General features: G+C 42.7%; 1 protein-coding gene across 1 annotated transcript in view; it reads left to right on the top strand.

Moving 5' to 3' along the window:
- Positions 1-71,301: 71,301 nt before the first annotated feature.
- Positions 71,302-72,089, top strand: part of LOC308609010 (small integral membrane protein 10-like protein 2A) — a 3,312-nt gene continuing 2,524 nt past the window's right edge. The window contains exon 1 of the mRNA XM_081222480.1: positions 71,302-72,042. Within this exon, the coding sequence (XP_081078606.1) occupies positions 71,462-71,698 (237 nt within the window). The 5' untranslated portion in view covers positions 71,302-71,461 and the 3' untranslated portion in view covers positions 71,699-72,042. The remainder of the gene's footprint in view (positions 72,043-72,089) is intronic.

The raw sequence follows: 72,089 nt of genomic DNA, 5'->3' as shown, positions 1-72,089 counted from the left end.
CCTCTCCCCAACCTCCACGTTCCAACTAATCACCAAGTTCACTAATGAATCGGAATGTCGCTTTTATCTGCCCATCCTCTTTGTCTTTAAGCCCTGGATAACTATCACCTACAAAATACTCGTTACTGGACTCGGCCCACATTCCATCTTCCCACAATCTATTTTCAACATCAGCCCCAGAGTGAACATTAAAACACAAATTTAGTCACATCCGTCCCCCATTCAATATCTTTCCATTGTTCCCCAGTGAATACAGAATAATTGATATATGCCTTAGCATGATATATGAGAATGTTCATGATGTAGCTTCTACCTTTGCTATCTTAACTCTTACCATGCCTTCTTCCTGACTTTTATATACTAAACACATTGTCTCATTCTTCTGAACTTCAGATAAAGGTGGCCCTCTTTCATTGAAATCAAGTCTCAACTCATTTACTACTTCCTCTACTGAGATGGTCCCTGCCTCATCTAGGGGAGATTTTGGGGGTTTTTTGGCTGTGCTGCGTGGCTTGTGGGATCTTAGTTCCCTGACCAGAGACTGAACCTGGGCCCTCAGCAGTGAAAGCACAGAGTCCTAACTACTGGACCACTAGAGAATTCCCAAGGGCAGATTTAAATGTTCTTTTCTTATGCTCCAACTGTGTTATATACAAGCCCCAAGTTATCGTCATGCCCTAAAAAATAATTTAAATTGTTGTTGTTTTTATAGTTACAGCAAGCCCCATTTATTGAGTGCTCAGATTTTTTAAAAAAATATTTCTGTTTCAGGAAAGCTTTCTTATGTTACATTTCATTTATTTATTTTTATTTTTATTTATTTATTTATCTATTTGATTGCACTGGGTCTTAGTTGCAGCAGGTGGGCTCCTTAGTTGCCTCTCACCAGCTCCTTAGTTGAGGCATGCAAACTCTTAGTAGCGGCATGGATGTGGGATCTAGTTCCTTGACCAGGGATGGAATCCAGGTCCCCTGCATTGGGACCACGGAGTCTTATCCACTGTGCCACCAGGGAAGTCCCAGTGCTCAGATTTTATTTTTGTTACTTAATTGAATTCTCATAAGGAACCCAATATAAATGTATTATTTTACCCACTTTGCATATGAGGAAATAATGGCTTAGGAAGGTTAAGCAATTTGCATAACGTCATACAGCTGGTGTGCCCAAGCACGGATTCAAGACCTTCTTAATTAAATCCAAATCTGAGATTCCATATATACCTGTTGTTTTTCCACTACAGCCAAGTGGACTCTGAATTCCTTGAAGACTTGGACCATAACTTTGCAATGATGTATTCATAGTTCATAATACAGTGCCTGGGACACAGGAAGTACGTGATAAATGATAAGTGCCTGACTGCTAAATGAGAGAACCAGTTGCCTTTCATACCCACCCAGGAAGGCTGACTGCCAGGACCTTGAATTGGAACCTGCTTACAATTATTTAAGGACCTTAAATATTTAAGGATCAAAAAACTCCATTTCATTAAGCAATTCAGATTTTGCCTCTGACTTTAAGACTCTGACCTGTTACATACGAAAGGCAAGTTAATGATGTTTCCACTATTTCTGGTAATAAAAACATTCTGATACAAAATGAGGGTAATGTACCTCCAGCTCCATGTACAGCCCTACAAACCAGTGCACAAGTTTACCTGTTCAAATGAAGAGAGAGAGTCAAAGAAGTGAAAAACCACTGTAATGATTGATTCTTCTTTGCCCTGTTCTGGAAAAATCACCCAAATTCGAAATGAGGCAGAGTCAACTGGGTGTCATCCTGTAAGTCCATTTTTTATCTGGCTCTACTAGGAAACTTAACTTTTCCCAGACATAGATGAAGTAGCAGCACCGGTGATTGAACAGGTTGGCATGAAGAGAAACGGTAAGGAGCAACAGCTTTTGCTTTTCTGCCCATTGAAGAAAGTTATAATTTTATTGTCCTGCAGGCTCTCAACCTGCTTTCTACCTAGATTAACAGGAGCAGTTCTGCACTCCCTTCTCCTCCACTTAACAATCAAGGCTCCATAAATGTAAATGCTTTTTCTGAACCACCTGTCATTGTGCTGGTTCTCTGAATAATGGATGAAATAAAACTTTGACAGGCGTTCACCAACAAATGTGCAGGATTCATGATTTGTAGAAATTAGGTATTGTGCTTTCAAGCGGCTTTTTGGAAGCAAGGAACTCTTTCCCCAAAGCCTCCTAACTAATTTCTCCTTAACATCGCCTTGGCCAAAATCAGATCAAGATCCATTTCCGAAGGGGCACGGAACTGACTGGTTTGGAAGAGTCAGCACCCGGGACTGAATGATCACCAGTGGGGTCTCCATCACCAGGACCACCACAGGGCGATCTTTTCTGTTGGATAATGCGAGACTCAACATCAGCCACAGCATGGCAGGGGACACACCTTCTGAGCAAGTCATGGACCCCACTTACTGGACCAGGGAGGGAGAGGTGCCATATTCATTGAGACTCAATTTCTTTTTGAACAGCGTCTGACATTTATTGAAAACAAGGAAAAGACGTTTGTCCAGGTAGTGCAGAAGAGCTGGGCAGAGTGCAGGGGTTACTGTGTGGAACAAAAGGCACACATCAGAGAGACAGCTGCACATTCAGAAGAGAACTGGATTCTGGGCGAAACGAACAGGTCCACAGGAGACAATGAGTGACTCGATTTGGCTGCCAGGCACCCCTGGGACCTGGCGGCCACCTGGCAGGAGCAGAAGATGTCTCTGGGAGGAGGGAGGGACTGGGTCCCGCCGAAGGTGAAAGGCTGGCCGGCCCCTCCAGGGCGGTGGCGAGCTGTTGGAAGCATTGTCCAGAGGCTGTGCCCAGCTCAGACACCTCCCGGGCGAGTCCAGACCGCTGAAGGCTGCAGGCTGTCGGCGGGATGCGGTGGATGGCGGTGGCGATGGCGGTGGCGGTGGTGGCGGCAGCGGCAGCGCAGGTCTCTGGGCACCTGCATGCGGGCCCAGGAGTCTGGCAGAGGGCGGGCGGTTGGCAGCGGCCGGGCTGAGGGTGGTCTGTCCGGTGTGTAACAGGAGCCCGGCTTGCAGCTGGAGCGCACGACCGAGTCCAAGTGTGCAGGGGAGGGGCCGGGCTGGCCCGAGAGGGCGGCGGCCGCTCCAGAGCCAGGCCCGGCGGCGGCAGCAGCGGGAACCTGGAGCGCTATTCCTGGAACAAAGGCAAGCACTACGCGGGAGGGGACACGAGCGCGGGGGAGATCGCGGCGACCCGAAGGTGAGGGAGGGGGGAAGCGCGGCGGGAGGACGCCGCTTGTGGCGATCTGGGCGGCGGTGACTGGCGCGGCTGACCCTCCCCAGAGCACCCGCCCCCAGGCCCGAGGGGCTCCCGGCCTAGAAGTCCTCGTCCTCCACCCATCCAAAGACCCGCTTCATCTCGGCCAGGAAGCCCCGGTAATCGTTGAGGAGGGGGCTCTGCTTCCTGATGTAGGGGATCACCCACTGCAGGGCGGGCCCGGTCAGGCGGGTGATGAGGAACGTCACCTTCAGGGCATCGTTGGTGAACAGGGTCTCGTCCACTAGCATGTAGGCTCCCGTCTGCACGATAAACTCCGGGAGCCGGTCGGTGTCGCCGTCAAACGTCTCGGGGAAGGGAATCGGGTTTCTCCACCGACGCGTCTGGGGCCGAATGGGCAGGGCCAGGAGGGCCTTGATCAGCTGCACTCGGCCGTCCATTGCGCCTCGCTCGCTTCGCTGGGTCCAGCGAGGCTAAGCGGAAGTGGGCGAGGAGGCGTGGCGGGAAGTGCGTGTGTGCGGAGGCGGGCCTGGTCCCGGGGTTGGCGGGGCCACGGGCAGTTCCCGTCACAATGGGGCTCCGCCCACATGGCCTGGCATTTGCTAGGGTGCAGGCGTGACAAAATGGCCAACCTAGGGCCAGAGAGGAGGGGGAAGGGGCGCCGTGTTGGAGCAGGGGGCGGGCCTACCGCTGTATTGAGGAGGGAGAGTCGGAACGAAAGAGGCGGGGCCAAGGGTTCTTTAGGCGGGCGTTCGGCAATGGACCGGGACCAGTGGTGGATCCTTGGACATGGCTCTGTACTGTGAGGGAGGAGAGGAGAGGGTCCCTGTTCAGGGGGTTGAGTTGTCCTCCCACTTCATCTCTCCCACCCCTCTGTCTCAGCCCTACCATATCATCTGCCTCTTCGTCTCCTGTTGCCACTTGAATGCGGTTCTGTGAACACATTTTCCTGCTTATTTATGTATCTCTCAATCAGAGAAGTATTGCACCGCTGGCTATAGATTTCGTTGCCTTGCACCATGATGGAACCCCACAAATATTAGCCAACGTAATCTAAAGCAGCATAATCAAAGAATAGTGCACAATGATCAGGGAATGTAAAGGAGGCTTAAATGTTAAAAAATCTGTTAATTTGTTACAAAGCTTGCTGGAAATTTTCTGCCAGTTGCCCACTCTGTAGGCATTTCACAACACTGCAGCTTGTTTTTTATGGCCAGCAGGAGATGGAAAGTGAGTCAGCTTGCAAGATGGAGTTGTGTATAATGTAACATAATCATAGGGGTGACATTTCATCACCTCTGCCATTTTCTATGTGTTAGAAGAAACACACAGTCCCCACCCACACTCAATGGCATTATCAGAAGTTTGGGATTGTGAGTGCCACTCTAAAGTGTGTCTGCTGCAATATGGTTGTATGTTCCACGGTTTGGTGATTCATTAATCAGTTGAAGGGCATGTGGCATGTTTAAAGTTTTTAGCAATCATAAATAAATCAGCTACAAACATTCAGATTTTTGTGTGAGCATATATTTTCATTTCTGTAGGGAGAATGCCTAGAAGAAGGATTTCTACGTCATATTCAAACAAACAAACAAAGAACAACAATAAATAACAAAACACCTGTCACCAAACTAGGAATAGAAGGAAAATCCTCTATCTAATAAAGGGCATCTACAAAAATTTACAGATAACATACTTAAATGTGAAAGCCCGAATGCATTCCACCCTTAGATCAAGAAGACAAGCATGCCTACTCTCACCACTGCAATTCAGTATTTTACTGGAGGTTCCAACCAGTGCAATAATGGAAGGAAAGAAAGAAAGAAAGGAAAGAAGGAAGGAAGGAAGGAAAAAAGGAAGGAAGGAAGGGAGGGAAGGAAGGAAGAAAGGAAGACAGAAAATAAAAGAAAGAGACAGGGGCTTCCCTGGTGGCGCAGTGGTTAAGAATCCGCCTGCCAATGCAAGGGACATAGGTTCGAGCCCTGGTCCAGGAAGATCCCACATGCCGCGGAGCAACTAAGCCCGTGCGCCACAACTACTGAGCCTGTGCTCTAGAGCCCTCGAGCCACAACTACTGAAGCCCGTGCGCCTAGAGCCCGTGCTCTCCAACAAGAGAAGCCACCGCAATGAGAAGCCTGCGCGCCACAACTAAGAGTCACTCGACGCAACTAGAGAAAGCCTGCGGGCAGCAACAAAGACCTAACGCAGCCAAAATAAATAAAATCAAATAAATTTTTTAAAAAATAAATAAATAAAAGAGAGAGGACAAAGAATCAGAAGTCATCTAGATTGGCAGGAAAAGAAGGCAAACTCGTTATTCAAAGATGACTTGTTCATATATATAGAAGATGGATTCTTTAGGATCTAGGATCAACAACAAAAAAAGTAGAACTAAGAAGTGAATTTAGCATGTTTGCAGCACACAAGGTGAATACACAAAAATCAATTATATTTCTAGTAACAAACAAGAGTTTTGTTTTGTTTTATTTATTTATTTATTTTTGGCTGCATCGGGTGTTAGTTGTGGCACAAGAGCTCTTCGTTGCACCCCACAGGCTTCTCTCTAGTTGTGGCGTGCGGGCTCCAGAGTGCATGGGCTCTGTAGTTGTGGCACACAGGCTCAGTAGTTGTGGTGCACAGCCTTAGTTGCCCCATGGCATGTGGGATCTTAGCTCCCCAACCAGGGATCGAACCTGTGCCCCCTGGAGTGGGAGCACAGAGTCTTAACCACTGGGCTGCCAGAGAAGTCCCAGAAACTAAAAAAGTTTTAAAATACCATAAAAATATGAAAAACTTAGAGTTAAATTTGACAAAAAATGTAGAAATACAGAACTTGTACACGCAAAAATACAGAACATTCCTGAGGTAAGTGACAGAAGATCTAAGTAATGGAGGGATATATGTCCATGGGTTGGAAAACATTTTTTTTTTTTTTTTTTTTTTTGCGATACGTGGGCCTCTCACTTTTGTGGCCTCTCCCGTTGCGGAGCACAGGCTCCAGACGTGCAGGCTCAGCGGCCATGGCTCACGGGCCCAGCTGCTCCGCGGCATGTGGGATCTTCCCGGACCGGGGCACGAACCCGTGTCCCCTGCATCGGCAGGTGGACTCTCAACCACTGCGCCACCAGGGAAGCCCGGAAAACAATATTTTTAAGATATCAGTTCTCCCTAAATTGATCTATAGATTCAAAGTCTCAGGAAAATTTTTAATATGTAAAAAGTAACTGATTCTAAAACTCATATGGAAATGCAAAGGACACACAATGACTAAAACTAGTTTGAAATCAAACTAACTTGGAAGACTAATACTATTTGATTTCAAGACTTATGATAAAGCTACAGTAATTAAGACAGTGTAATAGTGCCATCAAGGTAGACAAATGGATGAATGGAACAGAACATGGAATCCAGAAATAGACCCACACATGTATGGAGGTGTAAATGCAAATCAGTGGAGAAAGGATAGTCCTTTCAACAATGATACAGGAACAGTTAGATATCCATCTACAAAAAAATAAATTTCTATCAATACCTCATACCATAAAAAAATTAACTCAAAATTGTTCATAGATCTAATGGTAAAATCTAAAATTATAAAACATCTAGAAGAAGACAGGAAAAAACCTGATCAACCTTAGATTAGGCAAAGATATCTTACCTATGACATGAAAAATATAATCCATAAAAGGAACATTAGGTACATAGGACTTCTTCAGATTAAAGTTTGTGTTCTTGGACCCCGGAGGAAGATGGCGGAAGAGTAAGACGCGGAGATCACCTTCCTCCCCACAGATACATCAGAAATTCATCTACACGTGGAACAACTCCTACAGAACACCTACTGAACGCTGACAGAAGACCTCAGACCCCCCAAAAGGCAAGAAACTCCCCACATACCTGGGTAGGGCAAAAGAAAAAAAGAATAAACAGAGACAATAGGATAGGGACGGGACCTGCACCAGTGGGAGGAAGCCGTGAAGGAGGAAAGGTTTCCACACACTAGAAGCCCCTTCGCGGGCGGAGACTGCAGGTGGCGAAGGGGGAAAGCTTCGGAGTAGCGGAGCAGAACACAGCAACAGGGGTGTGGAGGGCAAAGCGGAGAGATTCCGGCACAGAGGATCAGTGCCCTCAGGCACACACCAGCCCGAGAGGCTTGTCTGCTCGGCCGCCGGGGCGGGCGGGGCTGGGAGCTGAGGCTCGGGTATCGGCTTTCAGTCGGAGCGCAGGGAGAGGACTGGGGCTGGCGGCAGGAAGAGAGCCTGAAGGGGTTAGTGCACCACGGCTAGCCCGGAGGGAGTCTGGGGAAAGGGTCTGGAGCTGCCGAAGAGGCAAGAGACTTTTTTCCCTTTTGTTTCCTGGTGCGCGAGGAGAGGGCATTAAGAGAGCTGCTTGGGCAACCGCCGGAGACAGGCGCGGACCTCGGAGACAGGCGTGGGACGCTGGGGCTGCTGCTACCGCTGCCGCCGCGGGGCCTGTGTGCGAGCGCGGGTCACTGTCCGCCCCGCCTTCCGGGGGACCTGTGCACCCCGCCACTGCCGGGGTCCCGGGACCCGGGGACGGCTTTCCCGGGAAAGCGCACGGAGCGCCAAGGGCTGCTGCAACGTCACGCTGGCCTCTGCCGCCGCAGGCCCGCCCCGCACTGTGCGCCCCTCCCTCCCCTCTGCCTGAGTGAGCCAGAACCCCCGAATCAGCGGCTCCTTTAAACCCGTCCTGTCTGAGCGAAGAACGGACGCCCTCCGGCGACCTACGCGCAGAGGCGGGGCCAGGTCCAAGGCTGAGACCCGGGAGCTGTGAGAGTAGAGACAGGGAAATCTCTCTGTGCAGCCTCGGAGGCAGCGGATTAAAGCTCCACGGTCCATTTGATGTGCCCTGCATCTGTGGAGTGCATGAATGGACAGCGAATCATCCCAAATTGAGGAAGTGGACTTTGAGGACAAGATTTAAGACTTTCCCCCCTTTTCCTCTTTTTACAACGAATTAGCCCAAATTAAGGAGGTGGACTTAGAGAGCAAGATTTCAGACTTCTCGCCCTTTTCCTCTTTTTACAACGAATTATCCCAAATTGAGGAGGTGGACTTGGAGAGCAAGATTTTTGATTTTTCCCCCTGCTCTCTTTTTGTGAATGTGTATGTGTAATCTTCTGTGTAAGATTCTCTCTGTATAGCTTTGCTTCCACCATATGTCCCAGGGTTCTATCTGTCCGTTTTTTTCAATAATTACTTTTTAATTTTAATAACGCTACTATATTTCATACTTTATTCTATTTTACTTTACCTGCTCTTTCTTTTTTTCCTACCTTCCCTTCCTCCCTCCCTCCCTCCGCTCCTCCTTTCCTTCTTTCTTTTTCTTTCCTCCCTCCCTCCCTCCCAACCTTCTTCTTTCCACTTTTTCTTTCCTTCCTCCCTCCCTCCCTCCTGTCTTTCTTTCTTTCTTTCCTTCTTCCCTCCCTCCCTCCCTTCTTCCATTCACTCTTCCTTTTGCTTTCATTCCTCCCTCCCTCCCTCCTTTCTCTTTCTTTTTTTCCATCCTTCCTCCCTCCCTCCCTCCTTTCTTTCTTCCTTCCTTCCTTCCTTTCTTCCCTTCTTCCTTTCTTTCCCTCTCTCTTTCTTTCTTCTACTAATTCTTTCTTTCTACTTTTTCTCCCTGTTATTCTGAGCCGGGTGGATGAAAGGCTCTTGGGGCTGCAGCCAGGAGTCAGTGCTGTGCCTCTGAAGTGGGAGAGCCAACTTCAGGACACGGGTCCACAAGAGACCTCCCAGCTCCACATAATATCAAGCAGCGAAAATCTCCCAGAGATCTCCATCTCAACACCAGCACCCAGCTTCAGTCAACGACCAGCAAGCTACAGTGCTGGTCACCCTATGCCAAGCAACTAGCAAGGCAGGAACACAACCCCACCCATTAGCAGAGAGGCTACCTAAAAACATAATAAGGCCACAGGCACCCCAAAACACACCACCAGACGTGGACCTGTCCACCAGAAAGACAAGATCGAGCCTCAACCACCAGAACACAGGCATTAGTCCCCCCCCACCAGGAAGCCTACACAACCTACTGAAACAACCTAAGCCACTGGGGACAGACACCAAAAACAACGGGAACTACGAATCTGCAGCCTGCAAAAAGGAGACCCCAAACACAGTAACATAAGCAAAATGAGAAGGCAGAAAAACACACAGCAGGTGAAGGAGCAAGATAAAAACCTACCAGACCTAACAAATGAAGAGGTAATAGGCAGTCTACCTGAAAAAGAATTCAGAATAATGATAGTAAAGCTGATCCAAGATTCTATTTCCAAGATCCATAATCTTGGAAATAGAATAGACAAAATGCAAGAAACAGTTAACAAGGACCTAGAAGAACTAAAGATGAATCAAGCATCGATTAAAAACACAATAAATGAAATGAAAAATACTCTAGATGGGATCAATAGCAGAATAACTGAGGCAGAAGAATGGATAAGTGAGGTGGAAGATAAAATAGTGGAAATAACTGATGCAGAGCAAAATAAAGAAAAAAGAATGAAAAGAACTGAGGACAGTCTCAGAGACCTCTGGGACAACATTAAACACACCAACATTCAAATTATAGGGGTTCCAGAAGAAGAAGAGAAAAATAAAGGGACTGAGAAAATATTTGAAGAGATTATAGTTGAAAACTTCCCTAATATGGGGAAGGAAATAGTTAATCAAGTCCAGGAGGCACAGAGAGTCCCATACAGAATAAATCCAAGGAGAAATACGCCAAGACACATATTAATCAAACTGTCAAAAATTAAACACAAAGAAATCATATTAAAAGCAGCAAGGGAAAAAAAAAACAAATAACACACAAGGGAATCCCCATCAGGTTAACAGCTGATCTCTCAGCAGAAACTCTACAAGCCAGAAGGGAGTGGCAGGACATAATTAAAGTGATGAAGGAGAGAAACCTGCAACCAAGATGACTCTACCCAGCAAGGATCTCATTCAGATTTGATGGAGAAATTAAAACCTTTACAGACAAGCAAAAGCTGAGAGAGTTCAGCACCACCAAACCAGCTTTACAACAAATGCTAAAGGAACTCCTCTAGGCAAGAAACACAGCAGAAGGAATATACCTACAATAACGAACCCAAAGCAATTAAGGAAATGGGAATAGGAACATACATATCAATAATTACCTTAAATGTAAATGGACTAAATGCTCCCACCAAAAGACACAGATTGGCTGAATGGATACAAAAACAAGACCCATATATATGCTGTCTACAAGAGACCCACTTCAGACCTAGAGACACATACAGATTGAAAGTAAGGGGATGGAAAAAGATATTCCATGCAAATGGAAATCAAAAGAAAGCTGGAGTAGCAATTCTTATATCAGACAAAATAGACTTTAAAATAAAGACTATTAGAAGAGACAAAGAAGGACACTACATAACGATAAAGGGATCGATCCAAGAAGAAGCTATAACAATTGTAAATATTTATGCACCCAACATAGGAGCACCTCAATACATAAGGCAAATACTAACAGCCATAAAAGGGGAAATCGACAGTAACACACTCATAGGAGGAGACTTTAACACCCCACTTTCACCAATGGACAGATCATCCAAAATGAAAATAAATAAGGAAACACAAGCTTTAAATGATACATTAAACGAGATGGACTTAGTTGATATTTATAGGACATTCCATCCAAAAACAACAGAATACACTTTTTTTTTCTCAAGTGCTCATGGAACATTCTCCAGGATAGATCATATCTTGGGTCACAAATCAAGCCTTGGTAAATTTAAGAAAATTGAAATTGTATCGAGTATCTTTTCTGACCACAATGCTATGAGACTAGACATCAATTACAGGAAAAGATCTGTAAAAAATACAAACACATGGAGGCTAAACAATACACTACTCAATAACGAAGTGATCACAGAAGAAATCAAAGAGGAAATTAAAAAATACCCAGAAACAAATGACAATGGAGACAAGACGACACAAAACCTATGGGACGCAGCAAAAGCAGTTCTAAGGGGGATGTTTATAGCAATACAATCCCACCTTAAGAAACAGGAAACATCTCGAGTAAACAACCTGACCCTGCACCTAAAGCAATTAGAGAAAGAAGAACAAAAAACCTCCAAAGTTAGCAGAAGGAAAGAAATCATAAAGATCAGATCAGAAATAAATGAAAAAGAAATGAAGGAAACGATAGCAGAGATCAACCAAACTAAAAGCTGGTTCTTTGAGAAGATAAACAAAATTGACAAACCATTAGCCAGACTCATCAAGAAAAGAAGGGAGAAGACTCAAATCAATAGAATTAGAAATGAAAAAGGATAAGTAACAACTGACACTGCAGAAATACAAAAGATCATGAGAGATTACTACAAGCAACTCTATGCTAATAAAATGGACAACCTGGAAGAAATGGACAAATTCTTAGAAAAGCACAACCTGCCAAGACTGAATCAGGAAGAAATAGAAAATATGAACAGACCAATCACAAGCACTGAAATTGAAACTGTGATTAAAAATCTTCCAACAAACAAAAGCCCAGGACCAGATGGCTTCACAGGCGAATTCTATCAAACATTTAGAGAAGAGCTAACACCCATCCTTCTCAAACTCTTCCAAACAATTTCAGAGGAAGGAACACTCCCAAACTCATTCTACGAGGCCACCATCACCTTGATACCGAAACCAGGCAAGGATGTCACAAAGAAAGAAAACTACAGGCCAATATCACTGATGAACATAGATGCAAAAATCCTCAACAAAATACTAGCAAACAGAATCCAACAGCACATTAAAAGGATCATACACCATGATCAAGTGGGGTTTATTCCAGAAATGCAAGGATTCTTCAATATACGCAAATCAATCAATGTGATACACCATATAAACAAGTTGAAGGAGAAAACCCATATGATCATCTCAATAGGTGCAGAGAAAGCTTTCGACAAAATTCAACACCCATTTATGATAAAAACCCTGCAGAAAGTAGGCATAGAGGGAACTTTCCTCAACATAATAAAGGCCATATATGACAAACCCACAGCCAACATTGTTCTCAATGGTGAAAAACTGAAACCATTTCCACTAAGATCAGGAACAAGACAAGGCTGCCCACTCTCACCACTCTTATTCAACCTAGTTTTGGAAGTTCTAGCCACAGCAATCAGAGAAGAAAAGGAAATAAAAGGAATCCAAACTGGAAAAGAAGAAGTAAAGCTGTCACTGTTTGCAGATGACATGATACTATACATAGAGAATCCTAAAGATGCTACCAGAAAACTACTAGAGCTAATCAATGAATTTGGTAAAGTAGCAGGATACAAAATTAATGCACAGAAATCTCTGGCATTCCTGTACACTAATGATGAAAAATCTGAAAATGAAATCAAGAAAGCACTCCCATTTACCATTGCAACAAAAAGAATAAAATATCTAGGAATAAACCTACCTAAGGAGACAAAAGACCTGTATGCAGAAAATTATAAGACACTGATGAAAGAAATTAAAGATGATACAAATAGATGGAGATATATACCATGTACTTGGATTGGAAGAATCAATATTGTGAAAATGACTCTACTACCCAAAGCAATCTACAGATTCAATGCAATCCCTATCAAACTACCACTGGCATTTTTCACAGAACTAGAACAAAAAATTTCAAAATTTGTTTGGAAAAACAAAAGACCCCGAATAGCCAAAGCAATCTTGAGAATGAAAAACGGAGCTGGAGGAATCAGCCTCCCTGACTTCAGACTATACTACAAAGCTACAGTAATCAAGACAGTGTGGTACTGGCATAAAAACAGAAAGATAGATCAATGGAACAGGATAGAAAGCCCAGAGATAAACCCACGCACATATGGTCAACTTATCTTTGATAAAGGAGGCAGGAATGTACAGTGGAGAAAGGACAGCCTCTTCAATAAGTGGTGCTGGGAAAACTGGACAGGGACATGTAAAAGTATGAGATTAGATCATTCCCTAACACCATGCACAAAAATAAGCTCAAAATGGATTAAAGACCTAAATGTAAGGCCAGAAACTATCAAACTCTTAGAGGAAAACATAGGCAGAACACTCTATGACATAAGTCACAGCAAGATCCTTTTGGACCCACCTCCTAGAGAAATGGAAATAAAAACAAAGATAAACAAATGGGACCTAATGAAACTTCAAAGCTTTTGCACAGCAAAGGAAACCATAAACAAGACCAAAAGAGAACCCTCAGAATGGGAGAAAATATTTGCAAATGAAGCAACTGACAAAGGATTAATCTCCAAAATTTATAAACAGCTCATGCAGCTCAATAGCAAAAAAACAAACAACCCAATCCAAAAATGGGCAGAAGACTTAAATAGGCATTTCTCCAAAGAAGATATACAGACTGCCAACAAACACATGAAAGAATGCTCAATATCATTAATCATTAGAGAAATGCAAATCAAAACTACAATGAGATATCATCTCACACCAGTCAGAATGGCCATCATCAAGAAATCTAGAAACAATAAATGCTGGAGAGGGTGTGGAGAAAAGGGAACACTCTTGCACTGCTGGTCGGAATGTGAATTGGTACAGCCACTATGGAGAACAGTATGGAGGTTCCTTAAAAAACTAAAAATAGAACTACCATATGACCCAGCAATCCCACTACTAGTCATATACCCTGAGAAAACCATAATTCAAAAAGAGACATGTACCAAAATGTTCACTGCAGCTCTATTCACAATAGCCCAGAGCTGGAAACAACCTAAGTGTCCATCATCGGATGAATGGATAAAGAAGATGTGGCACATATATACAATGGAATATTACTCAGCCATAAAAAGAAACGAAACTGAGCTATTTGTAATGAGGTGGATAGACCTAGAGTCTGTCATACAGAGTGAAGTAAGTCAGAAAGAGAAAGACAAATACCGTATGCTAACACATATATATGGAATTAAAAAAAATGTCATGAAGAACCTAGGGGTAAAACGGGAATAAAGACACAGACCTACTTGAGAATGGACTTGAGGATATGGGGAGAGGGAAGTGTAAGCTGCGACAAAGCGAAAGAGAGGCATGGACATATATACACTACCAAACGTGAGGTAGATAGATAGTGGGAAGCAGCCGCAGAGCACGGGGAGATCAGCTCGGTGCTTTGTGACTGCCTGGAGGGGTGGGATGGGGAGGGTGGGAGGGAGGGAGATGCATGAGGGAAGGGATGTGGGAACGGATGTATATGTATGACTGATTCACTTTGTTCTAAAGCAGAAACTAATAAAAAATATTAAAAAAAATAAAGTTTGTGTTCTTCAAAAAACACTGTTAAAAGAATGAAAAGGCACAGGCTGGGAGGGGGGAATGTGTGTAAATCGCATATCTTTATAAGACTTGAATACAACTCAACAATAAAAAAGTAAACAACTCAACTAAAAATGAGCAAAATATTTGAACAGACACTACACAAAAGAAAAAAAATATATATATATGGCAAGTAAGCACACAAAAAAGATGTTCAACATCATTAATAATTAGGAATTGCAAACTAAAACCACAGTGAGTTACCATTTCACATCTACTAGAATGGCTAAAGTAAAAACAAACCAAAACCAAAACCAAACCAAAACAAAACCTGACAATACTAAGTGTCATTGAGTTTGAAGAACAAATTAATTTCTCATACATTGCTGATGGGAATACAGAATAGTAGAGCCACTTTGGAAGACACTTTTGGTATCTTGTAAGATTCCTTCATGCAACTTTGCAGAATATAATTCCCACTCTCTTGAGATAACCACTATTCTGAGCTCTATAAACATTTAGTTTTGTGTATTCTTGCCATTGATATAAAAAAGAATCATATGAGCCTATACTGTTTTGTCATTAATCATCAGAGAAATGCAAATCAAAACCACAATGAGCTATAATTTCATGCTTGTCAGAATGGCTATCATCAAAAAGAACACAAATAAATGTTGGCAAGGATGTGGAGAAAAGGGAACCCTTGTACACCCTTGGTGGAAATGTAAATTGGTGCAGCCACTGTTGAAAACAGAATGGAGGTTTCTCAAAAAACTAAAAATAGAACTACCATATGACCCAGCAATTCCACTCCTGGGTATATAACTGAAAAAAATGAAAACGCTAATTCTAAAAGATACATGCACTCTAATGTTCATAGCAACATTGTTTACAATTGCCAAGATATGCAAACAACCTAAGTGTCCATCAACAGATGAATGGATTTAGAAGATGTGGTAGATATACAATGGAATACTACTGAGCCATAAAAAACAATGAAATGTTGCCATTTGAAACAACACGGATGGACTTGGCAGGTATCATGCTAGGTGAAATGAGTCAGACAGAGAAAGACAAACACTATATGATGTCACTTATATGGGAATGGAAAAAATACAACCAACTGGTGAGTATAACAAAAAAGAAGCAGACTCGCAGATATGGAGAACATACTAGTTGCTACCAGTAGGCAGAGGGAAGTGGGAGGGGCAATATGGGGGTACAAGCTATTAGGTATGAAATCAGCTACAAGAATATACCGTACAACACAGGGAATAGAGCCAATATTTTATAACAATGAGAAATGGAGTACAACCAATAAAAATTGTGAATCACTATATTATACACCTATAACTTATATAATACTATACTTCAGTGAAAAAATAAAATACGGCAATAGCAATAATTTGATATTAAACAGATAAAAAGATTCACTGTCTTGAGCTCTGCCCCTGGCTCCTGCCCCTGCCCATGGCCCACCCAAAAAACCCTTGGTCCCGCCCCTCTGACTCGACCCCCTAACTCCTTGAGAACCATTAGCTATGGCCCCTCCTCCTGCACGGAGCGCCTTCCCCGTCCTCTCTGGCGCGAGGTACTCCCCATTGTTGCACCTGCGCCCTAGCAAATGCCAGGCCATGTGGGCAGGACCCCACTGCGATGGGAACTGCCCGTGGCCCCGCCCACCCCGGGACCAGGCCCGCCTCCGCACACACGCACTTCCCGCCACGCCTCCTCGCCCACCTCCGCTTAGCCTCGCTGGACCCAGCGAAGCGAGCGAGGCGCGATGGACGGCCGAGTGCAGCTGATCAAGGCCCTCCTGGCCCTGCCCATTCGGCCCCAGACGCGTCGGTGGAGAAACCCTATCCCCTTCCCCGAGACGTTTGACGGCGACACCGACCGGCTCCCGGAGTTTATCGTGCAGACGGGCGCCTACATGCTAGTGGACGAGACCCTGTTCACCAACGATGCCCTGAAGGTGACGTTCCTCATCACCCGCCTGACCGGGCCCGCCCTGCAGTGGGTGATCCCCTACATCAGGAAGCAGAGCCCCCTCCTCAACGATTACCGGGGCTTCCTGGCCGAGATGAAGCGGGTCTTTGGATGGGTGGAGGACGAGGACTTCTAGGCCGGGAGCCCCTCGGGCCTGGGGGCGGGTGCTCGGGGGAGGGTCAGCCGCGCCAGTCGCCACCGCCCAGACCGCCACAAGCGGCGTCCTCCCGCCGCGCCTCCCCCCTCCCTCACCTTCGGGTCGCCGCGATCTCCCCCGCGCTCGTGTCCCCTCCCGCGTAGTGCTTGCCTTTGTTCCAGGAATAGCGCTCCAGGTTCCCGCTGCTGCCGCCGCCGGGCCTGGCTCTGGAGCGGCCGCCGCCCTCTCGGGCCAGCCCAGCCCCTCTCCTGCACACTTGGACTCGGTCGTGTGCTCCAGCTGCAAGCCGGGCTCCTGTTACACACCGGACAGACCACCCTCAGCCCGGCCGCTGCCAACCGCCCGCCCTCTGCCAGACTCCTGGGCCCGCATGCAGGTGCCCAGAGACCTGCGCTGCCGCTGCCGCCACCACCGCCACCGCCATCGCCACCGCCATCCACCGCATCCCGCCGACAGCCTGCAGCCTTCAGCGGTCTGGACTCGCCCGGGAGGTGTCTGAGCTGGGCACAGCCTCTGGACAATGCTTCCAACAGCTCGCCACCGCCCTGGAGGGGCGGCCAGCCTTTCACCTTCGGCGGGACCCAGTCCCTCCCTCCTCCCAGAGACATCTTCTGCTCCTGCCAGGTGGCCGCCAGGTCCCAGGGGTGCCTGGCAGCCAAATCGAGTCACTCATTGTCTCCTGTGGACCTGTTCGTTTCGCCCAGAATCCAGTTCTCTTCTGAATGTGCAGCTGTCTCTCTGATGTGTGCCTTTTGTTCCACACAGTAACCCCTGCACTCTGCCCAGCTCTTCTACACTACCTGGACAAACGTCTTTTCCTTGTTTTCAATAAATGTCAGACGCTGTTCAAAAAGAAATTGAGTCTCAATGAATATGGCACCTCTCCCTCCCTGGTCCAGTAAGTGGGGTCCATGACTTGCTCAGAAGGTGTGTCCCCTGCCATGCTGTGGCTGATGTTGAGTCTCGCATTATCCAACAGAAAAGATCGCCCTGTGGTGGTCCTGGTGATGGAGACCCCACTGGTGATCATTCAGTCCCGGGTGCTGACTCTTCCAAACCAGTCAGTTCCGTGCCCCTTCGGAAATGGATCTTGATCTGATTTTGGCCAAGGCGATGTTAAGGAGAAATTAGTTAGGAGGCTTTGGGGAAAGAGTTCCTTGCTTCCAAAAAGCCGCTTGAAAGCACAATACCTAATTTCTACAAATCATGAATCCTGCACATTTGTTGGTGAACGCCTGTCAAAGTTTTATTTCATCCATTATTCAGAGAACCAGCACAATGACAGGTGGTTCAGAAAAAGCATTTACATTTATGGAGCCTTGATTGTTAAGTGGAGGAGAAGGGAGTGCAGAACTGCTCCTGTTAATCTAGGTAGAAAGCAGGTTGAGAGCCTGCAGGACAATAAAATTATAACTTTCTTCAATGGGCAGAAAAGCACCAACTGTTGCTCCTTACCGTTTCTCTTCATGCCAACCTGTTAAATCATGAGTGCTGAAAAAAGCCTCTGCTACCTCATCTATGCCTGGGAAAGTTAAATATCCTGATAGTCAGATGATTCTCAGAGGGGCTTATAGGGCAGTACTCTGGTGTGATGTTAAAAGGCCATGGAATCAACCCTGCCTCATTTTTTTTTTTTTTTTGCAGTACGCGGGCCTCTCACTGTTGTGGCCTCTCCCGTTGCGGAGCACAGGCTCCAGACGCGCAGGCTCAGCGGACATGGCTCACGGGCCCAGCCGCTCCGCGGCATGTGGGATCTTCCCGGACCGGGGCACGAACCTGTGTCCCCTGCCTCATTTTTAATTGGGGTTATTTTTCCAGAATACATGAAAGAGGTGGGAAAATGCTGAGCTTAGTTCATGCATGGCTTGGCTTAATATGTGGTAGAAAGCAAAAATGGGCCATGACTGCAGGACAAAGAGGACTGAAGGTCACAGGCCAGTCCTTCGTCTTCTTTGCCTTCTGCCTCTAGATCCTTTGGCTTTCGACTTTATGCTAAATTGGTGTTTAATCATCCTTAGCCTTTCATTGTCTTTCTGCAGTTCATCAATAGCCTTGTTTAACAGTAATCTGTTTTCACAATCTTTATAATTACTTCTTACTCAGGACCACTGAAACTCCGGAGATATTTCCCCTCCCATGAAATTTCCTTCCAGTGGTGTCCAATCTCAATTTACCACTAGCGAAAGTTTTGTTTGTTTGTTTGTTTGTTTGTTTGTTTTGCGGTACGTGGGCCTGTCACTGTTGTGGCCTTTCCCATTGCGGAGCACAGGCTCTGGACGCACAGGCCCAGTGGCCATGGCTCATGGGCCCAGCTGCTCCACGGCACATGGGATCCTCCCGGACCGGGGCACGAACCCGTGTCCCCTTCCTCGGCAGGCGGACTCCCAACCACTGCGCCACCAGGGAAGCCCCACTAGCGAAAGTTTTGACAATTGCACCACAACCACATCACAGGGGTTATCAGTATGTCACTTACCACCAGTGATGTAGTCCCCATTTCTAGCCAGCTGGCAGGTTATTGTGCTCCAAAATCCTATTTCATAATCTGCATCTTAGGACCACTTCTAGAACCAAATATTATACTTGTAAGATCCCTCAGAAACAGATCTCATAAACACTTGTAAGAGTGTGAGGGAAGCAGGTTTGAGTAAAGGGAGAATTTGAAGAGCTATGCAGTTGCAAAAGAGGCCTCAGCTGATCCTACAGGGATATCTAAAGCTAGGATGGCCATTCAGAAAAATTATGAATGGAGGAGATGAGGCCAGACCTTTGTGCCTCCACACTGACTAGTCATTAGATGTGGTCTTACCTGGAGGAAGTAGTGTACCCCTGGGCAGGGCAGCTCCCTCCAACCCATAGCAATTCCTAGAGAGTGATTCAGCTATGACTCTCAGCAGCCTATACTCCTAAAAGCTGGGGGAATGAGTGCCTCAGTCCCAAAGGTGGGATCTGGGCAGTGCATTACATCATCCACTTCACTCATCAAGGGGGGAATAGAATCAACACAATGGAACATATTTCAGCACTTAAAAGGAATAAGATAAATTTATGCCAGCTGATTTGGAGAGATTGTTGCAAGGTTTTGAAATATAATATGCAGAAAACTGCACAATGTGCCCATTTTTTTGTTAAATAGACATTAACCCCAAAAAGCTTATATATGAATACACACACACACACACACACACACACACACACAAGATTAGCTAGGTATGAAGAAAAATATAGAAATATACAAACTAGGTTGTTAGTATGGGTCACAAGAGGTGGGAAAGGGTTGATGCCATAGATGGAGTAGGGACTTTTGCGGGGTGCCCTACAAAAAAGGAAAGAAAAAAAGCGGCACTAAAATGGGGGGCTTGGGCCTCCCTGGTGGCGCAGTGGTTGGGAGTCCGCCTGCCGATGCAGGGGATACGGGTTCGTGCCCCGGTCTGGGAGGATCCCATATGCCGCGGAGCGGCTGGGCCCGTGAGCCATGGCCGCTGGGCCTGCGCGTCCGGAGCCTGTGCTCCGCAACGGGAGAGGCCACAACAGTGAGAGGCCCGCATACCGCAAAAAGAAAAAAAAAAAAAAAAAAAAAAAAAAAAATGGGGGGCTTAACGTATGTCCCTGAAAACTGGAAAATCTGTAGAAATTTGTGAGAATGATATAGTCTTAATCAGTGTTCCGACGAGAAACAGATGCTACACACAAATGCAGTAATGAGGGAGAGTTAAATGAAGAGACTGTGTAGAAGGGTTTCGGTGTGGTGAAAAGAAATTGTAACACATAGGATTACTGTTGTGCAAATATTCACCCCTCACTCCCCCACCCCCCGCCACCTTTGGGATGGAGTGTACACACCTGTTCCTCTGAATCTAGGCTTGGTCATACATTTGCTTTTATCAGTGAGATATGAGCAGACATGAAGTACCTAGAGGGTTTTAACATGCCTGTGAGGTTTTGCTAGTCTTCTTGCACCCCTGTGATTGCCGTGAGAAGGGCTTGCCCCAGGTAGCCGCTGATCCTTCTGTTTGGGCTACACAGTAATTCACGTGGAGCAGATCTGAATGCAGTTTGCATCCCAGAGCCAAGCCCACCCTAACTGCATCCTGAAGCAGAATAGCCCCAAACAGTCCATAGCACATGAGCATGAAGAACAGGTGGCTGTCATAAGCTTGGGGGAGATTTCTTATAGAGCATTATTGTAGCAATAGCTGACTAATACTGACACCAACAAGGGATTTTGAAATACCCTGAGGCTATCAATAGTGAGGAACCATTACCTCCCCCCCAAACATGAAGGGCAGGGAATGGTTACTGGAACACAGTGGCTATAGAAGAGAATCCCTGGATAGAATTTGTGGTCTTTTGTCGAGGAACTCAGCCACAGCCACCTTTCAATCTGGTTGAGATGGAGCCTTCCCACTGGCCAAACTCAACCAGAATCCAGAAGGCAAGGGAGCCATTTATGCAGTCCATAAAGGTCAGCCTCCTGGGCACAGAGTAGAGTGGAGGAGAGTCATTATAGAAGGACAGATGGAAGATATCCAGGAGGTATGTGAACAATTCATTCCAAGTGAGGAACATGGAAAGAAATGCACAATCACATTAGTAATCAGAGAGATTTTAAATAGAACAAAAATGGGATTCTATTTCAAAACTATTATACTGGTAATAGTAAAAAATAATGACAATATCAAGTGTTGAAGGGATATGGGGGAATGAGAATTCTCATATACTGCTTTTGACAGTGTACAACAAAGTTGAAGATGCAAGTGGCAATGACCTATAAAATTTGACATACATACCCTACAAACAAGCAATTCCAATAAGGATGTTGACCACAGTTTTTTTAAAAGAATGTGCGTACGATTAGGACCTCTGCTAAGCTGTATAACACCTTTGCCTGCATTAATAAAAGGTGCCCCCTTGTGGTGAAAGCAGTCTCATGTGTGCATATTCTGGCAAGCACTTCAGAAGTGAATAAACTATTGGACTGTATGCAGCAGCCCCACTTGCAGTCCCTGAAAACTGGAAACAACGTAAGCATCATCAGTAGGAAAATGCATACACACACGTATATACATTTCCTTTTGTCCTCTTTTAAAAATGTAGATCGTCATTTTAAATTTCAGAAAAGTTTCAAGAATAGTTCAAGTAACTCCCATGCCTCTTTATCCCATTTGCTATTTCTCTCTTTCCCTATCTATGTATCTACCTGTAAAATATGTACAATGTGTATTTTCTGAATCTTATGCATCATTATGTACATATGTACGTATGCATATATAACACTATGTATATATAATTTTTTCAGAATTATTTGACAGTAAGTTCAATAAAATTATAAAGTATATCTAGAAAAAAACTACAGCTAAGATAATATTTAATGGTTAAATATCAAATGCTTTCCTTCTAGGTCACAGACTAGATAGAATTATCCACTCTCACCATTTTTGTTCACAATGTCTTGGAGGTCTTAGCCAGCATAACTAGCCAATAAAAGGAAATAAAGCATATTAAGATTGTAAATGAAATAAAAGCCATTATTTGAAGATCTGACTGTGGACATAGAAAATCCCAGCGAATCTACAAACAATTAGAAATAATAAAGTTAGTAACTTTGCTGAGTACATGAATGATGTATAAAAATTAAAAACAGCCAATGACAAGCATTGGTGAGAGTGTGCAGAAATGAGTCCTCATATATTGCTAGTAAAATGGTGCAGCTACTGTGGAAAACAGTCTGGCAGTTCCTCAGAAAGTTAAGCATAGAGTTACCATACAACCGAACAAGCAATTCCACTCCTAGGTATGTACTCAAGAGAATTGAAAATATACATCCTCACAAAAACTTGTACATGAATATTTATAATAGCACTATTCAAAATTGCTCAAAAGTGGAGACAACTCAAAAGTTCAGCAAGTGATGAATGAATAACCAAATAAGGTATATTCATATAATGGAATATTATTCAACCATAAAAAGGAATGAAGGACTGATACATGCTACAACATGGATGAACCTAGAAAACATAGGGCTTAAGTGAAAGAAGCTAGCACAGAAGACCACATATTGTATGATTCTATTCATATGAAATGTTCAGAATAGGCAAATATATAGATGCAGAGAGTTAGTTGATTAGTGGTTGCTGCAGCTTGGGAGAGGGAATAATGGGGAGGCACAGGGATTCTTTCTGGGGTGATGGAAATATTCTAAAATTAGGTAGTAGTAATGGTTGTACAACTGTGAATACAGTAAAAACTACTCACCTGTATAGTAATTTAAAATAGTGATATTGGACTTCCCTGGCGGTGCAGTGGTTAAGAATCCGCCTGCCAATGCAGGCGACATGGGTCCAAGTCCTGGTCCGGGAAGATCCCACATGCCACGGAGCAACTAAGCCCGTGCACCACAAATACTGAGCCTGCACTCTAGAGCCTGCGAGCCACAACTACTGAGCTCACGTGCCACAACTACTGAAGCCCGTGCACCTAGAGCCTGTGCTCCTCAACAAGAGAAGCCACCGCAGTGAGAGGCCAGTGCACCACAGTGAAGAGTAGCCCCTGCTCGCCACAACTAGAGAAAGCCCGCGCACAGCAGCGAAGACCCAACGCAGCCAAAATAAAATATAAAATGAATAAATAAATAAATCTTTAAATAAAATAAGTGATATTATTGAGTGTGGATTATATCTCAATAAAGCTGTTATAAAAAGTTAACTGTATTCCTGTTTACTAACAATGAACTACTGAGAACAGTATTTAACAAAAATAATGCCATTTATGATAGTGTTATAAATTATCCAATGCCTGAGAATGAAATATTTGCAATACTTCAACACTGGAAAATCCAAAATATGACTGAGCTAAATTAAATAAAATAAATGGAAGGCTATAAGATGTTAATGAATTGAAAGACTTAAAATTGTTACAATATATATTCTCCCCAAATTTATTTTTAGATTCAATGCAATTCCAGTCAAAATCAAGCAGGCTTTAGAAGAAGATACAGGAGGATATCTTCATGATCTTGGGTTATTCTTAAACAGGATATAAAAATTATTAACCATAAAGAAAATTGATAAGTGACTCTAAAATTTATATGAAAAGGCAAAGAATCCAGAATAGCCAAGTCACTATTGAAGAAGAAGTACAAAGCTGAATGACTTACAGTATGGGACATCAAGGCATATTGTTAAAAAAAATAGAGCATGTGGTATTAGTGCAAGGATAGACAGATAAACAAATGGAATACAATAAACAGTCCAGAAAGAAATTCACACGTATATGGTCACTGATTTATGACAAAGACACCATATCAGTTCAGTAGGGGAAATAATGACCTTTTAAATAAATGTTATTGGGTCAATTAGATATCCACAATGAAAAAAATGAACATTGGCCCCTACCTCCCAGCATACATAAAAAGTAATTCAGTATAGATTAGAGACTTAAATTTGAAAGCTAAAACGATTAAAGTTTTAGAGGAAAATAAAGGAGAATATCTTTATGACATTAGGTTTGGCAAAGATTTCTGAAACAGGACACAAAAAGGCATTAATTATAAGTCTGCCCACCCTATAGATAATATTTATTAGGACACCTAATCACACAATTTCCCCCACTTTATGACAGCATCCAATCCAGAGCAAAGCTTCACTTCCTTAAACCCTCCCCAAATTACCCAACCAAAGCCCAAATACGTTACAAAGTCTTTTCTAACACCCGCTTACTGAGATACCCCATGGTTTTCCAGGATTTGTGTTCTCCTTTGCTGCAGTGAATAACAAACCCAATTTGTTCAATTACAGATGTGTTCCTCGTGGTCTTTGGCTGGAGGACATTAACATCAAGAATATATAAAGAACTGGCACCAGGCAATAAGAAGATAGATAAACCAAATTTTAAAAATGGGTGAAAAATTTTTTTTGCTTCAAATAAAATTATTGAACTTTATTTTTTTTTGCTTTATAACAAATTTAATCAGTTATACATATACATATGTTCCCATATCCCCTCCCTTTTGCATCTCCCTCCCACCCTCCCTATCCCACCCCTCCAGGCAGTCACAAAGCACCGAGCTGATCTCCCTGTGCTATGCGGCTGCTTCCCACTAGCTATCTACCTTACATTTGGTAGTGTATATATGTCCATGCCGCTCTTTCGCTTTGTCACAGCTTACCCTTCCCCCTCCCCATATCCTCAAGTCCATTCTCAAGTAGGTCTGGGTCTTTATTCCTGTCTTACCCCTATGTTCTTCATGACATTTTTTTTTCTTAAATTCCATATATATGTGTCAGCATACAGTATTTGTCTTTCTCTTTCTGACTTACTTCACTCTGTATGACAGACTCTAGGTCCATCCACCTCATTACAAATAGCTCAATTTTTTGCATGGGCATTTTATAAAAGAGGATAGCAAAGTGGCCAGTAAACATATGAAGAAGTATTCAATATCATTAGTAATAATAAAGATGCAAAGTAAAAACACAATGAGATTTCACCACAGACCCATCAGCCTACACTTTGATAAATAAGAATGAAACTTGAAACACAACATAGATGAATCTCACAGACACACAGAGTACCTACGATATGATTTCATTTATGAAGGGTTCAAAAACAGGTAAAATTTATCCATGGTGACAGAGGTCAGAAGAGTCTTTACACTACTGCCTGAAAGGGAGCATGAAAGCACCTTTTTGAATGCTGGAAATATTCTATACATTGATCTGGGTGGTGGTTACAGTGATGTATACATATGTAAAAGTTCATCTAGACCTATGCTTAAGATTTTTATCCTTTACTGGATGTAATTTATATCTCATTTCTTAAATATAACAAAAGAAAAAGAAAAGTAATGCATTTTTAGATTAAATAGTAGAGAAGCTGCAGAACATCAAATACAAAGAGAAGATCTTTAGAACAACCAAAGAAGAAACACAAAATTAGACTGACAGCTGATTTATTAAGAGTAAAAATTGAAGCTAAAAGACCATGGAATAATATTGTTTTCAACACTATGACTCAAATTTTTCACATTTTAATATTTCTAATATAAGGGTGTTTCTTACAATTAATCATAGCCTTATAAATTGTTGGCCAGGTGCAAAAAAAAAAGGATAAGTATGTGGCTAAGTCTAAACAAACAATAGGACAAATATTTAATTTTAAAATAAAAAAATCAAAAACAAATGAAGCTAAAGTAATGACAGTATGAAGAGTATTTACCCTGGGAGGTGATTATTTGTAATTAAAAGGTTCTAAGTTCCTTTCATTCTTTAATTACTTTCTTCTACTAGTTAAGAAGTTATATTCTCTATTGCCATACTTTTAGTGGTTGCTCTGAAAAGTTAACATGCATATTTAACAATATAGAAAGTTAACCAATACAAGGAAATTAGAACAATATAATTGATGAAAACTTAGACTCTGACAATACCAAGTACTAGTGAGGAAATGGGAACACATACATTGAAGGTAAGAGCGTAAATTAAGAAATATTTTGGAAAACAACTTGGCAGTGCCTTTAGATTAGGTTCCCTATAAACTGGCTTTGACCAAGGACTCATGTAAAAGTCATATATATCAAGAAGTGGTCCAAAAAATATACAGACAGGGGAGTGGGGAAGTGGACTTGGGGGGAAGTGAAGAGAGCCAAGCAGTATTTTGTTATCAACCAAAGTCTCATAGAGGATCACTTTGGCACAATCCAATAGGGGAACTCTGGAGGCAATGTAGGTCATACCTCAGAGTTCTCCTAATCAGGAGCAAGAGAGCTGAGGTATTTATACCTACATATCCATCAATCATTAGCTATGGCTTAAATTATGAGATACTGGCTCTTCATGCTTACAAAGGGGGTTCTGGTAGCCTGTAAGCAGTCCTGTGCGAAAGAGCCACAGATTCTGGCTATTGTGAGCAAAAGCACAGGGGAGCTGAGGTGATGAAAATGGTCAAGAGTTCTAGAGGGGTAAAAACAGAGCATTAACAGCATCTGCTTCAATGGGCATTAGTTTTAATACTCGTAATACCATGAAAAATAAAATGACAGCTAGAGCCTGCCCCTCCAGGCCTTCTTACAGTTACTTGCACTAAGTGCTTAAATATACCTGCTTAAAATACCTGGAGTATATGCTTTTGTTTGCAGATATCTGTTTCTCTATCTGTACCATTCCAAAGGAGTAGGCAGAAACATGGACCTCATCTAAGACGATGATGAAATAAGGTCATGTGAATGAGGCACATCTAACATTTCTTGGTACATATTAGGAACTCAATACACATAAGTCTTCATCACATTTTTAAAATAAATTTATTTATTTTATTTATTTATTTTTGGCTGCACTGGGTCTTCATTGCTGTGCGAGGGCTTCGTCTAGTTGCGGCAAGTGGGGGCTACTCCTCGGTGCGGTGTGCGGGCTTCTCATTGCGGTGGCTTCTCTTTGTTCCAGAGCACGGGATCTAGGTGCACAGGCTTCAGTAGTTGTGGCACAGGGGCTCATTAGTTGTGGCTCGTGGGCTCTAGAGCACAGGCTCTGTAGCTGTGGCGCAGGGGTTTAGTTGCTCTGCGGCATGTGGGCTCTTCCCGGACCAGGGCTCGATCCCGTGTCCCCTGCATTGGCAGGTGGATCCTTAACCACTGTACTACCAGGGAAGTCCCCTTCATCACTTTTAATATTAGATATTAACATGTTTTATTTTAGGCAGAGTGGACAGGGCTGGCCCAGATGTTATGGCTGCCTTACACAGCAAGTTCTTTTCTCCTCATCTTTACGGCCTTGATTACATAAATTGTGTGGATATCGATTCATCAAATAATGGACTTAAATGACCCCTGGTGGTCTGAGGTCCCAGAATTTCCCAGAAGTGTCCTACTCAATGCACTTAGCTATCTAGTGACCTGTTAAAACTGGACGTTCAGGCAGACTATCCATTCAACTCATTTGGGAGATAACTGGATTGTTGAGGAGAGAAGGACTCTGGATGCAGCCAAGGTGATAGTCCCATTCAAGTAATGACAGTACAGGAAAGAGCTGAGAATGGTGGGTATAGTCAAGATGTTACCCAACTTTGGCTTCCAAGATAGGCTTTCTCTGTGTGATTCCATGAAGGTAGAACAAACTGGAGTAGTGGAGCCATTGGGAGGATTATAGACAATCCTCCAAGTTGAAAGTCAATTTGAATGTTCATATCCTTTAACCCTATATTTTCTAAACGACCAGTCCAGAACCACTTTATTTTTAAAAATATTTATTTATTTATTTATTTGGCTGTGCCAGGTCTTAGTTGCAGCACGTGGGATCTTTAGCTGCAGCATGCGAACCCTTAGTTGCACCCTGCGGGATCTAGTTCCCTGACCAGGGATTGAACCTGGGCCACCTGCATTGGGAGCATGGAGTCTTAGCCACTGGACCACCAGGGAAGTCCCCAGAACCACTTTAGACTAAATCCTCTGCTTAAGATTTCTTGGTGGATATAACTGTGGGTTCCACATTTGTGGGTAGTTATATCTGAAGTTTTGTTTGATGTTCGATCCTTTTTTTTTTCTCAACATCTCATGGCAAGTATCCTTTCTTTTTTATTCAATATTCTACTTGGCAACGTTGCTAACTCATTACTTGAACATACTTGTATTTCTTCTTTTGGGAAGATGGGAACCCCTCATTGTTGTAGACCTCCCTGGATTTTGAAAAGGTCTCAATTCAACTTCACCATTGTCTTCATCGCTAGAATGTCTTTTAACATCCAATATCTGAAATTTGATTGATAGGCTTTCATATTACAAGTTAAATATTGCTCCTTATAGAGACCTAAAAATGACAAAAATCCTAGCTATATTATTTTCATACTTTCAGATGTCACTTATCTCCACCAACCTCATCACTTGGGGATGAGAGTGAGGTGTGAAAGTGGAAATAGAAGGGCTCCAAATGTCTTGATTATGGTAAGGTAGAAGAGGGGAGAGGCAGAAAGTATATATATTCTAAAAGCCTCATCTTTTTGGTGACAGAGGTGAAGCAGGATGAAAGAGAACATTTTATTGAGGGAAAAAGTATTTATCATTGGCGTATTGTATCTTGATTGAAAATTTAAAATTTAATAATGACAGGGGCAAAGAGATATTCCCTCACACTACTAGTGAGAATGTAACTTGAAAATCTTTCTGGGGTGAGATTTTGACGGGTCAAAATAGTTAGTGTTATACGGACTTTGATCTATACATTCATTTTAGGACTCTAGCCTAATGACCTTACAAAGAATGTGCTTGCTTTTTTTTTTTTTGCGGTACGCGGGCCCCCCACTGCTGTGGCCTCTCCCGCTGCGGAGCACAGGCTCCGGACGCGCAGCCCCAGCGGCCACGGCTCACGGGCCCAGCCACTCCGCAGCACGTGGGATCCTCCCGGACCGGGGCACGAACCCACGTCCCCCGCATCGGCAGGCGGACTCCCAACCACTGCGCCAGTGGGGAAGCCCTGTGCTTGCTTCTAATGAATGTAAATATGCAGTCCTCCACTCAGCTTGCACAACAGGTACGGATGCAGTCTTTGGCTCAAGGCCCAAATTCAGGCTTACTATATCCCTAGGTCCAACAAGGTTCTAAAATTCTAAAAGTTCCCCCTCTGATCATGTGACAATATGCTCTTAGTTGCCATAAGACATAAAGAAACAGCAACAGCAGGGATAGGAAAATGGAATCAGCAGGGCACTTGAGGCATCTGATGGCGGGGCCTCTGCCATCAGAAGGCTAAAGAGGGCAGGCGAGGAGGGGATGGTGGTTCAACCCCCAAGGGAACCAAAAGGAGCAAAGTACTGGGAAGGTTAGGAGCTATGGTCCAGGCCAGCGGCCGCTGAATCCAGCCAGACAGGCTCCTCTGGGCCACGAGCTCCCTTATCATGATGTCAGGGATTTCCTCCATACACAAACATAAGCACAAAGTCCAGGTACTTTCAGTCCGTGGTTTGTGACTAGCTGCTGCAGTGGGAAGGTAGATAGGGATCTTGATTGCCCTCACTATATGTTAACTCGTACACTGCTTTTATCCCTTCCTGTTCAGGTATGCCACTTCCCCACGCCACTAAATAGTCTGACATCATCATGAGCTTTCATTCTACTTTTTCATTTTATTTCACTGAGTGTGTGTTTTGACTGATCTTTGTCCTTTCCGTACCTGGTCTCATTAGATGTCCTATGTTTCATTGTAGACTCATTACTGCTCAGAACTGCTTGATATAAACTGAAGTAGTCACAGTACCTGCATGATGGAAGCCAAAGCATTATGTCACACCTGCAGACGCAAGCAGGGCATCCGTGCAAAGGCTACTGGAGGAAGATTTCGTGCACCCAGGATTCCTGGTACCTACTCTCTCATCCTGCTTCTCTGGCTGCCTCCAAGTTTCTGGTAGACAGATCAGAGACATTCACAAAGGGTACATTTGGAATCCCCTTCCCTACTCCATCTCCACCCTAAGGCTGCCTTTGTGTATAGGGTACACATAGGCCACTGGGGTTAAGGGAAGAATAAGGTATTTCACCAGTACATTCTACAAGGATTTCCCTGAGACCTGAGTGTCCCCTGGGACACTAAACCACCCAAAGGCCACTTTGTTTCCATATTAAATATTTGTGGATTTCAGTGTCACAAAACTTGTGTGTTATCTTAATTATAAGTTTCAAGTTATTATTGGCCCCAAGTACAAACAAAAAAGGTTAATTGCATATCTCTCTTGTCCCTCTTATAGTCGTTTTCCCTTTTGTAAAGAGAAATCTTTACATTTCTCTCCCCTTGTGAGGTAAGGCTTCTTGGTAGAGTATTCAGGAGATTGCTAGAATGTGGTGAGGGAAACAAACTAAGAATGACGACTGCAAAGGGGGCGATTGTAAAGTTATGAGAAAAAACCCCTCCCTTCTCCCTTAAAAATGCCATTCCCTTGTATCAGTATGGGAACTTGCAAAGATGTTTATGATTAATTCTTGCAAAATATTGCCTCTCCCCAAGACATTTGTATCATGAAAAAGGACTTGGGATGATACAACTAGTGTAGACCAAGGAACAATCCTTAACAGAGCCATTCGGGCAGGAGGAAGAAAATGGCAGGGGCATTTTTGTTGAGGTGGGTAGGGGGTTACCAACACTGTTCAAAGGACTTGAGGACACGGGAAGGGGGAAGGATAAGCTTGGATGAAGTGAGAGAGTGGCATGGACATATATACACTACCAAATGTAAAATAGGTAGCTAGTGGGAAGCAGCCACGTAGCAAAGGGAGATCAGCTTGGTGCTTTGTGACCACCTAGAGGGGTGGGATAGGGAGGGTGGGAGGGAGGGAGACGCAAGAGGGAAGATATACGGGAACATATGTATATGTATAACTGATTCACTTTGTTATAAAGCAGAAACTAACACACCATTGTAAAGCAATAATACTCCAATAAAGATGTTAAAAAAAAAGGATGCCCTGTCTTCACAGCTCATTCTACCTCCCTCGAGAGGCAGGTGGACAGATTGTAGGGAACACGCTGGATCTACTCCATAAAGTAAACTGCTTCCAAGCACTTCTCAAACAACTTCAGCAGAATCTATGTTTAAAGCCAAACAGTGAATATACTTAACACAATCGTCTTTCATACCCACACAGGAAGGCTGACTGCCAGGACCTTGAATTGGAACCTCATAATTAGCCTGCTTTCAATTATTTTAAGAACCTGTGGGGCTTCCCTGGTGGCGCAGTGGTTGAGAGTCCGCCTGCTGATGCCGGGGACACGGGTTCGTGCCCTGGTCTGGGAAGATCCCATATGCCGCAGAGCGGCTGGGCCCGTGAGCCATGGCCGCTGAGCCTGTGCTCCGCAACAGGAGGGGCCACGGCAGTGGGAGGCTTTGCCTCTGACTTTAAGGCTCTGACCTGTTATATACTAAATGCAAGTTAATGATGTTTCCACTATTTCTGGTAATAAAAACATTCTGATACAAAATGAGGGTAATGTACCTCCAGCTCCATGTACAGCCCTACAAACCAGTGCACAAGTTTACCTGTTCAAATGAAGAGAGAGAGTCAATGAAGTGAAAAACCACTGTAGTGATTGATTCTTCTTTGCCCTGTTCTGGAAAAATCACCCAAATTCGAAATGAGGCAGAGTCAACTGGGTGTCATCCTGTAAGTCCATTTTTTATCTGGCTCTACTAGGAAACTTAACTTTTCCCAGACATAGATGAAGTAGCAGCACCGGTGATTGAACAGGTTGGTATGAAGAGAAACGGTAAGGAGCAACAGCTTTTGCTTTTCTGCCCATTGAAGAAAGTTATAATTTTATTGTCCTGCAGGCTCTCAACCTGCTTGCTACCTAGATTAACAGGAGCAGTTCTGCACTCCCTTCTCCTCCACTTAACAATCAAGGCTCCATAAATGTAAATGCTTTTTCTGAACCACCTGTCATTGTGCTGGTTCTCTGAATAATGGATGAAATAAAACTTTGACAGGCATTCACCAACAAATGTGCAGGATTCATGATTTGTAGAAATTAGGTATTGTGCTTTCAAGCGGCTTTTTGGAAGCAAGGAACTCTTTCCCCAAAGCCTCCTAACTAATTTCTCCTTAACATCGCCTTGGCCAAAATCAGATCAAGATCCATTTCCGAAGGGGCACGGAACTGACTGGTTTGGAAGAGTCAGCACCCGGGACTGAATGATCACCAGTGGGGTCTCCATCACCAGGACCACCACAGGGCGATCTTTTCTGTTGGATAATGCGAGACTCAACATCAGCCACAGCATGGCAGGGGACACACCTTCTGAGCAAGTCATGGACCCCACTTACTGGACCAGGGAGGGAGAGGTGCCATATTCATTGAGACTCAATTTCTTTTTGAACAGCGTCTGACATTTATTGAAAACAAGGAAAAGACGTTTGTCCAGGTAGTGCAGAAGAGCTGGGCAGAGTGCAGGGGTTACTGTGTGGAACAAAAGGCACACATCAGAGAGACAGCTGCACATTCAGAAGAGAACTGGATTCTGGGCGAAACGAACAGGTCCACAGGAGACAATGAGTGACTCGATTTGGCTGCCAGGCACCCCTGGGACCTGGCGGCCACCTGGCAGGAGCAGAAGATGTCTCTGGGAGGAGGGAGGGACTGGGTCCCGCCAAAGGTGAAAGGCTGGCCGCCCCTCCAGGGCGGTGGCGAGCTGTTGGAAGCATTGTCCAGAGGCTGTGCCCAGCTCAGACACCTCCCGGGCGAGTCCAGACCGCTGAAGGCTGCAGGCTGTCGGCGGGATGCGGTGGATGGCGGTGGCGGTGGTGGCGGCAGCGGCAGCGCAGGTCTCTGGGCACCTGCATGCGGGCTCGGGAGTCTGGCAGAGGGCGGGCGGTTGGCAGCGGCCGGGCTGAGGGTGGTCTGTCCGGTGTGTAACAGGAGCCCGGCTTGCAGCTGGAGCACACGACCGAGTCCAAGTGTGCAGGGGAGGGGCCGGGCTGGCCCGAGAGGGCGGCGGCCGCTCCAGAGCCAGGCCCGGCGGCGGCAGCAGCGGGAACCTGGAGCGCTATTCCTGGAACAAAGGCAAGCACTACGCGGGAGGGGACACGAGCGCGGGGGAGATCGCGGCAACCCGAAGGTGAGGGAGGGGGGAGGCACGGCGGGAGGACGACGCCTGTGGCGATCTGGGTGGCGGCGACTGGCGCGGCTGACCCTCCCCCGAGCACCCGCCCCCAGGCCCGAGGGGCTCCTGACCTAGAAGTCCTCGTCCTCCACCCATCCAAAGACCCGCTTCATCTCAGCCAGGAAGCCCCGGTAATCGTTGAGGAGGGGGCTCTGCTTCCTGATGTAGGGGATCACCCACTGCAGGGCGGGCCCGGTCAGGCGGGTGATGAGGAACGTCACCTTCAGGGCATCGTTGGTGAACAGGGTCTCGTCCACTAGCATGTAGGCGCCCGTCTGCACGATAAACTCCGGGAGCCGGTCGGTGTCGCCGTCAAACGTCTCGGGGAAGGGGATCGGGTTTCTCCACCGACGCGTCTGGGGCCGAATGGGCAGGGCCAGGAGGGCCTTGATCAGCTGCACTCGGCCGTCCATCGCGCCTCGCTCGCTTCGCTGGTATTCCCAGGGCTCAGCAGAGGTCTGTGAGGAGGCGTGGCGGGAAGTGCGTGTGTGCGGAGGTGGATCTGAGCCCGTGGTGGGCGGGGCCATGGGCGGTACCTGGCCCTGCGCGGCTCCGCCCACAGAGCCTGGCGATTTCTAGAGCGCAGGCGTGACGCTGGGGCCGAGTTGGGCGGGGCGGGAGTAGGGGAAAGAGGCGGGGCTAACGCCCCCTCCTTGAGGTTCAGAATCTGAGGGGCGGGGCCGAGGTTTTCTGAGGCGGGATCGGGAATGTTAAGTGGTGTAGGTTCCGCCCACGAGGCGCTTGGTCTGCAGTGGGCAGGCGCAACACGTGGGGGGGGCTGGCACGCTTAGTTTGGAGAGGACCAGGGCCCCGCCCCGCAAAGCGGAAAGGGCACTTTCCTCTTGTAAACGCAGAATCTTTTCCAGCTTCTCTCAAGAGGGCCCCTCTTGACTCCAAACCCCCAGACTCTATGTGAGTAAACATTCTCCAAAGGTGAGTAGCCAAAGTTCACGTTTGTGGCCTTCGGGTAGCATGGAGAAGGGTCAGAAGTACAGATGGCACATGAACAAAAAACACATCAAACCAAAAAACGTGGAAACAGCTTCAATTTTTAGATCCATCGGGGAAAGACTTATTGATCCACACCATTTTCTTGGATTTTTTCATAATCCTTGCAGATTATAGGTGGGTAAGTCACATGACTTTTAGGTAAAGGCCAACTCCACCCTGGTGTTTTTTGTGTCAGCGTCCACAGCCACTTTGTCAGCTCCTCATCATTTCTGTGCCTCCAGTTGCCTACCAAGTAAAAAGATCAGCATGTTTTTGGGGGCCAGGGAGGGTTTTAGGTATTCATCTTCCATCCTTCTCATGACAGGTGTGGGCTTCCTGGGACTGATTTCAGAGGCTTCTTTATCCATGACTGGTTGATGCCACAGATGGCTTCGGGAAGAGAGGACGACTGAGAAAACCTGTGAAAGATGATGGAATCCAGAATTACCTGTAGGAAAAATACCAACTGGCCCCAAAAGCCCCTCTGCATTTCCATCTCCCTAACACACACGTGTCCATGTGTAGACACACACACACACACACACATATTTGATCACAAGATACTGCCTTGAGGCAACATCTGATTTGAAATGCCAGCTTTATCATTTCTTTGATTCCCACATATATATGAAAATATTTTTAGAATTTCTATTTTGTTCCATTGACATACTTAATCAATTCCTGTTTCAATTGCTAATTCTATAAATTTTAATATATAGTATGACACCTCTCCCCCCAGACTAATCCCTCACATTTTCTCTTCAAGGTAATTTTATAATCTAGTCCTCCAGTTCCACATACACAATCAAAATCCTGTTGTGATTTATGACTGGGATTGCACTGAATTCATAGATTAATTTAGAGAAGAATTGACACCATTCCAAAAATTAGTCTTCCTTTCCAAAAGAAAGTTATTTTAAAATATTATTTTAGTGTCCAAACAGGAAGCTCATAAAAAGTTTCATGCATATTTTCCCTATGTTCTTTAAAAAGTTAATTATATCTATAGGGGTTTTACAATGCTTGGGATATGTTGAACATGACATTTTATTTCTATTATATTTCCTAATTATTAGAAGAGTATGCAAAATATATTTATTTTTATGTGTTTAACTTATATCAACCAAGCTTTCCTGATCTACTTGCCTTGGTTTTTCCAGGAAGGCAAACCCTTAAGAAAAAGACAGTTTTGCCACTTCCTTTTGTTAATAAAATACTGTACACTAATAACAGTTCTCATGCCTCTCTAATTTCTTTTAGACACTGAACACAGTATCTTAGTGATTTTTCCATGGTTCTATATGGGATGGGAGGAAATCTGGATGCCTGAGCCTTCTCTGCCACTCAAGGAAGGGAGTGTTTGACCTGGATCTATCTCATAGACCTCCATGCCTCAACTTTCTTCAGTTGTCATATAAGATTGACCACAGTAGGGTCACCAGTGTATGAGTATGTTAAATTTCATCATAATAGTCATGTTAGACTCTTAGGACAGCACTAATAACAAACCCCCCCCACCACCACCAACAAAACCCTGTCCTCACCATTACCCCTCTTATAGCCTGTGAGAATCCATGTCCTACTGATAGACAATAGCCACTAGGATCACTCATTAATGTTAACTATATTGCTCTATATCAGAGACTTGCAAGGTAATATGGCTTGAGAAGTATGGTTACTCACAGCCAAAATTTCTACAATTAAACACCCCACTTCTGAATTGTGTGTTATAAAAGTAATTTCAGAGTTGTGGACAAGGCTGTATCCAGATATTGAGAAGGAAGCAGAAAATTCTACCTGGGGCTAAGTTCCTGTTTGGAACTTGAGACCAAAATTGCTGAATGTTGCCCAGTGGACCTATTGATATGCAATGGGTGTTGCTAACTCCTCACACAGGAGACTTTTTTTTAACATCTTTACAGGAGTATAATTGCTTTACAATGGTGTGTTGGTTTCTGCTGTATAACAAAGTGAATCAGCTATACATATACATACACATATATCCCCATATCCCCTCCCTCTTGCGCTTACAGGAGATGTTTTAATAGAGGGATTTTGAATGAGCCATGGAAGATCTCTGAGGCCAAGAGAAATGAGTATCCCCTCCAGGGAACAGATATGAAGATGGTACCCAAATATGGGTAGTATTTGCCCCTTTTCCAGCACCTCTCAGTCACTCACTGTTTAGCCTTGCACCAGAGATAATCTAGGTGGTGGTATCTATGGTATGTGGTCAGAAAGTTCTGAGAGGCATTGTGAGTCATCATGACTCCTCTTGGTTCTGAGCAATCAGGTCCTGGCACTCAGAATAAGACAGGGAGAGAGAGAACTCTCCCTCTCACTTCCTGCCATCTCTTCAGGGTACTCCTTCCAGAGAAACCTGAGTGGTCTGGGAGGCAAGGTATCCAGATATACCAAGGTAATGTAATATTGTTTTGTACCATCACCATACTACTCCACCTGATGAACCCCAACCCTACTAGAGAAAAGGGGGAAGGGCATGGGACTGTCGTTTGCTTATAGAGAAGTGATGTGTGAGTGTGGCAGGGAGATCGTGAGGGCAAGAGGCCCCAGGGTCCACTGGATTAAATGGGTTTCATCATCTTTTCCAGGCCGTCTCAGTTGTGCTGTCTTCCTGAAGCCGTTTGTGATGTCAACCAGTCATGGATAAAGGAACCTCTGAAGTCAGTCCTGACACGCCTACATTGACCATCAAGAAGAAAGAAAAATGGCTAACATCCAAGAAGGTCACCAAAAATATGCTGATCTTTTTACTTGATAGGCAACTGGGGAGGCACAGAAGTGTTGTGGATTGTCCAAGTACCTGTGGATGCAGGGCCAAAAAGTCATAAAATTTTAGAAAAAAAATTCTTTTTCTAAAATTTAAGTTTAGAAAAAAAAAGACAACAAAATGTAGAATAACAAACTCCTCCCTTGTTTCAGCTGTTAAAATAATAGCTGCATCTTCACTCCTTTTGGCTTGATTTTTTTTTTTTTTTTGCGGTATGCGGGCCTCTCACTGCTGTGGCCTTTCCCGTTGCGGAGCACAGGCTCCGGACGCGCAGGCTCAGTGGCCATGGCTCACGGGCCCAGCCGCTCCGCGGCATGTGGGATCCTCCCAGACCGGGGCACGAACCTGTGTCCACTGCATCAGCAGGCGGACTCTCAACCACTGCGCCACCAGGGAAGCCCTTGGCCTGATATTTTTTTATACGATAATTTTCCTGGGTTACACTGGAGAGGGGATTCTATTCATCCTAACAGTCTATGCAGGGGCTCTCAGACACAGCAGAGATGGTGATATCACACTACATGTCAGATTTCTTTCACCTTTAATCCCCCCTCAAAAAAGCAAGGGGATAGTTATGTAGTTCTAGGTCATTCAAGGACCCAAGTCTCCTGTCCCCTAGGTGTTTTGGAAAGACATCCACTGTGTTCCCCTCTAAAACCTGGTTGCTTATCCTGGTGAGAAGACATTAAGAACAGGTCATGAGTCGGGGCAGGGGGACATTTAGGATACTCTTTTTAAAATTTTGATGCTCATGAGAATATCATTTAGATATTCTACAGCATCAAAGAGTCTTTGTTGGTTCTATTTAATATGAAAACATCAGAACACAAGGCATTTAGAAATGGGAACATCGTACCTTCAAGACCTTCTAAAGGTACTTGTTCTTGTTATTTTCCCCCAAAGAAGTGGAATCCCCAGTTCCCTTTATTTGTGCCATGTGAAGCACACCTGTTCAGGCCACAGCTAGGTGGAGAAAATCCACTGGACTGGTGAGGCCAGCTCCTAGGTCAACTGCGAGGGCACCCACAAGGAGAGCTTCCCAAAGGGATGTGCTGGGAGAGCCAGATGCTCACTGGGTGACATTGGAAACGGACATGCGTGGGAAATTGGGCATCCAGAGCGGGAGCTAAGCTGGAGGGGGGACAGGGAGAGCTGGGCGACAGGAGCAGTGTGGGTGTGGGGAAGCCTGCTCACCAGTGAGATGCTTGGCTAATCTTGGCTGACTCCCCAGAGTGATTGGTACCCATACTCCACATCTCCCAGGGGTGGCCTGACCATCCGCAGAGGACTGACTGCTGTGGGAGGCATCACATGCACTCGTGTGACCTCTGACCCGTCACCCGCCGAGGGGGGAGGCATGGACTCACGTGAGATTCTGGGTGGGTTCAAGCCCAGAGAGGGCCTCCTCACAGAGGTTCGGTGTTGTGCTGAACTTACAGGAGGAAAATATCCCTCACGTACTGGGAGCATGAGGTCTCAAGCATCACAAATGCAAAATTCAAAAGGGGACTGGCTGGCAAAAAGAGAGAGACAGACGGACAGAAACAGACAGAGACGGAGGCAGAAAGAGAGATTTGGTTGGGATCCTCCTAAATGAATTTTTCTCAGGAGATGTTTGTAGAGGCCATAACAGAGAATCTGGATGCAGGTGAGGCTCAGGGACTAGAGGCTGATTGGAGAGCGCCTCATGCTGTGTCACGGAATTATATACTGTCTCCTTCTGCTCTTTAATTTCTGTCTGCTGTCTCTCATTGGCCAAAGCTATCTGCCAGCCAGAGAGCAAGAAAACCACAGTGACGCAGTCTGTGAGTTTCAGCCTCCTGGGGCATAGAGCAGTGGAAACAAGGGAGTAGGATTTACCTTTCGGACAAACAGAATAAGTAGAACAATCCGCTGCTTTTTCCACAGCTAGCACCCACTGTTGGTTTGCTCAGATGAAGAAATGCTTTGCCCAGCACAGGGTAACATAGTGCTATCAGCCACCTTATCAGTGAAAGGTGAGATCCATTTGGCCATAGTCCTGTCTGGAACCTAAACTATAACCTTAGTGGTCAGCCATCAGTTTTGTTGCCCAAAGACCTAAAAATGGGCAGGAGACAATGATCAATGTCAGTTTCCAATCTAACAGAACTGTGACACTGTTCCATGGGAGAGGCGTTCTTGCCTTGAGTACTTTAACCTTCACACCCTCCAAGCCCAGCTCTGAGGGGAAAGACAGGAAAAAAAATCTGTAATTGTCTTTTTAGGTGTAAGAATGGGAGGAGTCACTGTCTACCCATCCTGGCCTGGGGGAATGGCACCATAGGTTGCTTGTGGGTCCAGAGCTTGATCTGCCTTCTCTCAGACAGCCCTCCAGCCTTGCAGGCTTCTGTCTCCTATATAGAAGTCTCAGCACACTATTCCAGTACCATATGAGGCCAGATGCTCCTGTGGGATGGCAAGACCAGTGGATTACAAGGGCCTGGGCTCATATACAAATTCAGCTGCTATTAAAGGTGTTACTGGACAAAAGTAATGTCAGAAAAATGGTTCATGAGTCCAAGAATTATGGCTCTCATAGAATGACTAAGAATGAGGAAGGCAGGGCTTCCCTGGTGGCGCAGCTGTTGAGAGTTCGCCTGCCGATACAGGGGACACGGGTTCGTGCCCCGGTCCGGGAGGATCCCAAGTGCCACGGAGCGCCTGGGCCCGTGAGCCATGGCCGCTGAGCCTGCGCATCTGGAGCCTGTGCTCCGCAATGGGAGAGGCCACAACAGTGAGAGGCCCGCATACTGCAAAAAAAAAAAAAAAAGAATGAGGAAGGCAAATCTAAATCCTGAATACATGTGTACCCTTCTGTGGAAAATTTAAGCAGCTCTCCCTGGTGAATTAATACTAGGCACATATTGGGTGTTTGCTAAGAACTTAAGGAGGTACTAAATAGTGCCTCTCATTTTCAGAGAACTTTGGAAATGCTCTTCTCTAGGGAAACGAGTGGAAGTGAGCCAATGCCCTCCCTTTGTGGTTTTCTGAACCAGAACTGACTTCTCCTAACCTCTCCTGAAGCCAGTGGCTCTCCTGACATTGGAATAATATATTAATCTCAGCACCCTTGCATATGGGACGAAGGAGGGATTCCCTGGCATAAATAGTATGAGATACCTGAACACACAATATCCAGTTCTGGCCAGATGAGATTGGCAGCAGTTATTAGTCACATATACTCACAGCCCAGGAAAGGAGGACATGGCACATCATGCAGGACCACACAGGGGTCACACTCAGGAGCTGAGGGAACCAGGAGGAACTGGGGGAGGTAGGTTTTGTAGTGACAAGAATGCGGATTAGCCCTTCATTCATATGCGAGGATGTAATTGGTTTGTTTGAATAATTCTGGTTAAGGACCAGGTGGACTGCAGCCAGTCCAGCCGATATGGGAACTACCTGGGTGTGGAGCTTTCCCCACTGGGTCGGGAGCATATCTTGCAAAAGCAGGGGGAATCGTGGCTAGGCCTTTGGGACCCTGTGAGGCTCAGAGATGTCAAGGCAGCACACGGAATTTCCAGCCTTGCGACACACAACAGTGGATGAAATCACTGAGGAGGGAATGAACTGAGAAGAGGAGTGAGTCCACAAAGAACTTTGACGAAGGCTGAGACATTAAGGGTGCACTCAGCAACTGATAGATAGCAACTAGGCAGTCAGGAAGAACGAGCGATGGGTGTAGAAGCTACGATACAGTGGGACATGGCTTGATGTTTTGGTGTACCTACAATGCAAGGAATTTTAGAGCATCCTGGTATTAGTTCTATCATCTGTCTAGCCCTCACAACTTCTCCTCCAAAATCTGTAGGCCGTTTGCCTTTTTGCTCTCAGGTGGATGCCATGCCATATGGGTTGGAGATGATGCCTCTGGGATCCCACAAGGTGTAGGTATTTCAGAACAGATTCTTCAGAACTTGCCTGGGCACACAAAATCCACCACTAACCATATTCACCAACTTCCTGCTTCCAGCTCCAGATATGTCTTCCTATGCCTTTACAAGACTGGCTTAAGGAGTGTTTCTACATAATGTCTAAAAATATTTATTCTGAGAAACAGTAGGACAGCTTGTAGTAAAAATAGAGGAATTCTAAAACTGTAGATTTCAGTACTGAGCTTGCAAAATTAGTTGATGGAGATCCATGAAAAAGTTTTGAAACCATTTGCGACTTTGTATACATTTATTAATTGATGTGATAAAGCTAAGAGTTGTTACGATCTACAGACCAGGGAGTACTTAGGGCCAGTTCACCCTGCTACCCTGACTCCCCCAGGGAACCTTTAAATGACAGTTAGAAGCTCTCAGCCTGGATGGAGACAGCACAGAGGGACAAGTGCTGTTAAACTCCCTCAATATCATATATTCCCTGTATACATATGTTTCCAGATATACTATATTTAAGTTGGCACTTTAATTATTGAAATAATTACTGATAATAACAACACTCATCAATTCATTCAAAAAATATTTATTGACATTTCTGTGTGCTAGCCATACAACAGTGATCAAAAGATATAAATATTCTCTCCCTCATTGAGCTTACATTATAATTAAGATTTGTTGATTTCTCAGGGCCCGTGCCAAACATTTCATGGGCATTGTATACTCCTTTCAATAATGCTATGGAGTAGGTACTTTTAGCCTTGTCTTTCAGATAAGGAAGCTATGATTCAAATAACTTCAATAACTTGCCTAAGGTAAAGCACAGTACCTTGTAAAAATGGGTTTCAAATCCAAGTAGAGCTTCATCTAAAATCTGTGCTCTTAAATACTATGCTACTATGTTACCATTTATTTTTATTTTATTTTATTTTTTTATTTTATTTTTTTAAAGGTGTAATACTCTTCTTTTAAATTTATTTATTTGTTTTTGGCTGTGTTGGGTCTTTGTTTCTGTGTGAGGGCTTTCTCCAGTTGTGGCAAGCGGGGGCCACTCTTCATCGCAGTGTGTGGGCCTCTCACTGTCGCGGCCCCTCCCGTTGCGGAGCACAGGCTCCAGACGCCCAGGCTCAGCAGTTGTGGCTCACGGGCTTAGTTGCTCCGTGGCATGTGGGATCCTCCCAGACCAGGGCTCGAACCCGTGTCCCTTGCATTGGCAGGCAGATTCCCAACCACTGCGCCACCAGGGAAGCCCAGTTACCATTTGTTTTTAAACTACCTAAAACTGTAGCTGAATATATGGTCATAGAATATCCACATGACTACTGAGTATTTAAGTTTTATTTAATAAATGCCAACAAATTCTACTAAGTTTTATTTAATGAATGAATAAAAGTATTTAATTTAATTATTTACTTAATAAATGACAATTCCTCAGAGTCAATCATGACATGAATATTAAATTGTAGAACTCATTTTGTGTTACCTTTGGTAGATTCTTTCTGTACTTTGTGAATTTACACGTGGCAATGTATGACAATGAGGACAATATAGACAGTTTTTCAATTAAACTTGGAAGAGGAACGGAGATATTTACTAAAGTTTTGGGAAGATAAGAAGAGATTATATCACATGTCACACAGTTAAACTTTCTAAAAAAAATCTCTGTAGTTTCCCAAGTTTCACCTAACTACTGTTAGGTTTATCTCCTCAGCATCAGTGTCTTCTCTCTCACAGATTCCCTCAACCTTCTCCCAAGCTGCTCTATGTTCTCATGATTTTCCCCAGTCCTTTACAGCCTCTCGCCAAAATTTGGTTTGCCAGCCTACCTAATAGGACTAATGCTAGCAATGAGATTCCAGCAAAGTAGATACGCTCCACAGCCACTCTCTTTGTGCCTCTGGCTAGTTTCATTTTACCACATTACATTTTACAAATATTTTTACAGTTTGAATTTTATATTTTGTAGTTTTGTAATAGCTTAAAGACCATACCTCATATTTAAAAAATCATTGATTTTAGTGGAAATTTTAGAACTGTGAAAATGTAAAATAAAAAAATAGGAAACTTCTATAATTACATGCTCAAGAATTAACCAGAATTAAAATTCAGAAATATATTGCAGCTATGTTTCCATATGATTAAATACTTGTCAGATGACATAGTCTTTTACTGACTACATCATCATGTATTCATTCATTCATTAAAACATATTTTTGAACCTCTACTTATGTGCTCTAACATGTATGGTGTTTTTGACATATTATATAGAGTAAATAATAATTTTTAAACAAATTTCAGCCATATACCTTTATAGTTTGTGATTTGAGTACATAAGCTTTAGAATTTATAGAACTGATCAAATGAAAATGTCAACATAGAGTACGGAAAAAGCATTGAACACATTTTTTAAAAACATGGTTACATAATTAGGAACCAAAATTTTTTTTATTATTTATTTAAATTTTCATTAAAAATAATAAAATTAGTCCCTGAAATATGTACCTTTGAAATGAAAGTCATCTCTGAAAACACTGACATTTTTGTTGAGTACATGTATGCTTGGGGAAAACGTAATTTCTTGTTTGGTTTCCAGACAGCAAATTATGCTCAGAGACTGAGATTGTCTTTGACAATAATTTATTTAACACAGGTTCACTGCGGGAGTTAGAGTAATTTCACAACCCAATGGCATACAGGATAATGTCTCTTAATAAGCCAATGAAGAAATGGCATACTCCAAACAAATACTAGATTAATCACACCTCGAGGTGCTAGATGTGGGTGTGGGTGGATATCAGTATATAAAAGTTAGCTTTAAATCAGCATCCAAACATTCTCTTTTCTGTGAGCCTTTTCTTGGTTCGATTTTACCACATTTTTTTTTACTTCTGTTGAATTGCACTCTCATTTCAAAAAATAAAACAATTTGAATAAACTCATGTTTGTTAAACAACTGTCCATCTTTGAAATAAAATTAAGCTGGCCTTAAATATGAACTCTACACAACCTTGAATCTCTCTCCCCTGTGAATATCAAGGAAACAGAGCCCTAAATTCAGTTTTTAAATTATTTTGCAATTTTCCAGGATGTTTAAATAATAAGATACAGATAGCTGAGGATTAAGATACAAATTCAGGGCAAAAAAATGAAGAGTAGAAAAGTAAGATTTGCTAGACAGGCTAGTGGGATGGATTTTTGTGTTGCACAAATGATGCTTAAGGGGATCTAAACTCATCGTTTTCATGGAGACCTTTGTGCCTGGCTGAAATCTATTATTTTTTTTAAAGATGGCAACCACTTAGTTTGTGGGATCTCTGATTCATCTTGCTTTGCTTTCTCTTAAACTGTTTGTGAATGAAAACAGACATTAAGCTATGTTAATGCACTGTCCTGATTTTGGGAGCTGTTCCTCCACTACATTTGTGATTTTTTAAAGCTCATCTATGGTTCATTTAGCCATGGTGCTGGGAGGAAAAAGCAGATGAGTAGGATGCCTGGAACTGCCTGCACGGTTGCCTGGGAAGGAGGGGAAAGTGACCTTTCATCTTTGGTTGCCAGACTATAGTTTTCAAGTATTTAAAGACCATTTCTTTGCAGACGATATAGAAAGGGCAAAAATAAAAGTGAAAACTAAATGCATTTGTTTTTAAATGCTTTCATTATTAATGTTGTTGTTATGATGATTTTAGCTTTATTTAATAATTCAAGCTGAGAGCTATGTGTAGCAAACAGTAATAATTTATTTCTGGCCCCATAGTTGTCAGTTCCCTTTAGTCAGTAACTCAAATATTGATAAAGTAAAAGGCAAATAACCAAATTAAACAAAAAGCAGTTTTAAGGATGGATGTGCCATTTCCCATGTGCCAGTTTTATAGAGAACCATTGTAAACATTTAATAAGTGTTTTTAATAAAAGGTGGTGTGTTATAAATATATACTTTAGATTTTATGAAAGTTATGAATATCCATGGTTAAATAGCAATTTATAACTCAGTAAGAAGTCAACTAACTCGTGTCAGTATTTAATTTGATAATGCTTTGTTGTATGGTGTTTGGGGTTACTTTAAAGAAAACCAATTTTCTCTTCTACATTATCATGTCAGAAGCAGAAAAAGCACCTTTCCGCTCTAGCTCTCCATCTGTTGTTTCAGTCTTGCGGACATGGTATGCAATTGTTTGCCTAGCAGACCATCAACATAAATGTAAGAAAGTCAGGTCCCACAGCAGCCTAACCACTTGTACTTAAATAGAGCTGTGAAAAAGAGAACCTTTAACACACCAAAGCAGATTCTTTTTTTTTTAAATCTATTTATTTATTTATTATTTATTTTGGCTGTGTTGGGTCTTCGTTGCTGCGCGTGGGCTTTCTCTAGTTGCTGTGAGCAGTGGCTACTCTTCGTTGTGGTGCGCGGGCTTCTCATTGCAGTGGCTTCTCTTGTTGCAGAACACGGGCTCTAGGTGCGCGGGCTTCAGTAGTTGTGGCACACGGGCTTCAGTAGTTGTGGCTCGCAGGCTCTAGAGTGCAAGCTCAGTAGTTGTGGCACACGGGCTTAGTTGCTCCACAGCATGTGGGATCTTCCCAGCCCAGGGCTTGAACCCTTGTCCCCTGCACTGGCAGGCGGATTCTTAACCACTGTGCCACCAGGGAAGCCCCAAAGCAGATTCTTGCTTTTCTCCATAAAAATGGAAATGTTTATAAGCAAATTTCTGTTGGTCAGAGCACAAAGCCAGATTTTTTTGGTAGCTGAATTATTCCCTGACAATAACTCCCTATAGAAAATAGTATTGTATATACTGAAAGTAATTCTAAATCCCAATAGCCATAGGATAAAATTGAGGACCTTAAGACAAAGTTATATAGTCAATAATGTAACTGTGTCATCTTCCTCAATAACCAATGCCTACAAAATAAAATTACTCTTCTTTGCATGCCCAAATCATCACGGCATAATTACCTATCCCCCCTTATTTGCTGGAGTTCAGCCCACTCCAAGAGTTATCACTAAATATTCCTGAGCATTGAACGTGGGACCTGCTCACCTGTGCTCTGGAACGTGCTGCTCCATGGCTTGTCTTTGACTTCTGTTGCTCCCAGGCCTCTGGCACTGCTGATAATGCAGAGAGGTGCTTGATCTTCTGGGAACAGCTGTTGTTCCTCCGCTGTGGATGGTAACTCATCCTGCAACTCCAAGCTGTGAGACGGGACACTGCTCCATCCAATTTCTCACAGCACAGCTCACGTGGAGCTGAGCACTGTAAAGACCTTGTTGGAGGCGTAGGGAAGACCCCATGTAGAAAGCGGCTTATATCCACTCCCAGACATGGCTGCTCACTGATCATCAGCCCGTTCCAAGCATCTCAGCAGCTTCGAGGTGGGGAGCCGTGGCATGCTTCATTACCCTACCCCGGAACCCAGAACCTTTAGCCACAGAAAAAGGAGGAAATTCATTCCCCAAGCATACAACCCCTTTTCTGCCTCTGAATGGAGCCGGGACATTCGTTTTTCTCAGAGGGAATCCCACGCCCATCTCTACAGAATGGACTCTGGACCCTATGGCCTGAAGAAGACCATCACAATACAAAGCATTTAGCCAACATTTGGCCTATTCCCAACTTAAATTACACTACAAAGGTCTCCTATGGTCCAATGCAGGGCATGCGGGATCAAACTCTGTCTAATTTCTAACCAAAGGTTTTCCTTTAGTGACAAGTCAAGGGAAGATCAGGCCACTTATGCCCGCTGATTTGCTGAGAACTGTTCAGAATATTTATAGACATCTTTCAAACCCAACAGTGATCTCAGGCATAGGGCACTTTTTGTCTATATATGCCTCTGTGTAGGCATAATCTGTTTTAAAATACACCCAATTTATATTACTAAACAGTTAAAATCCTTTCTGTAGTACCTTCTGGATTCATACCTGCCTACTATCTGAATGACTGACCAGGCTCACCAAAGCGATCCCACCCTAAAAAAGGAAGCCTTCTGTAAAATCAAATTCCATTTGGCAGTGTAAAATGCAGGAACTGCAATTTTTATAAATGCAGCATTCCAGCTTAAAAAATTCCAAGATCACATCCCCAACAGGCCCTGCATTCATGATGGAACCATTAAGTTATAATTATCTCAGAATATAAGTCAGTCATACCAGAAGAATGACTGCATGCTCCAAAGGTATCTAACTTGTTCCCCCAAAATGAATGAGCCATTTGGGAGTTCTGGGGGAAAAATATAGGGATAAAGAAGAAACAGTTATTTCTCAATTTGAAGTAGTCATTCCACAAACATTTAACTGACACTCACTTTGTACTGGGGATTTTAATAGAATTAGGGGATACACATATTACAAATAAAATTTCTTTCTATCCTCTAAGGACTCAAAATCTAGTGAAGGAGAAAGTCAGGTGAATAGTGCACAATTGGGTGATAAATATTAAAATGAAGTTATGAAGTAAAGCACCATTACAGGGTGGGTCAGACATGGTCCTCTGAAGAATGCTGTCTGGGGACTTCCTTGGTGGTCCAGTGGTTAAGACTCTGTGCTTCCACTGCAGGGGACACGGGTTCCATCCCTGGTCAGGGAATTAAGATTCTGCAAGCCACGCAGCACAGCCAGAAGAAAAAAAGAGTGCTGTCTGAAGTGAGTGCTAAAAGGTAAATGTTCTTCAGTTAGCACCATACTAACTTCATGGTACATTTGGTGTAGCCTAAAGAGAATGGATGGATATGGATAAGTTACACCTAAATATATACATATATCCATTGAATGCTTACTGAACTAGGAACACAAATCACAATTTGTGCAAAGATCTTTTCAATGAGGAATTTTTACAGCTCTTTTGTACATGGCTTTGATTAAGCAAATAATCTGAATAGTGCTTTTATTCTCACAGAAAGTGGCTTTTAATCAGATTGTCCTTTGTTGTACGTGAAAGGGAGATCTCTCTCAAACACCAGGTTGTTGAGTCTCCTGCCAGAGATTTCTATCAGGTTAACAGAATTCAGGCATCTGTTAAGGAAAGGGTTGATGTGAAGTATGATTGCTACTGCAAACATTGCCTCAATAGCCTCTCCTTTAATGGTGCATGGAGTACTAGAGCTTTAATATTTGTTTTTAAGTAGAAAAATTATCAAAAATATATATTCTAGGGTAAAATAATACAACTTGGCAAACTTAAGAAGATAAGTTTGGAGACTTCCCTGGTGGTGCAGTGGTTAAGAATCCGCCTGCCAATGCAGGGGACATGGGTTCGAGCCCTGTTCTGGGAAGATTCCACATGCCACGGAGCAACAAAGCCTGTGCACCACAACTACTGAGCTTGCACTCTAGAGCCTGTGAGCCACAGCTACTGAGTCCACGTGCCACAACTACTGAAGCCCGCGCACCTAGAGCCCACGCTCTGGAACAAAGAGAAGCCACCACAATGAGAAGCCCGTGCACCGCAAAGAAGAGTAGCCCCCGCCTCGCTGCAACTAGAGAAAGCCCTAATGCAGCGAAAAGATAAATACATTAATTAATTTTTAAAAAAGAAGATAAATTTGTCTATAAACTTACTTTTATTGCAGAAAATGTAATTTTGTTGGGCAATAGTTAATTTTTGGAAGTCTAAGTCAATTTTTATAGATATACGTTTATACTGTCAGATCAAATATTTGATCATGTTTTATGAAAAAAATGGCCTCTTAAAATTTTCGTGATATATTTCTAAAGTGCTTTAAATTAAATTAAATATTTTCTATTTTATTTGCTTTAAAAACGCAAACAGGGGCTTCCCTGGTGGCGCAGTGGTTGAGAGTCCGCCTGCCGATGCAGGGGACACGGGTTCGTGCCCCGGTCTGGGAAGATCCCACATGCCGCGGAGCGGCTCGGCCCGTGAGCCATGGCTGCTGAGCCTGCGCGTCCGGAGCCTGTGCTTCGCAACGGGAGAGGCCACAACAATGAGAGGCCCACATACCGCAAAAAAAAAAAAAAAAAAAAAAAACAAACAAAAAAAAAAACGCAAACAAATGGAAAGTTCTATTTATAATAAGGAAGTTAGTTCACCCTCTTCCAGGCCATTTGTTTCACTTAATTCAATTTTAATCAAGGTTCTTTTTCTACTCACATCTATTTTACATAAGACTCTTTTTAAAGTCTTTTTACTATGCTTTTTATTAATCTCCGAGACAGTGAACTGAAAGTTCCTTAGTACCCACTCAGTAGTATGCTGGTAAATAGTTGCCAACTGGCTCTCAAAAAATATATATATAAATAAATAAAAGTCCTGATTTGTAATGTTTGCCAATTTCCATCGTGTAAATACTGTCATTATGGTCAATTTCAACCCACCAACATCATGTCACTAACATACAATCAGCTCTTGGAAGTTGTGAGGCAATGTACTCTCAGGAACTAGTGTCAACCACCTCCAGCACACTGCAAGACCCACTCTCTCACTTTCCAGAATAATACTGAAGACACTCACAAATATACTGACTTTTGCAAGACAATCCGGGTACAGGGTAATCATCATCTGTCTATAGGTGTGTATATTATTATTGTTAAGAGATAATCTGGCTTTATGATAGCAATTCTGACCTATTGCTGATTTGTAGGACAGGAAACTGAAAGTTTTCTTCGTTTGTTCACTTAAGGATTGTTCAGCCTGCACAGAAGGATGCCTGCAGATGAAAGGGGAAAAAATATTTTTTCAAAAGGCTAGTTATTTTTAAGTACACTCTGCTCTTTAAATTGAGACTAATTTCTTCTTGTAACAATTGATTCAAAAGGCAAACCTAAATGGTTATAAAGTTATTGAAAAGCACCATCTTTCTTTTTAAAAACGTAAGTGATTGAATCTTCGAAAAATTAAAATTAGAACTACCAAATGATCCAGGAATCCCACTTCTGGGTATATATCCAAAGAATTGAAAGCAGGGTCTCAACAAGATATTTGCATACCCATGTTCATAGCAGCATTATTCACAATAGCCAAGAAGAGGAAGCAACCCAAATGTCCATCAATGGATGAATGGATAAAACAAAATGTGATATATCCACACAATGGAATATTATTCAGCCTTTAAAAAGGAAGGAAATCCTGTCACATGCTGCAAGAAGGATGAAACTTGAGGACATTGTGCTAAGTGAAATAAGCCAGTCACAAAAAGACAAATAGTGTATGATTCCACTTATATGGGGTATTTAAAGTAGCCAAATTCATAGGAACAGAAAGTAGAATGGTGGTTACCATGGGCTGGGGGGAGGGACAAGTGGAGAATTGTTGAATGGGTACAGAGTTTCAGTTTTGCAAGGTAAAAATTCTGGAGATATAGTGCATAACAATGTGAATATACTTAATACTAGTAAATTGTACACTTAAAAAGAGTTAAGAGGGCAAAACAAGTTTTTTTTTACCACAATTAAAAAAAAACTTAAGTGATTGAAATGTTATGATTTGCAGTGTTCTATCTCTTTTTCTAATCCATCTGTCTTCAGGAAGACAAGGTACCAAGTTCATGGAGAGAATGTGGTCTCTGGAAATTTGGGTTGGACACAATGTGGTTGTCCTATCCCTGAGTTGTGTGGAGCTGGGGACCTGTAGGGCTTATACAGAGAGGAAGAAATTGCCAGAAATGGTACAGGACTGAAATAGGAAGGATCAGAAGACAATGAATGCTCAAAGTGAAAAGAAGTCGGAACTTGAAATAATTCTCCTATAGGCACTAGGACATTTCACATGATTTATACCACTGTACCAGGAATATGTGAATTATCCCACACAAAATGAGTGTAATTCAAACTCATTCGAACTCTGGTCTTGATTTTTTTGACCAGTAAATTTATTTTGATTATAAATAGGTCAGTGTTAACTAACAACTTTTGGGTTTCATTTTACATGATTTTGAAAAATGTATTTCCTGCCACATATTTTACAGTACATTTCAAAATACCATTATTCGTAATTTAATTTATACACTAGAATACATTCATACATTTACTCATTCATTTTTTAACCCATCCACCTCTGTGCTAAGCCCTATGATTAATAACAAGGTAAGTAAAGTCTTCAATTAACTTTATTAGAAGAGAGATATATACACAAATCATTATTAAACATAGACAAATAAGTGTTTTAAGACAGTTTTAGGGAATATCATGGAAAACTGGATGTTTTTGGGGGGGGCAAATTATACTCAGAGACTGAGATTGTCTTCGCCAATAATTTATTTAACACAGGTTCACTGCAGGAATTATAATAATTTCACAAGCCAATAGCATAAAGGATAATACCTCTTAATAAGCCAATGAAGAAATAACATACTCCAAACCAATACTAGGTTAAGCACACTATGCTTCCAGGCAAGGGGGAGATGAAAGGAATAAAGTCCAAATTTAGTTGAGCTGCACCTTTCTACAAGTTGGTTTTCTACAAGTGGGCTTAGGTAACAAGGGCTGACATTCAGCTGCCCCAGCAAAGCAGAAGTCCCCCGTTGCTAGGGCACGTTGCTAGGGAGGGAAGTAGCCATGTTGACGGGCAAGATGGTCTCCTTCAAGGGGCCGCTGCTCGGTTTTCACTACAGCAGGTAAAGAGTCCCTCCCCTCCCCGCTCCCCGCAAGGTCTTCAGAGAGCTATTTAGATCAGCAAAGAGTCGCCTCGCCCAGACCAAACACTCTGCAGATGCTGTTCACACCTCTTGGTATTTAAAGCTTAAATGTCCGCCAGTCATAGTCGCTCCTCCACATGCTCTTATCCAGCAGTGCTAAAGCTGAACTACTGAGTGCTTATGGTCAACCACAGATAGCAATAATGACACACTTCCTCAATGTAAACAGCTTCATTCTTAGATCAAAACAAGTGGGTTTGAAATCCTATTACTCAATACACAACACTGGAGAAGGAACCTCTTAATTCCAAAAAAGTTTATTAAGGAAACCAGGAAAGTGAAGGGGGTTGAAGTATAGGTACAAAATTCAGAAATCGAAACAAAGTGTATTCTACACTAAGTGAATACGATGACTAGAGTACTGGAACTGTGAGAAAGTGTGCCACATACAGGGAATAAGTTGTCTGCCTGCACCTGAGAAGCCTGCCCAGTGATAGAAACACTGAGTTTAAGGTAATGGATTAAGTTTTGGACAGATTTAAGGTGTTTGGGAGACATCAGTGAGACAATATCTACCAAGCAGTTAAACAAAGGTATTGTTTATAGAGGGCTTATTATGTGTTGGGTTGGACACTCTGCTAAGCCCGTGACATGCATTACATTGCTTAATACTTACAATAGCTTTATAAGGCTTGTTTTGTTATCATCCCTCTATTATAGATCAAGAAAAAAAGCCTTAGAAAATTTAAGTAACTTCCTCTGAGCCACACAACTTGCTAGTAACTGAGCCAAGGTTTATACCTAAACACTCTTATCTTATAGCCCACCCCATTAGCCACTGCCCCATATTAGTTCCCTAACGTGTAGATTTGGAGCTTGGGAGAGAATCGAGGCTAACAAAGTAGATTTGTAAGTTTATTCCACAAGTCTGTATTAAACTCTTGCCAATGTCCAAGCACAATGCTCTGAGTTGCAAGCATGCGAACACCATTAGTATGACCCTAGAAGTGGGAATTAAAATAATGGACTGAGTCAATGAGCATGAGCAATAGGAAGAGAAGAGGGTAAAGGTTGGGCACCACTCAAGAAGAGGGAAACTAGACAATTGTCCCTCCGTAGCCGCAGCTTCCGAATTTGCAGTTACAGAGCGCCGACTGCACTAAACCATTTTATATAAGGGACTTGAGTTTCAGTGGATTTTGTTCTCCGCAGGGCTCCTGGAACCAATCTCCCTCGGATACTGAGGGTTGACTGTATAGTTATCGAAGTAAATAAGCTGAAAACCTTTTGATAATTACACGGAGTATTCATTTTTCCTACAACTATTACACGTGAACTAAGAATTGACTTCACCCTCCTAAGTTGTGTGCTGGGCCTTCAGCCTTTTGACTAGTTTTATTATTTATTTGTTGGTTGGTTTTTTATGATCAATTTTGGGGTACCAGGCAATCACAAAATTCTCTAGAAGTTGATATTTTTTGTGCCAATGAATAGGAAGGGGTATTTTTATTCTTTACCCAATAAAGAGAATACCTTAGTTTATATTATGGGGGGTTGTAGAGGGTTTTGTTTCCCTCAATCCAGAAAATGATTATTTTAATAACTAGACATACAATTATTTTGAGTGAGGATTGAATTTATTTTGCTTCAGCATTAACTAACAGTTACCAGATTGAGATGTCTTAGGTATTGTGCCAGACACTTCCATGCACATTGCCTCAGTGCTGGATTTGGAATATATTTTATTACAGCCTACATGCTCTTCAGAATAGAAACATATGCAGGAAATGGAGGGTCCCTATATCTGGAAAGGCCTCTGTTCCTTAGCACAGAAATAAACCAGCAGAATAATGAAACAATCCATATTATAGAAGACATAAGGAAAGTTTGGATGAAAAGATATGTCTTTCCCACTCTCTATGAGGCAAGAGGATTCTCATAGACTCTTGCTCCTCTTTTATACTAAACAGAATAGAGCAAAACAAAAACATTATCTATCTCTAATTCCTAGGTTTTATGATTACATGGAATAGAGGAACAAATAAAATGATGACACAAAGAAGTAACTGGCCGAACCCAGAATGTGGGAGAATTCTTCAAGAACAAAAAACTCATTCTTAAAACAAATCAATAAAAAGTGGTGTCAGGAGCAAACTACTGAATGAATGAAAGATACTAAAGAGATACAAAAGGCAAATTAACTATGTGGATGTTATTTGGGTCTTCATTTGAACAAAACAAGAGAAATTTGAATATAAACTTGCAATTAAATGATATTAGGTGATTTCTATTAATTGGCCAGGGAATTACATTATTTGGGATATGGCACATCCTTATGATTTAGTGATGTATAATGCAGTAATCACGAGTGAAATAACATGATGTCTTGGATTTCTTTTAAAATACTTCAGTCAAAATTGTCAGGGGATGCCAAATGCCCATCAACAGATGAATGGATAAAAAAGATGTGGTACATATACACAATGGAATATTATTCAGGCATGAGGAAGGAAGTTATCTTTCCATTTGTGACAGCATGGATGGCTTTGAGCACATTATGCTAAGTCAGATAAGCCAGAGAGAGAAAGACAAGTACTGTATGATATCACTTATATGTAGAATCTAAAAAAGTTAAACTAGTGAAAAACAGAGTAAAATGGTGGTTACTAGGGGATGGAGGGGGGATAAGAGTGATAGTGTTTAAGGCTACAAACTTGTAACAAGTAGTAAATAAGTCACACAGATCTAAGGCACTGTATAATGAATATAGACAATATTGTACTATAATTATATAATGTGATAAATATAGCCACATTAGCAATCATACTACAACATATAAATGTATCTAACATCTTAAACTTGCACAATGATACATGTCAAATTTATTCAATTAAATTTTTTTAAGAGTAGTGTTTTAGAAATGGCTTTTATTTATTTATTTTTGGCTGTGTTGAGTCTTCGTTTCTGTGCGAGGGCTTTCTCTAGTTGCGGCGAGTGGGGGCCACTCTTCATCGCGGTGCGTGGGCCTCTCACTGTCGCGGCCTCTCTTGTCGTGGAGCACAGGGTACAGACACGCAGGCTCAGCAGTTGTGGCTCACAGGCCCAGTTGCTCCGCAGCATGTGGGATCTTCCGGGACCAGGGCTCGAACCCATGTTCCCTGCATTGGCAGGCAGATTCTCAACCACTGCGCCACCAAGGAAGCCCTATTTAATTAAATTTTTAAATTGATTTTTAGAAAAGAAAAAGGAAAAGAAAAACTGTCAGGGGAGGGATAAATGAAACAAGGTGGCCAAATGTTGACATTTATTGAATCTGGGGGACAGATCCAGGAAACCTGTTAAACTTATCTTTTAAAAATTGTGAATGTTTGAATTTTTTATAATAAAACTTAAGAAATTAATCGAAAGCAAGTTAATGAATTAAGCAGTAATCATGCAATCATCCAGCCTCTCATTTTATTTTTGGCTGCCACTAAGCCCATAGGGCACTGGAGAATTAGCTAGACAAGGACAGGGAAAACTGATTCTCATTTTATTTTATTTTTTTTGGTGATGCCACATGGCATGTGGGATCTTAGTTCCCTGACCAGGGATCGAACCCGTGCTCCCTGAAGTAGAAGCACAGAGTCCTAACCATTGGACAGCCAGGGAATTCCCCTGATTCTCATTTTTTGAGAATCATTTTGAGACTCGTAAGGTGTCCATAGACATGTTTCAGGAGAGTCTGAACTCCCTGTAAGTATATACCAATTTTTTATTTGAAATTGTTTCTGAGGAGGTGATTTATAGGTTTCACTACATTTTCAAAGTCATTAATGACTCACAAAAGTTTAAGATACACTACATTAGAGGATTTCTAAAGCCTCTTCCAGTTCTAAAATTCGACAAACCTGAAGGGGATCAGAATATGCCACTGCAAATATCCCACCTTGGCATAAAGATTATTTTGAGCTGAAGGCAATTGAGGAAAAGCAAATACAGGAAGAGCTCTTTGCCTTTCTCCTATCTACCTAAAGCAGGGCATAAATTTCCCTTTTGAGGGTGTCCCTTCTCCTCTTCTTCCAGGAGGAAGAAAACAACCCTTATTATTAGATATTAAAGATGACATTGAGACGAGTCTGCACCAAAAAACCCTTACTAAATTACCCTTATCTTCATAATTTCCCATATATTTACCTTCCCCCAATTTACTGCCCATAGAAGCCCAACACCCCCTCCCCCACTTTTCTTTGTCTAGTCACTTCTTCACAATTTATCACCCTTTGTTCAAATGGTATATAAACTCCCAAGTCTAATAATTTCTTTGAGTTTTCACTTCCTTTCTGTCAAACCTTTGTGCACATAAAATTAAAATTAAATTTGTATGTATCTTCTCTTGTTAATCTTGCTTTCATCAGTTTAATTTCCAGGTCCCAGTTACAGAACATAAGAGAGTAGAGTAAAAGTTTTTTCTCCTCTACAAACCCATATATCTAAGGACAAGAAAAAACAACATCTCCATGACGACACTTGCCAGCATAAAAAAAGAATGTCAACTTCTTGAGGGCAAGGATGGTGTGGGTGTTGTTCTCTGCTGTGATTCTAGCACCTAGAACAATGCCTGGCAGATAATCAGTGCTCAATAAATACTTGAATAGTTCAGTGAGAGAAGAGTAATGTTCTGGGCAATTCCAGGTGACCTATGGAGAGGACATGGTTTTAATGTGAGTCAGACCAAATCAGAACATTTCACTTTCCCACTTGTCCGTTACTCAACAGAATTTGTGATTACTCCTGATAATGTTATACAGTTGGCTGTAAACAGAAGGGGTATTGCTCAGAAGATGTGAGATTCAGTCCTAACTCTTCCTCGTCCTGGTTTTGTGATCTGCCCTTAGGGCTCAGGCTATGGCAACAACTTGTAGGTGAAATCACCCAATAACTTGGAGTTTCTGTGATATTGGTGATATTGATTAATTCCTCAGTGTAAATGAATTTCACTCTGTAGTAAAATGATATTCTTAAAGCTACAAATGTCTTTTGCCAATAAATATTTTACTAATGTTTACAGAAACATTTCTCTAAGCCTACAGTAGCACTGCTTTAAATAACATATAACATTAGGCATGGTATTCATTGTGAATCAGTGAATGGGATAAATTTCCCAAATAGCAGAAGAAGAAAATAAATCACTAATAGATCTATTAATATCCTGATATTTCTCCTTCCATTCTTTGTCTTTTTTTGCCTAAGTTTGGAGGAGTAGTTCATCTCTCTCTCTCTCTTTTTAACATAGTTTTAGTGCTACTGGGTCTACAATTTTTTTTAAATTGAAGTATAGTTGATTTACAATATTGTATTAGTTTCAGGTGTACAGCATAGTGATTCAGTTTTTTTTGTTTTGTTTTTGCATATTATATTCCATTATAGGTTATTATAAGGTATTGGGTGTAATTTCTGGTGTTATACAGTAAGTCCTTGTTGCTTACCTATTTTATATATAGTAGTTTGTATCTGTTGATCCCAGACCCCTAATTTGTCCCTTCCCTCCTCCTGCTCCCCTTTGGTAACCATAAGTTTGTTTTCTATGTCTTTGAGTCTGTTTCTGTCTTGTCCATACATTCATTTGTTTTATTTTTTAGGTTCCACATATAAGTAGTATCATACAATATTTGTCTTTCTCTGTCTGACTTATTTCACCTAGTATAATGTTCTCTAGGTCCATCCATGTTGCTGCAAATGGCAGAATTTCCTTCTTTTTATGGCCGAGTAATATTCCATTATGTGTGTGTGCATGTGTGTGTGTGTGTGTGTGTATGTATACCACATCTTCTTAAGCCACTCATCTGTTGATGGGCCCTTGGGTTGCTTCCATGTCTTAGCTATTGTACATAGTGCTGTTATGAACATTGAGGTGCATGTATCTTTTCAAATTAGAGTTTTCTTTTTTTTCTGGATATATACCCAGGTGTGGAATTGCTGGATCGTATGGTAGCTCTACTTTTAGTTTTTTTTTAGGAACTTCCATACTGTTTTCCATAGTGGCTGCACCAATTTACATTCCCACCAACAGTGTACAAGTGTCCCCTTTTCTCCACATCCTGTCCAACACTTGTTATTTGTAGACTTTTTGATGATAGCCATTCTGGCAGGTGAGGTGATACCTAATTGTGGTTTTGATTTGCATTTTTCTAGTAATTAGCAATGTTGAGCATCTTTTCATATGCCTGTTGGTCATCGGTATGTCTTCTTTGTACAATGTCTATTTAGGTCTTCTGCCCATTTTTTCATTGGATGGTTTTTTTTTTTTTTTTTTGATATTGAGTTGTATGAGCTGTTAGCTTATTTTGGAAATTAAGCCCTTGTTGGTCGCATCATTTTCAACTATTTTCTCCCAGTCTGTAGGTTGTCTTTTCATTTTGTTTATGGTTTCCTTTGCTGTGCAAAAGCTTATAAGTTTGATCAGGTCCCATTTGTTTATTTTTGCTTTTATTTCTTTTGCCTTGGGAGACTGACCTAAGAAAACATTGGTAGGGTTTATGTCAGAGAATGTTTTGCCTATGTTCTCTTCTAGGAGTTTTAAGGTGTCATGTCTTATATTCAAGTCTTTAAGGCATTTTGAGATTATTTTTGTGTGGTGTGAGGGAGGGTTCTAACTTTATTGATTTACATGCAGCTGTCCAGCTTTCCCAGCACCACTTGCTAAAGAGAATGTCTTTTTCCCTATTGTATATTCTTGCCTCCTTTGTTGAAGATTAATTGACCAGAGGTGTGTGGGTTTATTTCTGGCCTCTCCATTCTGTTCCACTGATCCATAGGTCTTTTTGTGCCAATACCATGCTGTTTTGACTACTGTAGCTTTGTAGTATTGTCTGAAGTCTGAGATGGTTATGCCTCCAGCTTTGTTCTTTTTTCTAGAATTGCTTTGGAAATTCTGGGTCTTCATAGTTCCATATAAATTTTAGGATTATTTATTCCAGTTCTGTGAAAAGCATCATGGGTAATTTGATAGGGATTGCATTGAATCTGAAGATTGCTTTAGGTAGTATGGCTATTTTAACAATATTAATTCTTCCAATCCAAAAACATGGGATTTCTTTGAATTATCTTCAATTTCCTTTATCAATGTTTCATAGTTCTCAGTGTATAAGTCTTTTACCTCCTTGGTCAGGTTTACTCCTAGATATTTTTTTTTAAAAAAGGAATTTTACTTTCTCTTTCTGATATTTCATTGTTAGTGTAAAGAAATGCAACAGATTTCTGTATGTTAATCTTGTATCCTACTACCTTTCTGAATTCATTTATCAGTTCTAATAGTTTTTGTGGGGTTTCTATATAGAGTATCATGTCATCTGTGTATAATGACAATTTTAACACTTCCCTTCCAACTTGGATGCCTTTTATTTCTTTTCTTTCTGTCTTTTTTTTTTGTCTGATTGCTGTGGCTAGGACTTCCAATACTATGTTGAATAGAAGTGGTGAGAGTGGGCATCCTTGCCTTTTCCTTAATTTAGTGAGAAGGCTTTCAGCTTTTCACTGTTGAGTATTATGTTGGCTGCGGGTTTGTCATAAATGGCCTTTAATATGTTGAGATATGTTCCCTCTATACCCACTTTGATGAGAGTTTTTATCATGAATAGATGTTCAATTTTGTCAAATGCTTTTCCTGTGTCTACTGAGATGACCATGTGATTTTTGTCTTTCCTTTTGTTACTGTGGCATATCACATTGATTAATTTGTGTATGTTGAACCATCCTTGTGAACTTGGGATGAATCCAACTTGGTTGTGGTGTCTGATCTTTTTTATGTGTTGTTGGATTTAGTTTGCTTATATTTGGTTAAGGATTTTTGCATCTTATCAAAAATATCTGCCTATAATTTTCTTTTTTTGTAGTGTCTCTGTCTGGTTTTGGTACCAGGGTAATGGTGGCCACATAAGATGAATTTGGGAGTGTCCCTTCCTCTTCAATCTTTTGGAATAGTTTGAGAAGGATAGGTATAAGTTCTTCTTTATATGTTTGGTAGAATTCCACAGAGAAATTGTCTGGTCCTGGACTTTTGTTTACAGGGAGTTTTTTAAATTACAGATTCTATTTTCCTTCTAGTGATTGGTCTGTTCACATTGTCTGTTTCTTCTCGACTCAGTCTTGGTAGGCTGGATGTTTCTATGAATTTGTGCATTTTATTTTGGACAAATTTTATTTTGTTTATTTGGGTCCTCTCTCGTTTCTTCTTGGTGAGTCTGGCTAAAGGTTTGTTAATTTGTTTATCTTTTCAAAAAACCAGCTTTTAATTTCATTGATCTTTTCTATAGTTTTTTTATCTCTATTTTATATCCTCTCTCAGCTTCATTATTTCCTTCCTTCTGCTGACTTTGGGCTTCGTTTGTTCTTCTTTTTCTAATTCTTTTACATGGTAGGTTACGTTGTTTATTTGAGGTTTTTCTTGTTTCTTGGGGAAGGCTTGCATCACTATGAAGTTCCCTCTTAGAACGCTTTTGCTTCATCCCATAGATTTTGTAAAGTTTTGTTTTCATTTTTGTTTGTCTGGAGGCATTTTCTGATTTATTCTTTAATTTCATCATTGATCCATTGTTTTTTTTTCTTTTTAGTAGCATATTGTTTTGTCTCCACATGTTTGTTTTTTCCTGTTTTTCTTTTTGTAGTTGACATCTAGTTTCATACCATTGTGGTCACAAAAAATGCTTGATATAATTTCTATCTTCTTAAATTTATTGTGGTTTGTTTTGTGACCTAATATGTGGCCTATCCTGAAGCATGTTCCATGCATGCTTGAAAAGAATGTGTATACTACTTTTTTGGAATGTAGTGTCCTGTAGATATAAATTAAGTCCAACTGGTCTCTTGTCTCATTTAGGACCTCTGTTGCCTTACTGATTTTCTGTCTGGATGATCTGTCCATTGATCTCAGTGGAGTGTTAAATTTTCCCACTATTATTGTATTATTGCCAGTTTCTCTCTTTATGTGTGTTAGTATTTGCTTTGTATATTTAGGTGCTCCTGTAGTGAAGCATATAAACAAGTGTAATATCCTCTTCTTGTATTGATCCCTTTATCATTATGTCACGTCCTTCTTTTTCTTTATAGCCTTTGTTTTAAAATCTATTTTGTCTGATATGGGTATTGGTACCCTCACTTTCTTGTCATTTCCATTTGCATGAAATATGTTTTTTCATCCCCTCACTTTCAGTGTGTGTGTGTGATTCGCCCTGAAGTGAGTCCCATATAAGCAGCATATTGAAGGTTTTTGTTTTATCCAATCAGCCACTCTATGTCCTTTTTTTTTTTCTCGGTATGTGGGCCTCTCACTGTTGTGGCCTCTCCTGTTGCGGAGCACAGGCTCCGGACGCGCAGGCTCAATGGCCATGGCTCACGGGCCCAGCCGCTCCGCGGCATGTGGGATCTTCCCAGACCGGGGCACGAACCCATGTCCCCTGCATCGGCAGGTGGACTCTCAACCACTGCGCCACCAGGGAAGCCCCACTCTATGTCCTTTGATTGGAGCATTTAGTCCATTGCCATTTAAAGTAATTATTGATAGGTATGTACTTATTGCCACTTTATTCTTTGTTTTCCAGTTGTTTTTGTAGTTCTTCTTTGTTTATTTCTTCTTCTTTTTGTTTTCCTTATTGTGGTTTGATGATTTTCTTTTGTAGTATGCTTGAGCTCTTTTTTTTTTTGGTTTTTGTGAATCTATTGAAGGATTTTGATTTGTGGTTACCATGTATGTTCACCCACAACTATATCTACTTGCATGAAACTGATAATCATTTAAGTTCAAACACATTTGAAAATATCTACATTTTTACTCCCATCCCCCACATTTTGTGCTTTTGATGTCCTATTTTACATCTTCATGCTTATCCTTTTACTGTTTACTCTAGTTATAGTCACTTTTATAGTCACAATTTTTAAAAATGTACATACTGGTTTATTTAAATGATCTTCAGTCCTTACTATATATTTGCCTTTCCTATTGGGATTTTTCTCTTTCCTACAGCTTCTTGCTTCTTTTCCGATTAGAGAAGGCCCTTCAATATTTCTTTTAGGGTAGGTTTAGTATTATGGAATTCTTTTAGTTTTTGCTTGTCTGAGAAACTCTTTATCTGTCCTTCTATTCTGAATGGTAATCTTGCTGGGTAGAATATCCTAGGTTGCATGCAGGTTTTTCCCTTTCAAGACTTTGAATATATCATGCCACTCCCTTCTGGCCTGCAAAGTTTCTGTTGGTAGCTTTATGGGGGTTCCCTTGTAAATGACTCTTTTTTCCCTCTTGCTGCCTTTAGAATCCTTTCTTTAACTTTCACCATTTTAATTACGATATGTCTTGATGTGGGTCTGTTTGGGTTCATCTTGTTTGGGATCCTCTGTGCATCCTGTACTTGGATATCTGTTTCCTTCTTTAGGTCTGGGAAGCTTTCAGCCATAATTTCTTCAAATACATTTTTGATCCCCTTCTGTCTCTCTCTCCTACTTCTGGAACCCCTATATGTGTAGGTTGGCATGTTTATATTATCGCATAGGTCTCATTTGTTGCTTTCATTTTTTTTATTTGTCTTTCTGTCTGCTCTTCTGATTGGGTGATTTTGATTATTCTATCTTCGAGATCACTTATTTGTTCTTCTGTGTCATTTAGTTGGCTGTTTATCGCTTCTAGATTGCTTTTTATCTCAGAAATTGAATTATCTATTTTTGATTTGGGCATCTTCATAGTTTCTAGCTCCTTGTTAGAATGATCTGCATTTGTATCGATAATCTTCTTAATTCAGTTAGCATTTTTATTGTCTCTTTTTTTTAAAAATTCAGTGTCTGGTAGACTGGTGATCTCTGTTTCATTATTTAGTTTTTCAGGGGTTTTCTCTTGCTCTTTAATTGGGAGTAGTTCCTCTACCTTTTTATTTTACTTAACTTTCTCCGTGTTTATGAATTTAGGAGAAACATTTATGTATTGTGGTTGAGAAAGGGTGTTTTTATGTGGGAGCATCCTTGTGTAGGCTGCATGTGTCCAGTGTATTTAGTGCAAGGGCTGTTTTTGATGTGGATGCCAACCATGCCTTTCCTCAGTGTGTGCTGGCTGCTACCACCTTGATAGGGGATGTGGTTAGTGTTGGGGGATCTAAAGCCTCTGCAGGGTATGAGGTGGCACTTCCTCTCTGCTCCATGGCTGTTGTCACCCAGTTAGGGGCCAGGTCTGCTCCTCAGTTGCTGGAGCAGAAGACCTGAGGGTTGGGCTCTAGCAGGCTCTGTTCCCTTTGAGTGCATGTTTTGCCCCAAAGGAGGGGAGTGTTGAAATAAGTGAGGCTCATGTGCTCACAGAGGGTGGTGTGTTGCTTGTGTAGGCATCTGAAGCTCTGCTCAGATGCAGCCCAAGGTTGCATCCTTTCTCCTGTTGTGGTTGTCTCAGATCTAGTGCAAGGCTGTGATGTGGAGTGAGTGGGGCTGGACTGTTTGCTAGGCTGGGGCTGGGGTTCAGGGCATTGTGGGTGCAGGATTTGAAGTAGTTGTGCTGCCATCAGAGATCTGAGCTTCTGATTAAGCTAGTGTCAACACTGGCTGACGCCACCCCACCTGGACAACACTCTAGGCCTCAGGGCTGTATCTGCATAGCTAGACATAGTCTTTTCCCAGGGCCCAGCTGGCCCAGAACCTGCACCAAGCTGCGATGTGCAGTGAGCAGGACTGGGGTGTTTGCCCCTTTGGAATGGGGAAGTGCAACGTGGTGGCAGCTGATAGTGCATGGCTTTCTCTGTCCTGTTTGTTGGTAAGTCAGTACCCCACACTCTTTGCAAGTGGAACCTTGGCTTCTCCAGCCCTTCTATCTGTCCCAGTGGTTCTCCCAGCAGTGAAGGCAACTTGTCTGCTCAGCACAGGACCCCAGGCCTGGGATGTCTGGTCTGTGGCTCAACCCACTTGCTCCCCAGGGTGAGGTTCTGGACCTTCTCTTCCTTGCAGATTCCTCCCAGGGGCAGAGATCCTGACCCTATGCCTTTTTTCCATCCTATCCTGTTACATGGAAATATTTTTTGCAGCTTTTGTTGTATAAGAGTTCTTCTGCCAGTTTTGAGTTAGTTTTCTGTGAGAAGTATTCCACATGTAGATGTATTTTTTATGCGTTTGTTGGGGGAAGTGAGCTCCATGTCCTCCTACTCTGCCGTCTTGATCTGACCCTCCTAGGTCCTCAATTTTTATCCTTTTTTTCTTTTAGCAATTTTCTATCACTATAAAAGGACTTTTAAATGTCTTTGTAGTAATCCTCCAAGTGGATGCATTGATACTTCTTGAATCAATCTCTTTTATATGGATCTTCAGGTTGTTTTCAATTCATTGCTTTTGTAAATAACCCCAGTCAATCCCATAGTGTATGTTCTCATAGTGCTCTGTACTTTTCCTCCATGGCACTTTCCATAATTTTCTGTTTCATGTGTATATTTCCACTACACGGTAAGCTCCATGAGGGCAAGGACCATGCCTGCCTGATTCCTCATGATGTCCTCAGCACATAACATAGTGCCTAGGGTATAGCAGACTCTCAATAAATATTTGTTGAATAAACAGATAAATGAATGAATGAATGAAAGTCATGTTGTCTTAGTCAGCTTGGGCTGCCATAACAAAATATCATAGACCAGGTGGCTTAAACGACAGAAATTAATATTCCCTCAGTTCTGGAGGCTAAAAGTTTAAGATCAAGGTGCCAATATGGTTGATTTCTGATGAGAATTGTCTTCCTGGCTTGTTGACAGGTGCGTTCTGGCTGTGTCTTTATGTGGTGGGGAAAGAGAAAGAGGACAAGCTCTCTGGTATCTCTTCTTACAAGGGTACTAATCCCATCATGAAGGTCCCACCCTCATGACCTCATATAAACTTAAATATCTTTCAAATAGCATCACATGAGGGTTAGAAATTCAACATATGAATTTGAAGGGAACACAATTTTGGGGGAAAATAGTTCATAGCACATATATAGGTTTATGTTTTCCAGTAAACTCCCAGAAAAGGAAATTATGGGTCAAAGATATAAAAATTGTATGGTTCTCTTTATATTACCTAGTTTATTTCCAAAAGGATTATTCAAATTTACATTCCCACCAATAATGTATGAGAATTATGTTATATACCACACACTTATCACCACTGGGTACTAGCTATTCTTTTTTGGTTGGTGATGGTGGTATATATTTTTAATTGTGTTAATTAGGTAGGTAAAAAGAGTATCTCATTACTGTTTGAATTTGAATTTCCTTTGTACTAGAGAGCCTGAACATTTTTCCATGTCTGTAAACTAGTTGTGGTTCCCATGTTGTAAATTGCCTGTTCATGTCCTTTGTTTATCTAATTGATTCATAGGAGTTTCTTACACAGGAAAGATGTCAGCCTTTTGTCTGCTGTATTTGTGAATATTTTCACCAGCTTGATGTATGCCCTGAGATTTTGGATATTTTTTGACAGAATAATATTTCTCATTTTAATGTAATCATGATGGTCAATATATTCCTTTATTCAAAAATCCTTTTCCTTGGCTAGGGGTCCAACATGTGAATTGCAGTTCCCAGTTAAATAATAATGAAGATTGTGAGTTCAGATTAACTGAGTCTACAGACCCCCACCTAACCTGTCCCAGATCCCCAGTTTCAACTTCCTTTTTAGTCCTCTTCCCTGAAAGTCCATGCAACAGGGACCGTTCACAACTCTTAGCCCCTCCCCTGCAAACTACTGGATTTTAGATGACTATTACCCTTCAGTATCGCAGTTGAAAATTTTAAACACACTAAAAGACAAGAATGCAATGTGAATATGATGATCAAATTCTTTAAATGGAAATATTTGATGACTTGGAAAAATCTGACACCACTACCACTATGCCTCTCTTGTGTGGCGGCCAGCATGTTACCTGAAGAAGAAAAATGAGGCTAATACAAATTCTTTGGGCCCAATTCTGAATTACTCCCACAGACAAGTTGCCCTATAGCGTTGGCCACAAACAGGGAATTGAGTCTGTGACAACCCTGCAGAGTCTGGAGTTTTAACAGCTGGTAGGCAACAATTTTTAAATACATTTACAAAAATGTTTTAAAAACTCCACAAAGAAGAAGGTTCTCCTCTCACCTCAAACAAAATATTAGCAACAGACATATAGAATTACTTATACAATCCCCTCCATGGATTACAGTGGCCACCTTCCTGGGTTCAAAGTTCTCTTGGGCTGGAAAAACAAAAGTCATTAGTTCTGGAAAGGTAATGGATGTTTAACAGATTCTGCGGCTGGACAGAAGAAATTGCACTGGCCGTTGCATTCCAAGAGACATCAACAAAAAGTCCCACATCCGCAGCACAGAGTACTATATAGGGGGGTGGAAGGGGGATCCTGGCGGGCAGAGCCTGAGTGCTGGGTGCCCTTAAGCAGTGTCTGGGAATCCAGGCTGATTTGGAAAATGCTGATTTATGAAGAGCCAATATCCAGTCGCTTCTGAAGCAAGGGCATTTTCCTTCCTCCAGCTGCAATGCTCCTTTGCTGGAGGCCATGGAGTGCCATCAAAGAGGCAAGAGCGGAGGGCTGACTGTCTCTTCCAGGGGCAGGATCATGTTGGGGTGCAGTTTTTCCAGCAGCTCTCCCATTTCACTAAAGTCTCCCCGAAACAAATCTGGGCTGGGACAATATACAGTCGTCCTTCTGTATCTGCGTGGAGTTGGTTCCTGGAGCCTCACCCCCTCCCCCACACCAAAATCCATGGATGCTCTAGTGTGCTATGTAAAATGGTAAAATGGCTAGTACAAGGAATACAATCAGCCCTCCGTATGTGCAGATGCAGAACCAGCAGGTATGGGGGGCAATGGTAGTGAATTGGAAGGATTACAGGGTTAATCAAGGGGCAAATATGACCACGAGGAAGTAGTACAAGAGTTTCATTTGGGCAATGCTATGACAGATTTGCATGTAAGGGGAAGTCCTCTATGGCATGAGACCTTCCAGAGGCTAAGGGCTGAATGGCGGGAGGGGAGGATGAGGTGCAGCTACTGTGGAAAACAGTTCCCTAGTTCCTCAAAAAGTAAACATAAAATTACCATATGATCCAGCAATTCCTCTCCAAAGTATATACCCGAAAGAATTGAAAACAGATGTCCAAACAAATACGTGTACCCAATGTTCATAGCAGCATTATTCACAATAATCAAAAAGTTGAAACAACGCAAATGTCCTCCAATGGATGAATGGGTAAACAAAATGTGATCTATCCATACAATGGAATATTATTCAGTCATAAGAAGAAATGAAGTACTGATATACGCTACAACATGGATGATTTTTAAAAACATTATGCTAAATGAAAGAAGCCAGACACAAAGGCCACATACTAGATGAGTTCATTCACATGAAATATCCAGAAATAGCAAATCCACAGAGACAGGAAGCAGATTAGTGGTTGCCAGGGGATGAAAGGGGGAAGTGGGGACGAGTTGTGACTGCTTAGTGGGTATGGGGTTTCCCATTTAGGGTGAGAAAAAGTTCTGGAACTAGATAGTGGTGATGGTTACACAACTTTGTGAATGTACTTGATGCCATTGAATTGTACACTTTATAATGGTAAATTTTATGTAAAGGGAAACTTTCTCTGCTCACAATACTTCTGGCACCAAATGTGTGGGTTTTCTACACCAAGCAAGTCTCCAGTTCTCTGTGGACACCAACTGGTTGCCCTACAACTTAATTCAATCTTGACACTAACTACCCAGAGTTAGCACAGATCCCACAGATTAAGGGCTCAGTCCCATAAGACTGCCCGCACTTCAGAGGCCAATCACAAGTAATGAGTTCCCAGGTTCCCTACGCTTCTCTACAGTTTGGCTGTAATCAGGGGTTCCCATGATCTCCTCCTCGGGTTTGACAATTTGCTGTAACAGGTCATAGAATTCAGGGAAACACTACTTACACTTACCAGCTTATTATAAAGGATATTATAAAGGATACAAGGGAACAGCCAGATGAAGAAGTATTTAGGGAGAGGTCTGCAAGGGTCTCGAGCACAGGAGTTTGTGTCCCTGTGGAGTTTGTGGTGTGCCATCCTTCCAACACATGGACACGTTCTTCTGTCCTTGGGGCTGAAAGCACTAAGTTTTTAATCATTACTTGGTCCTTCTGGTGACCAGCCCCCATCCTGGAACTACCCAGGAGCCCACGAAGGGTCACCTCATTAGAATGAAATACACTCCTATTACCCCAGAAAGGGATTTAGGCACTCTGAATAAGATGCTTCTAGCACCCCTATCATCCAGGACATTATAAGAGTTTTAGGAGCTCAGTGTCAGGAACCACAGTCAAAGACCAAGTATATCTTTCTTATTACGTCACCTATGATACATCTATTTTACTACAATAAAAAAATCAGCAAAGGGTCTGAATAGACATTTTTCCAAAGATGGCCAACAAGCACATGACAACATGTTCAATATCATTAGTCAATAGGGAAATAAAAATCAATACCATAATGAGGTGACACCTCACATCCACTAGGATGTTTAGAATAAAAAACACAGGCAGGGGCTTCCCTGGTGGCGCAGTGGTTGAGAGTCTGCCTGCCGATGCAGGGGACATGGGTTCGTGCCCCGGTCTGGGAAGATCCCACATGCTGCGGAGCAGCTGGGCCCGTGAGCCATGGCCGCTGAGCCTGCGCATCCGGAGCCTGTGCTCTGCAACGGGAGAGGCCACAACAGTGAGAGGCCCGCGTACCACAAAAAAAAAACAAAAGAAAAACACAGGCAGAACAAGTATTGGCAGGATATGGGGGAAATTATAACCCTCTTACATTGTTGGTGGGATTGTTAAATGGTGCATCCACTTTGGCAAACCCTTTCGCTGTTCCTTAGAAAGTTAAACATAGAGTTACCATATGGCCTAAAATTCCACTGCTAGGTATATACCCAAGAGAAATGAAAACGTATGTCCACGCAAAACTTTGTACATGAATGTTCCTAACAGTATTATTCATAATAGCCCCAAAGTGGAAACAACCCAAATATCCTTCAACTGATAAATGGATAAACAAAATTTGTCCTAGCCATACAATGGAATATTATTTAGCCATGAAAAATGAAATACTGATACAGGTTACAACAAGATGAACCTTGAAAACTTTACGCTAAGTGAAATAAGCCAATTATGAACAACCGCATAGTGTATGATTTCATTTATATGAAATGTCCAGCATAAGCAAATCCAGAGATAGAAAGTACATTAGTGGTTGCCAGGGCCTAGGAGAAGGGGGTGATGGAGTTTGACTGCTAAGAGGTACAGGGTTTCTTTTTGGGGTGAGGGAAATTTTCTAAAATTAAACAGTGGTGCTGGTTGCACAACTTTGTAAATATACTGAAAACTATTGAATTGCACATTTTAAAAGGATGAATTCTATGCTATGTGAATTACATCTCAATGAAACTGTTATTTAAAAACAGAAACACTAGCTTGTTTATAAGCATTTCCTAATCTGATTTTTTTCTGAAGCCAAATATCTGGATGGGAAAAAGAAGACCAATACCCACCACATGTAATAAAGTGCTCCATTGTATTTAGATGGCACCAGATGACATTATAATTTTTGCTTCAACCATCAAAATAATTCTTGAAACTCATGAGCAAGGCAGTCTATTTATCGCTATTTTTACCCATTCCAATTGTTCTTGTTCCTTCCTAAAGTGCCATCCTCCTCACGTATCATTTTCTTTCTGTCTAGGGAACTTTCTTTAGCCATTCTTTAAGGGTAGGTCTGCTGATGAAAAATTCTCTTAATTTTCTTTCATCTGAGAATGTCCTTATTTCCCTTTCACTTCTGAAGGAGGTTTTCACAAATACAGAATTTGTGTATGTGTGTATGGGTGGTAAACTGAACCAGCGATTAGTTCCGCTCTGTACCACGTCTTTCAGTGTCCTTGACGCTTCAGGTTTGCCTTTTTTTCCTTGACCATGTAGGTAGGACGATTGACCAATCAGTGTATACGAATCTGTTGGGTTTCTTAAACAGTCACACAGATGCCATAAAGATGTTCAAATGTGATGATGAACAGGCACTTTGAGAAAGCCTTTATACTCAGGCCAGCCCTCCTTGTGAAACTGGGATGGGGTCGTGGTGACTCTACCTCTTGCAGACAGCTTTTTAAAAGTTACAACTATAAGGAAACATGAGCATTTTGCCACTTCATTAAATAGTCTTGAAAACATGATCAAGTTTGGGTTGGACTTGGTTTACAATAAAGATGAGATGAAACCATGAAAGGGCTTTTAAACACAACAGCAAGAAATGCCATGAACGAGGACAAATGAAAACCTGAGAGATTCTGTGCAGTATCCAGGACAAACAATGGATTAAGATAAGTGCTTAGAAATCACTACAGGGTATGAAGGACTTCAGTACATGCCACCCCAAAATATGCCACTTCGGTTATACTGATTATTTTTAGCTGAAGTCATCTGAAAAAACGGTTTTCTCTGAAATTCCCTTATCTGCTTAAAGACAGAGCTTCTAAAAGGAACTCTGTCATAAATACCCTCCTTGGAAGTTTCATCAACCAGGGAGGATTGACTCTTACCACAGGAGAAGAACTAGATGTCAAAACCACACCCAGACAAACTCTGTCTCAAACTGTGAAATCTCCCATCTATGCTTCTAAAGTGTCATCCAACTTTCTACAAATCATTTACTCTTTCCTAGATTGCCTACATCTTCCCTCCCCTTCCCCTGTTAAGGTGGCATATAAGATCTCAAATCTCACTGCCTTTCTGGGTATTCTTTTTTTTTCTTATGATGCCATCGCCCAAATAATATTAAAAAGTAATAAATATGTATACCTTTTCTCCTGTTACTCTGCCTGTTGTCGGTTTTTATCATTGACCTAGGAAGTGTATATATTGACATATTGAATCTAGGAGGGTAGAGGGAAAGTCTTTCCTCCCCTACAGGTAAAAGGGAAGGACAATGGGGCAATTCATGAATAAAGAAATACACAACACCAGCAAATATACCAGAAAGGGGAAAAAATGCGCATGTGGGTTTAGTGAAACTCCATAGTGCAGAGTTACCAGAAAAATGTGAATTTAAGAAAAGTACAGAGTGGGACTTCCCTGGTGGCACAGTGGATAAGACTCTGCACTCCCAATGCAGGGGGTCTAGATCCCTGGTCGGGGAACTAGATCCCACATTCATGCCGCAACTAAGAGTTTGCATGCCACAACTAAGGAGCCCGCCTGCTGCAACTAAGGCCCGGCACAACCAAATAAATAAATAAATACTTTCAAGAAAAAGTACAGTGGGTTGGCTGGCCCAGTTTTCTGTGGAGACAGGGAGGGAGAGGGGATGGTGTAAACGGGCAGAGCGTTCAGGGTGGGCCTTCTGTGCAGAATCAGCCCAGCGGTCCAGACCCTCACGGCCTCTTCTCCTCTGCTCTAGCGCATTCTGCAAAAGGATCCCAGGGCAGCAGCGCCTTCCAAAGCACTCAGGCCCTCTGGGCTCTCTTCTTGGCAGCCCGGGAGGAGGCGGGGCTTGCCGGGGTGGGCGGGTCCGGGGGTGGGGCTGAGTCCGCGCCCGCAGCTCTATGGCGCCTGGCAAGGGGCACGACCATGCTAGGGGCGGAGCTACACTGGCGGCCGCAACTCCGGGAGCAGGCGAGGGGGCGGGGCTGTCCCTGGGCGGCTGAGGTGGAGCCTTGGCTGTGGCTGCCACTGCAGCTGGAGCCCAGCCGGGTAGGCGAGACCGAGAGCACGGCGGGACACGAGGGCTGCTGGCCGTTGGCTCAAGGCCTCGCGTCCACCTGCCCGCCCGCCTGCGGTGCGATCGGTCGGCGGAGCCTGCGCCGGGCCGGGCCCATGGCGGCGTCGGCGGCCCTGTCTGCGGCGGCGGCGGCGGCGGCCCTGTCGGGGCTGGCTGTGAGGCTGTCTCGCTCGGCTGCGGCCCGCGGCTCGTACGGCGCCTTCTGCAAGGGGCTCACGCGCACGCTGATCACCTTCTTCGACCTGGCCTGGCGGCTGCGCATGAACTTCCCCTACTTCTACATCGTGGCCTCGGTGATGCTCAACGTCCGCCTGCAGGTGCGGATCGAGTGAGCGCCCGCGACCACCGCGCGGCCGCGACGGCAGGGGCGCCGGCATGAAGCTCCGCGGGGCCCAATGCCGCCAGGACGTGGCGGGGGAAGGAGAAGGGGCGGCCCGGGCCCCCGGACCCTAGACCTCGGCGGAGGTCACGGCCACCGAGCCCCAAGCCCCGGCTCTGGTCACCCACGTCGCGGCCAGTGACGAACTGCACAGAAACACGCGAAACGGGCCCTTTCCATCGAACTCGAGAAAATGACTTGAGTGCGGCCGACCTGTTGCCTCACCTTGGCCGAATTGGGGAGCAGAAGGAAGAAATTCTGCAGCAGGAACGTGAATGACTGGCCCTGACCAAAGAGGTAGGAGGCCAGAGGTTGGACTTCGGGCTGGAGGGAGGCGGTTGCCA

This window comes from Mesoplodon bidens (assembly GCF_964165515.1).
Source record: "Mesoplodon bidens genome assembly, chromosome: X".
Lineage (NCBI taxonomy): Eukaryota > Metazoa > Chordata > Mammalia > Artiodactyla > Ziphiidae > Mesoplodon > Mesoplodon bidens.
The sequence above is the reverse complement of the archived record's forward strand: the minus strand, read 5'-3'. Positions and strand labels throughout refer to the sequence as shown.